Source organism: Sciurus vulgaris (assembly GCF_902686455.1).
Source record: "Sciurus vulgaris genome assembly, chromosome: 17".
Classification (NCBI taxonomy): domain Eukaryota; kingdom Metazoa; phylum Chordata; class Mammalia; order Rodentia; family Sciuridae; genus Sciurus; species Sciurus vulgaris.
In genome coordinates this window covers 291,652-360,721 of record NC_136478.1, presented here as the reverse complement: position 1 = coordinate 360,721, position 69,070 = coordinate 291,652, and the positions used below count along the sequence as shown (strand labels likewise).

General features: G+C 53.0%; 2 protein-coding genes and 1 pseudogene across 3 annotated transcripts; 2 read left to right on the top strand and 1 right to left on the bottom strand.

Annotated features, from left to right (window-relative positions):
• Window positions 1–2,898: 2,898 nt before the first annotated feature.
• SPIRE2 (spire type actin nucleation factor 2) lies at window positions 2,899–31,722 on the top strand. Its single transcript, XM_079119164.1, has 15 exons — window positions 2,899–3,277; window positions 11,823–11,866; window positions 16,437–16,796; window positions 19,016–19,093; window positions 19,198–19,362; window positions 20,140–20,226; window positions 20,558–20,681; window positions 21,185–21,354; window positions 21,954–22,143; window positions 23,082–23,197; window positions 26,721–26,855; window positions 26,980–27,047; window positions 30,257–30,284; window positions 30,833–30,948; window positions 31,313–31,722. The coding sequence occupies exons 1-15, from the start codon at window positions 3,019–3,021 to the stop codon at window positions 31,533–31,535; spliced, it is 2,163 nt and encodes a 720-aa protein (XP_078975290.1). The 5' UTR covers window positions 2,899–3,018; the 3' UTR covers window positions 31,536–31,722.
• Window positions 31,723–40,812: 9,090 nt separating this feature from the next.
• On the top strand, window positions 40,813–68,154 carry TCF25 (TCF25 ribosome quality control complex subunit). Its single transcript, XM_079119165.1, has 18 exons — window positions 40,813–41,094; window positions 48,272–48,433; window positions 49,013–49,087; window positions 49,744–49,862; window positions 50,836–50,901; window positions 55,811–55,893; window positions 57,337–57,467; window positions 58,007–58,106; window positions 58,810–58,903; window positions 59,602–59,694; window positions 59,821–59,926; window positions 61,262–61,421; window positions 62,779–62,866; window positions 63,777–63,935; window positions 64,722–64,812; window positions 65,523–65,602; window positions 67,448–67,520; window positions 67,845–68,154. The coding sequence occupies exons 1-18, from the start codon at window positions 40,903–40,905 to the stop codon at window positions 68,001–68,003; spliced, it is 2,031 nt and encodes a 676-aa protein (XP_078975291.1). The 5' UTR covers window positions 40,813–40,902; the 3' UTR covers window positions 68,004–68,154.
• LOC306648812 (mitochondrial fission regulator 2-like) lies at window positions 50,908–55,804 on the bottom strand (annotated as a pseudogene). The gene has a single exon. The product of its transcript is annotated as a mitochondrial fission regulator 2-like (transcript).
• Window positions 68,155–69,070: the final 916 nt, after the last annotated feature.

Below are 69,070 nucleotides of genomic sequence, written 5' to 3'. Positions count from 1 at the left end.
TTTGTATTTCATTTAGAGACAGGGTCTCACTGAGTTGCTTAGGGCCTCATTAAGTTGCTGAGGCTGGCTTTGAACTTGCCGTCCTGCTTTCTCAGCCTCCTGAGCTGCTGAGATTACAGGCGCGCACCATCATGGCCAGTCCCAGTCCTTTCTTTTTTTTTTTTAATTTTTTTTTTTTAGCTGTAAGTGGAGACAATACCTTTATTTTATTTATTCATATGTGGTGCCGAGGATCAAACCCAGTGCCTCACACATACTAGGCAAGAGCTCTACCACTGAGCCACAACCCCAGCCCCCTCCAAGTCTCTTTTTAATAGCTGGAAATAAATTATTTCTAAAATCCAGATGGTGAGTTCAAGTTATGGAAGAACTAATATTTCTTTGATTCTGAGGTCCTGTGTTTCTTCTTCACGGGCAAAAACTGAACATTTTAGCCTGGTGCCACTCTCGGCGGGAGAAAATGACTCTTAACTTCGACTTTGGATTCTGACTGGTGGAACTCACCACTGTACTGAGAGCTCACCACAGACCAGAGTCCAGTTGCATCAAGTTGCTGGAGCCATAGGCAGTTACTCTGGTTTTGAGTGGATTTACTCTTCAGTTCTGATCATTGGCTTAAAAGTCACTCTCAGAGGTGGGCATGATGGCTACTTGGGAGGCTTAGGCAGGAGGATCACAAGTTCAAGACCAGCTTGGGCACTTTAGAAAGACCCCATCTCAAAACAAAAAATAAAAAGGAATGGGAATGTAGCTCAAAAGTAGAGAGCCCTTGACTAGCATGCACAAGAACCTGGGTTCCATCCCCAGTACCACAAAGGAAAAAAGATCACTTTTGGGTTTCCAGTCTACAAGATTGAAATGTTTCTTGCTGCAAACCCACCATTAAAATGTCCATAAGAAGTCAGAAGACTTCTCTACTTGGGCCAATTTCTGGGTCTCGTCTGTTACTGTGGGGGGATGTATCAGTAGCTGACTTGGGAGGCATAAAGGGATGGTTTTCACAAGAGTCTCCAGAGCTGGCCAATACTTTGCTTCCTCATTTGGTCACAGATAAGGGAATAAACCTTTAGATAAGTAATAAGCCTTCAGGAGATAAGTCAGTAGAATCTAAGTTTCACTTTTTGTTGTTGTTGTTCTAAATTTTACTGGCTGATACCTGGGGAGGTACACCAGGATCCCTGAAGCAGTGGTAGAAGCCAGGTGAGAGAGGGTCACAGTACTCTTATAAGCAGGTGGCCACCAGCGCCACTGAAGCAGCCAAGCGTGAGTCTTGCCAGGCCCACACCAAGCCAGGAAGCTGCTGGAGGCTCCTGCTTATCCAATGAGACCCTGAAACCTGTGGTCAGCAAGGGACATTCAAACCCCCAAGAAAGAGGGCAGATGTCCTTGATCATCTTGACCAGCTTCCCACCAGGGTAATTACCATCTTCTGCCCAAATTCCTCCACCATCTCTGTCCTTTCTCCTCCCTCTGGCTGCACTTCCAGGGATGTTCCTGCCACCCAGGAAGAAGGGGAGGGGCAGCACAGTCTACAGTGGCAGCCACAACCCAGCTTCCTCTGAGTTGGTGGTGAGAGGTGAGGCAGTCACAAGTCTCAATTCCGTGGAGCTGACTGGCATGGTGTGGGCACTCTCGCTCCTACACAAGATGCTTCAGGGAAGGTGTCCCCCCACATTCAGAGGCAGGATTAGGGAAGCTGAGCCTGAGCCCCAGGTGGTGCCGTCCCCTCTGCCTTCCCTCATCTCCACTTTCCTGCGTCTCATGTCTCATAAGCTTGGGGAACTTGGAAAGATGTGAACGTTGCCACACAATTGATTATGACTCATATGTATCAGGCTGGGGAGGTGGCTCAGGGGTAAAGACTTGCCTAGCATGAATGAGGCCCTGGGTTCAATTCCCAGCACCACATAAAAAATAAACAAAACAAAAAAGATTTTAAAAAAACACGACTCTCATGTAACAAACTCCTTTCTGCTTTAAGATAAAAATACAGAAGGGATGATTTGACAGTGGGGCCTCAGGTGAAAACCTACCCTCCATACCAAGTCCCCTTCAAACATAGTGAGATTGCCTTGCTGTGATTTTGACCCCTGGCTGCCTAGAATCACCAGGGAATTTCAGAGGCCCAGGTTTCACCCCAGCCCTGGCCAGAGCTCCAGTCCCAAGCCCAGGAACCTGGGTTTGTGCTCCCTGAGTGATTCTGGCCAGCAGCCGGGCCTGGAACCCACACTGCCTTGTTGCCATTTATTTCCCACTTGCATTATCTTGCCCTAAAGGCTGACCTCTGGCCAACCCTGTGTCTGCACCATCCACTGTCTCAGGAACACTGCAGAGATGTAAGCAGACACACTTCTCCTGCTAGATAGGGTCATCTATTAAGTGTTTTATGCCCAAAGGCCCAGTCACCTTCAACCTAATCACCCCCAGCAGCCTCCTGAGGTCACCTTGTCAAGGTCCTCCAGAGTCCACCACAGCATTACCTGCTTCTCAGGGCCATGGCCATCACAGTCCTCCTAGCTCCCTCCCGCACACCCCAGTATCAAACTTGCGGGCCCCGGAGTCGCTGCAGTGTTTCCAAGCACAGGCGGCCTGTAGTGAGCCGGTGGGCATGGGCTCCTGAAGGACACCTGAATTAGGAATGAGTCCTTTGAGTACAGGTCTGCGCCCCAACCTCAGTCCTGCCTTGGACCCCAGTTCCTCTCCATCTCCGTCCTGCCCACTGAGCTCACGCTCCCATCTTGTCCCCAAGTCTTCCGCGCCCTCCCTCTCCCCATCAGTCCCCCACTGGCCCTCCCTCCCCGGCGCCACCCCAGCTCGCCCACCCTAGCACGCCCGTCCTCTCCACCCCGCCCAGCCTCCCTCCACACGGGCTGCTCCGCCTGCGGCCGCTCGAGCGGGGCGGAGCGGCCCGGGATGACGAGGCACGCGGGCGGCGCGGACCCGCCCCGCGCTCGGCGGTGCCGGGGCCCGGCTGTTATGGAAACCCGGCGCGCGCGCGGGCGGCGATGATGGGCGGCCATGGCCCGGGCTGGCGGCTGCGGCGGCGCGGCGGCCCCGGTGCGCGCGGGGCCGGCGGCGCGGTCGGAGCCCTGGGAGCTGTCCCTGGAGGAGGTGCTGAAGGTGTACGAGCAGCCCATCAACGAGGAGCAGGCGTGGGCCGTGTGCTTCCAGGCCTGCCGCGGGCTGCGGGGCGCGCCCTGCGGCCGACGCAGCATCCGCGACACGGCGGACATCCTGCTGCACAGGGACGGCTCGGTCGGCGCGCGGCAGGAGCCGGGTGAGCGCGGCGGGCGGGGGGTGTGGCCGGGCGGCGCGGGAGGCGCCGGGATGGCCGGCGTCTCACTGGGTGGGGCCCCCGGTGGGAGGCCCCGCGACCCCCTCTGCCCCCGCAACGCCGTCCTCCTGCCGGACCGAGCCCCGCCTTCCGCACCGGCTCCTGGACCTGGAGGCCCCTCTGCCCACTGGATCCGAGCCTCTGTGGGGCCTGGACTGCTCTCCTTGCCTCTCCAGAGCTGGGGGACCCCTCCTTGTCCCCTTCCCATCATCCCATCTCTCCTGGCATCAGGGCCGGCTGCCCTGCGGCGGGGCACGCTTTCCTCAGCCGAGAGGGGCTTTGGCCAGATTGCCAAGTCCCTTGGGTAAAGTCAGGAAGCAGGCGTTCTGCCGTTCCTGTTCCCTGCTCTCTCCACCTAGGCCAGTCCTCCTGGCTTTGGGGTCTGCAGCCCTCGGCCTGTGGTTCATGCAGGGTTTTGTGGGTACAAAGAGACCTTGCGGCTCTCTAGTGACACGTAGGAACTTAAGCAGGAAAGGACACAGAATGTCCCCAGGCTAACTCTGTGAGGGAGGGTGGGGGAGGGGGCTTGTGCCTCCTGGAAATCTGTGCTGGATCCACACCAGGGTCCTGGGTTTAATTGAGAGAGAGCAAGGAGAGTGTAAAATCTGGGGGACATTCTGCTTTTTATGTTCCAAAGGACCCAACAATTTAGGTCCGTTGAGACTGGTCCATCTACATGGCCAAGCACTTCTCCCCCTTAAGTTGTTTTCCTCTCTGCAGAATGGAAGTGTTTTTATGGCGCATAGGATGATATTACCCCAAAAGTTGATACCCTATTGGGAGCACAAAGGCAGGCTGTGTGTACTGGTTGAAGGCTGGCCTCCCTCCAGTCTTCAGCCGTGGCCTTGCAGTGGCTCTTGGGCTGGCTTCTGTGGAAGACTGGGCAGGAGCTGGGCAGAGTCAGGTAGAAGCAAGGACAGTGGCTGCATTTCACAATGGGGAGGTGCCTGCTGTGCACTCCCAGGAGGCCTGACAGCTTTTCTCCCCCAGCTTCCTCTTCTTCCAACCCCTGCCGGTGACATTGCAAGTTGTACTTTGCACAAAAAGCACTGATATATTTGACTGGTGGAAACAGTAAGCATAGACACTCCTGGTATTATTCTCACTTTATTCTCAAGTAAGCTGAGGCCCAGGCCTCAGAAAGGCCAAAGTTTTTCAGAAAGTGGCAGAATTTGGACTCAGCACCCATGTGCTGAACCACCATCCTGCTGTGTCTTTCAAAGGCTGGGCAGAGGGGCAGGTGCACAGTGACCTGCTCTCACCTGCAGTGTGCATACTCACAGAGCTTTTCTCCTCATAAGATGCTCCCTGGGCCCACCCCAGCCCTGGAGGTAAGTGACCTGGGCCTGGTTCCCGGCACTGCAGAGCAGGACAGGACTGCAGGGAGTCTATAGTCTGCTGCTGTCTTAAGGATGGGAAAACTGAAGCAGGAGTGCTAAGTGCTGGGCACAACTGTAGCAGCCATCACTGAGCGTGCCTTGTGACGAGCCACGCTGGGCTTCCCGTCGGTTCTGTCCTGAATGTCGGAGGGCCCTGCTTGGGATGCGGTTCACCTGGTTCTCTTCACCTCCCAGGATTCTATCTGCCTTTTCTTCCCAGTCATTGCAGACCTAGCGGTCATCACAGATCCAGTGGCACTTCCAGGCTGAGGAGTCAAAGCTCAGGATGAGCCTGTGCGTCGAAGATCCTGATCTCTGTTTGGATAGGGTCTCCGGTTTCTGTTCATGAACATGCCTCACAGAGGTGATGGCTTATGACTTCTGACCTTTTTTTTTTTTTTTTTTTTTTCCCCCAGTACTGGGGATTGAACCCAAGGGCACTTACCACTGAGCCATATCTCCAGCCCTTTTTTGTATTTTATCTTGAGACAGAGTTTCACTGAGTTGCTGAGGCTGGTTTTGAACTCACGATCCTCATGTCTCAGTCTCCTGAGCTGCTGAGATTCTAGACACGCACCACTGTGCCTGGCTGCCTCTTTTTTTCTAGTGGGAGAATGGGAAATGTGTTAGTCTGTGGAGCTATTTTTAAGAAGCCATTATTAAAACTTCATGATAGGGAAAGGGTTACTTTTTAAAATGGATTCAAGAAACTCCATCAGGTGAAGCTGTGTGGAACTGTTCCCTGAAGCAAGGCCAGTGGTCAGGTGACCCTGCAGTGTTCTCGGTGGTGTTCGTCCACCTGCAGTTCCAGGGTGGCTTGCCCCAGGAGAACATGCTCCACAACTCAGGGCTTGGCCGCCAGCCCCTGGGACCATCCAGCTTCTGGCTCAGCTATCTTCCAGGGAGATGCCAGGGGCAGGTGGAGGCTGGTGCTGGGTGCTCAGGGGTGTGGACAACAACTGCCTGCCTCCTCTCCCTTCACTGCCTGCCTTGTGCTCACTTACACATAAATATTTTTATTTATTTATTTGTCCACTTTTCTTTTTTGCAATGGGGTTCAAGCCCAGGATCTCTTACATGGTAAGTTCAAACTCTAGCACAGAGCTACATCCCCAGCTCTTCTGCCTTTGAGGCAGGTCCCACTCTTCACACTTGGGGTGGCCCATAGGTCTGAGACTGGCTGTCCCCAGGGCTCTCTGGAGCAGTGTTGGGCTCCATGGACAGTTCCTTGATCTTGAGTGGAAACAGGCCTTCCCTGCTCATGTTGTGAACCCAGGTTCCTAACACAAAGACCATTAAAAAGCACCTGTCCAGAACTGGACCATCGTGTCCACAGGGCTGAACTTGTCTTTCGCTCTTTACCCTCAGCAGTACTGAAGAGCAGACTCTGGCCTCAGGGAGTCTGCTGCTTCTGGGCCCACACACACAGCCATGGGTGCTGCTGCTGTTGTTCCTGCACTGCTATTGCTGCCTGTGTGAGCAGGGCATGTGTGCCCACCACAGGCACCTAGTCGTGTCTCCTAGCCCAGTGCACCCCTGCCAGGTGCTGAAATGGGACCCTTTGCTACTGAGAAGTATTGTTGGACCCTTGGGATCAGGAAGCCCACAGCTGGTTCTCTGCTACTGAAGCCCCCTGAGCTCCACCAGTGGCCAGGACAGTCTGTTGAGCTCATCTTTATTTTCACAGTTGCTCTGCCCAGATGTGTTCAGGTGAGCATTGAGTGGTGTTGTCTGGAGCTGGTCTCCATAGTCATGCTGGGGAGAAGCTGGAGTTGGTTGGAAAGGTAAAATTCTGTTTCCAGGGAGAATTTCCCCTTCCTAAGTCTCCTGGCTACCAGAATATTCCTGGTGGTTCTTTCACCTGAGTCCTTGCCATGTGGCTTCTGCCTGTAGCCTCTTGAGTCTGGCCATGGCTGGAGGTGCCTGTCACAGCTGTGTCACTGATCTGGCTGTTGCAGGCACTCTTGGGGCTCTGCTCTTTGCCCTTGAGGTCCACTTGGTCCAGTCATGGTGAGGGATGGCACAAGCCACCCAGAAGGGCAGGAGCTTTCCTTCCCCGCCAGTGACAGGGGCCAACCTTGAAAGGTGCTTGCAGGACAGGTGCTGAGCAGTGTTGGGGTCACTCTCCTGGAGAGCTACGCCATTCGAGCCCCCTCTACAGATTAGAAACCTGAAGTTACAGGGAAAGCAGCCACCTGAATTGTCAAGGGTGGGTGTAATCATGGCCCCTGCCTTAGAGGTGTGTGACTGACCAACTGCAGCCTTGGAGTCAGTGAAGGGCCGGTGCTGATGCCCTGCACATTTCTTGGTCAGTGCCTGTCCCTGAGCTCTGCCTTTTAGAAAAGAGCCAGCCAGGCAACTGCCCCGTGGGGTGTGAGCCAGGTATGTCTGCAGAGAGATTTCTGGATTCCATCTTCTGAGCAAGGCTCACCTCACAGGAAAGTCATCCTCCATGTGTGTGACCTCTGATGCTGCCTGTGCCAGGCCAGCCTTCCCGGAAGACCAGGACACATGTGGCCCAGGCGCCTGTCCTGGCCAGCCCCACCCAACCAGTTGTTTGTAAGCCCTGTGGTGTGATTTTGGAAAAGGCTCCACATGTCCAGGGACCTGGGGGCCCGTGCCACTCATGTCACCTTCCAGCCCCGTCCTCCACACACACACCAGCCACCTCCCTGGCCTCCACAGGGAGGAATCTCTCTGCTCCACCTAGGACAGAGCCAACTCTTCAGTTCAGCACCAGCGCTCTGGGGTACTGGTGCAACTAGAGTCTCCTTGGCCTTTTGGGCTGGATGATCTGGCCTGGTGTGGGGCCCACTTAAGCCCTGCCAGGACTGAGGGGTGAGAGGACAGGACAGTAAGGGTGCCTGTGGCTTCAGGACAGATTTCCACAAACTTCCTGGCTTAAGACAACACAAGTTCATTCTCTTCTGAGAGGCTGGAGAGCCAGAATAAACTTTTCCTTAGGTTAGATAGCTGGCCTGCCCACATCTGCTGCCTGTGTTCCTCTGGCCACACCACAGGAGGGGTCGGAGGGCCAGGACTGAGTGGGCACAGCACCCCTTCCGTTTTCACCCCCACATGTGGGTGTCACATCTTTATCCATTCTTTCTTCTTTTATTTTTTCCCTATTTTTAAAAATTACTTTTTGAGATAGGGTCTAAGTTGCCCAGGCTTCCCTGGAACTGGTGACCTTCCTGTCCTCCTAGGCAGCTAGGACTACAGGTGTATGTCGGGGTGCCCGGCTCATTTTTGTGCATTCAAGGAACTTGTTGGAGCCACACCATTCTACTTCCCCTGAACACTTCAGCATGTGTGCTGTTAACCCGAACTTGGCATTTGTTTGCAGTTCTTTCTTTTGATGTGAAATTTGGATATGATGGAACATGAACTCTTAGCATACCTTCCCCGATAGGTCTCTGCACCCCACCTTCTGCTGTCAGGACCCCAGCACACCAGCTGCATGGTCAGGACCACCCCGTGCTCAAAGCCACCCTGTGCTGGACCCTCCCCTGGATTCTGACTCAGTAGATCTTTACAGGGACCAGGAATCTGTTCCCAAGTGGCCCGGGGCCAGCGCTCGCATCCACATTTCACCCAAGACTCTCACTCCCCCAACTTGGGTCTCCTCTTATCCTTGCCCAGTGAACTGGAGGGAAGCCCCCAGGGAGTGTGGAGAATCACACTGATCTCAGCCCAAGGATTGGCGGAAGTGGCCCAGGAGGAGGGACACACCTGGATCCCTTTGACCCAAAGAGCGCTCTGTGTTTGCTGAACAAACAGGGCTGCGACTTCTGGACTTCCCTGCGGGCGTTCTCCAGTTCCTGAAGGCCAGTGCTCCACCTAGGGCCCCACCAGGTTTTGCAGTTCGTACCTTGACTGTGGAATGAACTTTTGTGGACATCTCTGAAAATGCCCAACACTGAGTGTGTTTCATTCACCCTGACAGTGACCGTGGTGGGTGGTGTCACCCCTGCAAGAGGGGACCGAGGCAGTGGAGGCCCTAGGTGGCTGGGAGCACACAGGGTGTTTGGTTTCAAAGTCTGCTGGCTCGGCTCCACTCCACCTCTGAGATAGGGCAGCCCTGCGTGTTGATTGGCACCCTTGCATGAATTGATTTCTTGACTCTAGCGTGTCCACAAGACTCAAATTCAGAAGGTACAAAGAGAGTAGCATCCAAGAGCCCTGTGTCACAGTCCCTAGCCACTGACCTCCTAGACAGCCACAGTTTAAGCATTTTACTCAGAAACCTGGAGCTGCCCTCTGCCCTCCCAGCTGAAATTGGTGCTCAACGCTTGGATCACTCCACTCCAGGAAGCCCTGTTTCTGGTGGGCAGGGTGCCCAGTTCCCATGGTGATGCCTTTGCATGTCTCAGGGGGCATATGTGTATGTTTCCAGGGTCATGTGGTAGGAAGGTGCAGCAGTGAGTGTTTGGTAGTGAAGAGGCTTCTGGAAGCAGACCTGCTATATTGGAAGACCAGGAGTGTGGTTTTGAGAGACTGGTGGTGGCCTTCCTGGGGTTGTGGCCAGTTCATGTGTCCAATAGGCACGAGTATCCTGTGGCCTGCTCTGGCCACATGATGCTTCCGGGAGGTTGCCCTGACCCCAGGAGCCACCACAGCACACACTAGGGTGTTCTGCATACCCTTCTGGCTTCAAGCTTGGGAAGCACCCCTGCCTCTATTCCTGAACTTCTCTGAGGTAACACTCTTAGCCTGGGCAGGTGCATCTCTATCTTGCAGGTGAGAAGGTGTGGTCAGAAGGAGGACACCCAGAGCCTGTACCACAGATTGGCCAGGACTGCTTCCCAGTTCTCCTTGGGCAGGTGGAGAAGAGGCTGCAGGTCACCTCTCACTGCTCACCTGCCACGCAAGGCTGTGCACTTCCTCTGGAAGCTGCTCAGAGGAACTTTAAAAGTCCTTTGGGCAGCTCTCCTCCAAATGCAGTCTCTCTTATTTCACTTCCAGGACACAAGAATGTTTTAAAGAGAACTCCCTAGCTTCCTGATTTCTCCTCACTTGTTATGTTATACCAGAGATTCTGGAATGGTTTCCCTTTTCTCTTGGCTGGGGTGTACTTCCTACAGAAGTGTGCACTGAGTGGAGTCTCAGCCCACAGCAGAGCTTGGGTTGGAGGGGGGAACCTGGTGTCCTGCCTCCATCTCCCCTCTGGAGGTCTTACTGATAGACACCAGATCTCCTGTGTCCCTGCTGCCTCTGTCTGTTTCTGTCTACTCCTGTGTGGGCAGCTCCATTGCAGTTATACCTGGGCTGTTTGGGGGTTGGTCAGGAGTGTGCTTTGGAATCAGCAGGCTTGGGGGGGACTCAGGTTAACCTCTGAATCTTCCTGAGCCCCAGTTTCCTCCCCACTGAGGAGGAGTCCCAGCACCACCCCCATGAAGTGGTGTGCAGACAGAGGCCGGAACTAGCTGGAGTTTTGTGGCATCTGCATGGAGGCCCACTCTGGGCCTCACCAAGAGATCTCCCTCATCCCTGATTTTAGCAGGTGAGCTTGCTCATCAAACCCCAGAGAGTTCCTAAGTCCTTGCAACTTAAAACAATTAGATTCCTGGACACTTAATTTTGGCATGATTTTTTGTTCTTTTTGTTAACATATGAACTTTTTAAGCCAGTGACACAAAGCATTCAAAACATGCCCACAAAGAGCAGCCTGCAGAGCTGGACTGGGTGTGCACTTACTCCGTCTGCAGAGAGCTCTGGCCGTCCTCCCTGTCAGCCCCTTCTACCCTGACCAGCAGCATGACCAGGCACTGACCTCCAGGAAGCACATTCATCCTGGGTCTGATGCGTCTACCTCCTCCCCACTACCGGGATCCAGTCATGGCTGCCAGGCAAGCTGGGTGCTGGCCCAGGACAGGAGCCTGCAGCCCACTGCACGCTGCTTGCCTCTCCTGACCTCACTGAGGCTGGCGTGAACTGTCCCCATTACTGCACTGGACCGCAGTCTCCCTTTATCTTTGGCAATCTTCCTGGTTCTTGATGGCATTCTGAAAGTATTTGTGGAGTAGGCAGGTTCACGCAGGAGACCATCTTGTGGTCTGTCTTCTCACGTCTCACCTCTTCTAGAAGGAGCTGAAGCAGCTGAAGCTCCCATCGTATGAGTGGGTGGGTTTCTGCATCTCATTCTGCAGCATCCTGGGAGCAACTGGTGGTACAGATTCTGGGGTTCCCCCAACACCTCACTCTGGTATCACCACCCACTAGCTATGATACCTTGGAGCAAAGGAGGTTACCTCTGACCTTAGTCTCTTCATCTGTGAATGGGTGCCTGTGCTACCTACTTCCTGGGTTGTATTCAGCGTACATGGGTGAGCACCTGAGAAATGCTAACTCACTGCCTGCCATCACTCAGTTTCAGTTTAGTACATAAACACCCTTCAGCTTGTGCATGTGCTTCAAACTAGGGACTCAGTCAGTCTCAGACCCAGGGGTTGCATTCAGAGCTGGACATATCTAGCCAAGCAAAGTCTGTCAGCTCTTTTGAGCCTGAGGTTCTCTTCTGACAATATGACTTGTAGGCATACAACCTCAGTTCCAGACCATTACAACTTCTTGCTTCAGACCACAGTGTCCTGCCTGCAGACACCACCTACCTGAGCTGCTCCCTCCTCTCCCCTCTGTCTCCAACCAAGCCTGGACCCCTCAGGGACTGGATTCACTCACCGGCCCCTGCTGACCACTCTCCTGAGCAGTCACTGGGGAACACTGGGGGGTCTGCCTTCCCCAGGGGCCACCATCCTTGTACAGGCAGGGACTGTCACCCTTGGCACCTATGTGTCCCGCCCAGAGCTGGCTCATGATGGGCCTGGCAAGTGTCTGACCTGGCAACTCAGGTGGCAATGAATTTTCTGGAGTTCCTTTGGAGAATCTGGAGGATTGCTTTGTTTCCCTACAGGGAAATGGAGCTGGGGTGTGTGGGTAGCCCCACCATGCCACGGGCCTCAGGAGGGCCTCTGCAGCTGTGGGAGCCCTGGGGAGCCACCTATCTGTTGGGTCCTAGGGTTAGGGGTGCAGCTGTGGGGAAGTGCGGACAGCTCGTCTTGGGTCCTGAAGTTGCTGACGTAACCTTGACTTTCTATCTTTTCTTTCAGAGCCCACAACCGTGATGATGTCTCTGGCCAGCTCAGAAGCTCAGGTACTTAAAAACAATTTTAAAGAGGATTTGATACATGTTAACATGTACCTGTGTTGTGCAATGTGAACTATAATGCATATAAAGTTATGCAGTTGTTCAGTGAGACAGGATAGGCACAATACCCAGAGGGCCTGATGAGGAAGCCATGCACAGAGGACAGGCAGGTAGGGTCCAGCAGGGTGGCAAGGGCCCTGGGGCTGGTCCTGTCCTATAGCTGGAGAGGCAGGAGTGAGGGAGGAGATGCTACTCACCAAGAGGGAGCAGATGATGCCATCTGCCTGGTTGGCCCCACAGGGCACAAGGCTAGGGACTGGGTGTGGATTTCAGGGGCAAACAGGAAAACCAGCTGATGACCCACACCAAGGAATCCCCACCCACCCCACAACTCAAACCCCACTTCTTCCTCCACCCACCTGCCCCGAGGCTGTGTCCTAGATTTGGTGCATTATTGCACTATTTTTACTATTTTATATTACAGCTCTAATATAACACCTGTTTTATAATAAACATAGAGGCATGCTCAGGGTGGAAGTGGACAAAGACCAGAAGAGGGTATAACATCTGTTGTTGAGAACCCAGAAACTGGCAGTGCCTGCCCAAGGCTGTGTGCATCTCACCTTGGAATACTGCCGTTTAAGCAGCATGTTGCAGTTTTCTTGCTGGCTCTGTTCTTGTCTTATGTAGAGTTTCCTGGAACAACTGTGTGTGAATCTCCATTGCAGATTCTCATCTGCATTGCTCTTTGGTGACCACATTCCTTTTCACTGCTGTATAATTTTCTGGATAGTTTCTTTTTCCCAAGCCCAGTGCTCCTTGGTGACCGCTGGTCCTTGCTGTCCACAGTCCCCAAGTAGTTTATCACTTGAAGACTTTCCAAAGGATGCCTTAAAAATATTCACAAAGAGGGGCTGGGGTTGTACCCCAGTGGTAGAGCACTTGCCTAGCGTGGGAGGCATCAGGTTCGATCCTCAGCACCACATAAAAATAACCAAATAAAATGAAGGTATTGTGTCCATCTACAACTAAAAATATATACATATGTATATATCACAAAGAACTGTGTATGGGGACAGTCCAGTCTGGGCTGTTGTTCTCAGAGGCCCCAAGTTCACCTGAGAGCAGTTAGCCTCAGCAGAGGAGCTGCTTGCATCTAATCTTGACTGGAGCTCCTTGGGCTACACAAGAAGCCTGCAAAGACCTGTAGCCACTGACAAGTTCCCAGACTGGCTGGCTGCCCTGAGGCTGCTAAGCCTGTCCAGTGCTGGAATTGCAGGCAGGGCTAGAGGTCCTGAGACTGGCCAACCGCCCAGACTTTTCCCTTCGGGAAAACAAGCATTCTTTACTTTCAGAGAAAGTTTCCAATGACTTGGGGCACAGAAGACCTTTCACTGAAGCAGCTATCAGATAAGACTGGACTTCAGTGAACACTTTCCCCAACGTGGCACTAGGAGGAGGGAGGCCCAGATGGACTTTGCCCCTCAGTCTGTCCTGTCTGGTGTGGTCCGCTTTAGAAAGACCGTTGGAGCCACACAAGGCCCAGCTGCAGTTGAGGCTCCTCGCTCTTTCTTGGAACCTACCTCTGGGCCAAAAAGAATCAGAGAATTCGTGTGGACTGTAGCTTCTGCCTGCCTTCCCTGTCACTGTGGCACCCAGCAGGGGCACTGAGGTGCCTGCTGGAGCCCTCCAACCCCAGGGGCTCGGCCTGCCCAGGCCAGGGTCAGACTGGCACCCGTCAGGTGTGCCCTCACCGCTAGACTTTGGTTACTGTGGCCTTTTGCTCTAGAGTCTTGGGTGTGGCTTGGAGCTGGGTCTGTGACTCTTGTCCACCGAAAGCGGGACACACAGGATGGCCTCCAAGGGCGGCTGCCCTAGCCTCCCACTGCCACCCTGCACTCCTGCTTGTCCCCTGCCCAGACCCTGGTGTTAGACACCTGTTCTTGCTCTGCATGGCACAGGCCCTCGCTCCCTGGGCTCTTAGGGGTGGGTACCCAGGAAGCCAGAGCCCCTGAAACAGGTGACCCAGGAAGTTCCCACAGGAGGCAGTGGCCTCTGCTCTGGCAGTGAGGGACAAGGCTAGGGCACTGCACAACAGACCCAGGCCTGGTCCAGCCATTCGCAAGCAGGGGTTGGGCAACCTGACCTTTCTGTGCCTCTGTCCCCAACCTGTGAGATGAGAGGTCGAGTCAGTGAGTTGTCCATGCCAAGCAGGTGAGTCATGCCAGGTTCTGAGCAAGCCCTGACATAGGAGAGCTTTGCATCCTCTCTATCTGTGTCATAAAATGAGCATGAAAGCCCCTTAAAACTTAACAGTGCTAAGTAAATCAAAAGGAAGGACCTCAGCATGCTAGGCGAGTGCTAACCACTAAGCTTCACCCCAGCCCTTTCCATCTCATTTTGAGACAGGGGCCTAAGTTGCCTAGGCTGGCCTTGAACTTGTGATCCTCCTGCCTCAACCTCCTGAGATGCTGGAATTACAAGCATGCACACTGAGTCCGGCGAACCATCTGTCTTCTGTGGCTGCTTCAGGCTGGCAAGGGGTGATGGCCCTGCTAGTCAAGGCTCAGAAATCTCCTCCTCGCTCTTCTGAAGGAGGCAGACAGCCTCAGCTGTGGGACTCTTGCCTGCTATCCTCTTACCATGGAACTGGGATGATCATTTGCCAGGCTTCCCTCCCCCACAAAGTCTCAGGTGGGCCAGATGTCCCCAGTGTCAGTGCCTCTGAAGACCATTGTGCAGGCCACCAGGAGATGTCAGGGAGAAGGGCCGTCTTTGGAGAAAGGTCCAAAGAGTTCCCAGAGGGAAGGGGGAGCTGGACTCGGGACCAGCGGGGTTCTTGGCTTACCTGATGGAAAAGAATTTCAGCAGGAGCCAGACAAAGGCACAGGCAGAGGTTCCCTGAGGAAGTAGATGCAGGTTCAAGAGAGAATGCAGGCCTCCTCGAGAGTGAGACCAGGATTGGCACCGCCATCTCGTCGAATTCAGCTGGGCCAAGGGGCCTGACACAGTGCTTGGAGCATTGCCGACCCTCCACGGGAACATGCCGGTCAGGGTGGGCAGACGGTGCCGCGGTGTCAGGACAGACTCATGGTCACGTCTGCCAGCTCCCCCACGGGACCTCTGGTCTCCAGGCCCTAGGAGCAGACTGTGGAAAGAGGATTCCCTGCTGCACCAAACCGAGAGGTGCCGGGGCAAGGGGCCTCTACCATGAGAATTCTCAGGATTTTTTTGATGTGCTTAAAAAAACACAAGAGCTTGTTGAGGGCCAGGGCTGTAGCTCAGAAGTAGAGTGCTTGCCTAGCATGCTGGAGGCCCTGGGTTCCCAGTGCTGCAAACGAAACAAAACAAACAAGTGAAAACATTACCGAGAATTTCAAGCGCTTACAAAGCAGGCAGAGTAGCACCGAGCTCCCCAGCACTGAATCTTGCCCCTCCCTCCTGGTGCTTCCCTGTTCCACCCACACTCGGTGTGGATCTTTAGGGTTAAATTTCTGCACATTGAACAGGTCCATGTGGTTTTGAAGTTGTAAGTGAGGAGATGCCGTTGTTTACAAGGGTAGTTGTCAAACTTAATCATGTCTGGGTTAGGGTCAGCCAGCAGTCCACCACTGAGACAAGTACCGGAAACAATCACAAAGAGGAAAGGTTGCCAGGTGCGGTGGCGCACTTCTGGAATCCCAGCAGCTCTGGAGGCTGAGGCAAGAGGATTGAGAGTTCAAAGCCAGCCTCAGCAAAAGTGAGGCCATAAGCAACTCAGTGCGACCCTGTCTCTAAATAAAATACAAAATAGGGCTGGGGGTGTGGCTCAGTGGTTTCACTGAGCCTCTCAGTTCCCCTGAGTTCAATCCCCAGCACCCAAAAAAGGAGGAAAGGTTTATCTTGGCTCAGTTTTGGAGTTTCAGTCCATGACAGCTGGCCCTGTGGCTTTAGGCCTGGTGTGGATCAGGACTCATGGTGGGAGCACAGAGCAGAGGAGGGAAGGGGCTGGGTCCCGCTCTCCCCTCCTAGCCACCCCCCAAGACCTCCCATGGGCCACCCCTTAAGGGTTCCACCACCTCCCTGTAGCCCCACCCTGGGGATGCCTGCAGGGAGCCCCTGACACCCTGTGCTCTGGATCAGGCTCAGCGCTTGAGATTCCTGCAAAGGGACCGTGGGTCCTGCAGGCTCTCTACCCACTTCTGTCGCTTACTTTAGCACGTGTGACTGCACGTGGGTTCCTCTTTGCAGCGTGGTAGCATTCCTTGTGAGTGCCCTGAGTGCAGCTGTGCTTCTGCACCTTTGTCAGTTCAACACCTGCAGAGGGGGCGGAAACACCAGCTGGACGAATATTTGATTACCAGGATCGCCAAGCTCTTTTGCAAAACGACTGTGCCGTCAGGGAACATCCTTTCACGCGCCTAACCTGGTTGTGCCATGGTGTGTCCCCTTGGTGGACCTTTGGCTCCTCCCTCCTGCCTGTCACTAGATCTGGCTGCTGGCCCTCTCCTGAGCCTCTCCCTGCCTGTGATGGGGCCTGAAGGCTGCCCAGCCCTGGAGCGCCCCGCCCCCGCCCCAACCCCTCCTTGTCCTGCAGATGGTGCAGTCGCTGGGCTTTGCCATCTACCGCGCACTGGACTGGGGACTGGACGAGAGCGAGGAGCGCGAGCTCAGCCCACAGCTGGAGCGGCTCATCGACCTCATGGCCAACAGCGACTGCGAGGACAGCGGCTGCGGGGTGGCGGACGAGGGCTATGGGGGTCCGGAGGAGGAGGAGGAGGCGGCAGACAGCGGCCCCCGCGCCCTGCGCACCTTCTCCCAGGCCATGCGGCTCTGCGCCGCGCGCCTGACCGATCCGCGGGGCGCGCAGGCCCACTACCAAGCCGTGTGCCGCGCGCTGTTTGTGGAGACGCTGGAGCTGCAGGCCTTCCTGGCCCGGGTCCGGGAGGCTAAGGAGGTGAGCGGTGGGCACCAAGGTGCTCACTCCCGCAGGCTGCGGGCGCCAGGAGGGGAGCAGGTGGCTGCCAATGAGCCGTCCTTGCCACTTTGGTAGGAATGCCCACAGCAACTCCTCTGTGCTTTGTGCCGCAGCCTCACATGTCTTGGCCAGCTTTTCAGAGACGGAGCTGAGGCCCAGGGAGGCAGCACCTGGCTCCCAGCTCACTCCTGCTGCCCTAAGCCAGCTGTTCTCCTCAATCCCATGTTCACATTTGCTTGAGGGAGACCTGCTTGCTGCCCCCATCCTATCCCCCAGGTCCCAATTTCTTCTGAAGACATGATGCCAACAGCAGCCCCTTCCCACCACTCAGAACCACACAGATCCTCCAAGTGGGGTGGGGTGTGTGTTTCAGTGAGGCACCCTGTGGGTATGTGTGTGCCCAACCTTGCTCTCCGCCCCTCTCTGAGGTTGCCCCCCTTTTACAGGTAGGCAGTGCAGGCTCTGGGAGGCTGAATCCTTGCCAGGAGTCTCAGCCGTTATAGGGCAGAGCTGGGTCTCGCTTGGCTCCCAAGCCGGAGTTCTTCTCTGGGGCTGTCCTGCTTCCTCCTGGACCTTGAGTTTGGTGTGCAGTCTCCTCTCCCAGCTCTTGGCACCTCCTGGAGGAGCGGGTGCTGCTCAAAGGTAGCCCACATGTTTGTTTGGCAAAGTCTCCCAAGTGCAGAGACCCTGGTCCTGTGGGCATTCCACAGAGGAGAGAAGAGGCACCTGGAGAGGTCCGGGAGGTTGGCTCCACTCCTTTACTTAGGAGTTGAAGGTATTTGGGGAGTTACCTGGAGCCGGCTCCTGGTTCCACTCTCTTCTTTTGGGTGCTCTTTCCTCTTAATATTAAAGGGGTTCTTGGTGAGCTTTCCTGACCCATGGGTCAGGAGAGAAGGCTTGAACTGCCAGCCTCCCCTGCAGCCATCACGTGCTGAGATTGGGAGGTCACCAGCCCCTGCCCAGTACCTGTAGTCATCCTGCCTTCCCTCCACTCTTCCTTGACACCCTGGGGATTCTGTCCCATGCACCCCACAGACAGTAGGTGATCCTGAAGCTTTTAGCTTAGTCTGTGTTCTGTTGCTCACTCAGACAGTAAGGTTCCTGCTTTAGCAGGAGCACACAGCTCTGCCGTCAAGCTATTGGCCTGAAGTTCAGGGAGTTGGTGGTAGGGGCACAGAGCAGGTCCCTTGTGGGACACAGCTGCGCTAGTCGAGGCAGGCGTTTTGGACAGAAGCCGCCTGCTCAGAATGGGGAGCCACCCTCTTGCCCTTTGCCACTGGAGCTGGCCGGGTCCCACATGAGGACTGTTATTAGGATGGCATGCCTCGTGCTGCTCTGAGCTGCAGCTTTTCCCAGAGCGTCTCAGAGCCACTTGGCAAGGAACTTGGGGTGAAACCAGGGTAACCGGTTCTGTCCTGGTGTCGCTGTGGACTGAAGGGCAGATGCTTCTCCAGGGCAGGGGAGTCAGTAAGACCAGGGGCCAGGCTGCCACTGAGATGCAGGGCAACCAAGGCAGCAAATCCAGCACCTTTCCCCAGATTCTCAGCACAGAACAGCCACTTGGCCATCCCAAAGCCTTTCCTGGCCCTCACCATGAGGTTGGCATTTTCACTGGTTTGGAATTTATCCTACCAGGACCTGCTGGCAACCACCCTGTCCCGCACCCACTTACCCCTGTTCAACCAGTTTGAGGACCTAGCGTGTGCTGTGCTGTGTGAGGTCCAGCTGCAGGTTCTGAGTGACTGGGTCCCAGGTGACCTCCTGCTGGGATGGTGGTGGAGAAGCAGCTGTGAATGCCCCAAGAGAGTGAGCGGGCCAATAGCTGGCCAAGGTATCCCTGAGGAGGTGTGTGTGCACTAAGATCTGGGGGAAATGGGGAACTCCCCACTGATAGGGGCTCCCACACCTGCCACACCTCCCTGGGGTCTGTGGGTCAGACGGGAGGAGGTGCCACATGGGTGCTAGACTCTCACCAGCCCCGCCCACCCAGGTGCCTGTGTGGTTCCAAGGGAGATGGCATGGTTCTCCCAGGCATCTTCCCAAGCCCCACAGCCTGGGGGATTCCACAGGTCCCCTTTTTAGCTGGTAAGCATAGCCATGTGGCAAGGAAGTGACCTGCCTGGCAGGGCTGGAAGTACCCATGTCCCATGTCTGCCACTCTCCCACCTTTTCTGGACTAACCAGATGTATGGTCTCAGATGCTGCAGAAGCTGGGGGAGGATGAACCACAGGTGAAGCCACTGGCTGAGCTGGACAACCTGGGACACACAGACTGGGTAAGACTTGGGCCCCTGACCTGGGGCGCAAAAGAGTCACCCCACGGCCTGTGCCTGGGGGCCGAGGGAGGCCAGGGGCTGAGAGCCATTTCTCCTGGGGCCAGGCCCGGCTGTGGGTTCAGCTCATGCGGGAGCTGCGCCACGGGGTGAAGCTCAAGAAGGTGCAGGAGCAAGAGTTCAACCCCCTACCCACTGAGTTCCAGCTCACCCCCTTTGAGATGCTGATGCAGGATATCCGAGCCAGGAACTACAAGCTGCGCAAGGTCATGGTGAGTGTGCTGAGCTCCCACTCAACTCCGCCAGAGGCCCTGGCTCCTTAAGCTGAGCACCCAGCCCCTTAGTGCACACAGATTGTGAATAAGGCGGTGTGGCCCCTCAGCCCCACAGCTCAAGGTTATGACAAGGGAGAGAGGAGGTTGGGAGCACCAGGGGTGGCCCTGGAGGGTCTAGAACTGAGTCTGCAGGGTTCTTTCACTTAAGGAACACCCAGCAGCCCTTGCATGGATGGATGCCACTCTTAGAATTTTATGATGATTATTAATTTTACCACTGAGTCACATCCCCAGCCCTTTTTATTTATTTTTTTGAGACAGGGGCTCCCTAAATTGCTTAGGGCCTCACTAAGTTGTGAGGCTGGCTTTGAACTTGAGATCCTTCTGCCTCAGCCTCCTGAGCTGCTGGGATTACAGGCATGCACCACTGCACCCCAGCTACTCTTGGAATTTTAAATGAATGTTCATTCATTCCTGTAACAACCCTATGAGGTGGGCACTAGCAAGCTCCTTTTCAGAAGAATCCAAGGTGCAAAAAGATCACATCTCTGGGCTCAGAGGTTTGAGCACTGGATGGTATAGCTGGCTACCAGCTGTGTACCTGTCCTAGAGACAGCCTGGTCCCAGGGAGCTGATGCCATCAGAGGAGGACAGATATGAAGGCCAAGCTGTGGTCAGGGGCTGAGTGAACCCTCCCAGTTGCCCCAGGCACCAGCAGACAGCCCCTGCAAACTCAGACTAGCCCAGTTCTGAGCTTGGGCTTCCTCCTGGCAGGTCGATGGGGACATCCCTCCACGGGTGAAGAAGGATGCACATGAGCTCATCCTGGACTTCATCCGCTCCCGGCCTCCACTGAAACAGGTACCAGCGCTGTACCTCCTGTAGGGCATTCCCGAGCCTAGTGCTGTCCTGTGTCCCACCTGGAAGGTGGACCTGAGCACACCTCTGCTGGACGAGGTGGACAGGCTCTGCTCCTTGTCTGTTGGCTGCAAGGCTGGGCCTGGGCCTCCTTCCTTCTAGGAAGAATCGTGCTGGTCATCCCACCCTGTGCCTGCTACAGGCAGTGCCCCCTGGTCAGCACCCACTCCTGGTAGGCTGAGGGTCAGCACCAAGCCTCCTGGAAGCCTTGAGTATCTCCCTCCTCTGTCACTGCCTACCTAACCTCCTACCTGGTGCTCCATTCTCTTTGCAGGTCTCAGAGAGAAGGCTTCGCCCATTGCCACAGAAGCAGAGGACCCTGCATGAGAAGATCCTGGAGGAAATCAAGCAGGAGCGGAGACTGCGCCCAGTGGGAGACCAGCGCTTGGGCACCCATGGTGAGCAAGGGGAGGGATGATGGAAGAAGAGGCCCCAAGTGACCCTGGCTAGAGTCCTCCACTCCCCCTGGTCACGCTACAAATTGGGAGTTGGTGCTGGCCGACGCAGTGCGGCGTTGTGAAGTTCTGGTAGGAGGCTCAGCGTGCCCTGACTTCAGCTCTAGGTTTTGACCTGACTTTGCCACTCTGCACTTTTTACTATGATGAATTGCAACATTTAGGAGGAAGACAAAATAAAGGCAAAGTTTTGGGGTTGGGGAAAACCAGGCATTTATCCCACATCTGGGACCTGATCTTCCTGGTAGCAGTGGAGACACTCTGCAGTCCTTGTGCTGTGCTGCTGAGAGGCCAGCCAGCACTGTCCCTCAGCTGGGTGTCCCACTGGTCATGGCCAACCAGCCCTCAGTCTTCCATTCTGTGAACGGTGCCTGCGAGGCTGCCATGCCTGTCCTGCCTGCCTCCTCCCTGCTCACATCCCATCTGCCTGGCCTCCTGCCTCCCAGGGTTCGGCTCTCTGCCTTGCATCCTCAGTGCCTGTTCTGGGGATGTCAAGTCCACTTCCTGCATCAACCTGTCTGTCCCGGATGCTGGGAGCAGCGTGCAGCGCCCGCGGCCCCGAGTCCTGCTCAAGGCACCCACTCTAGCCGAGATGGAGGAGATGACCACATCTGAGGTCAGAGCCCACAGAGACTCCTGAGAACCAGAGGGGCCACTGGCGGGGCTCACCAGAGGGGCTGCTGGGTGGGGCATCTATTGCCATGGCTGCCAGCCAGGGGTGGCAGGGGAGCCTAGGGCCCGTACCCCATCTCGGTAGCTCAGAAGGGTCCTTGGGACACTGGGACAGTGGCCTAAGACCACCTCTTCCTGCAGCAAAAGAAGGGTGAAAATAGGTGTGGCCCATCATCTGCGGCCAGGAGGCTGATCGGTCCCTGGTTGATGTGAAAAGCTGGCACCTTTGCTGTCCTCTGTGCGCAGCCCTCCCCTCCCAGGAGGTCAGGAGATGGCTCCATGGTGGCCCTCTGGGAGGGCTCATCCTTCTCCTGCACAGGTCTGGCCTCTCTAGGACTTTCCAAAGGCCTCCGTGAATGGTTTGGTTATTAAGGCACTTGCCAGGAACTTTCCGGTAGATGGGAGGGTCAGCAGTGGGCAGAGGACAGCACAATGTGTCAGTGGACCCAGCAGCACCCCTGGGTCCAGCACCTTGGTCAGGGATAGGTGGGAGGCACTGGGAGCATCATGGCCAGCACAGGGCTCTATCTGACGTGTCTGCAGGAAGAAGAGTCTCCCTGTGGGGAGGCGGCGCTGAAACGAGATCGCTCTTTTTCGGAGCACGACCTGGCCCAACTCCGGAATGAAATGGCTTCTGGTCTGCAGCCAGCCACGCAGCCCCCAGGAGGGATGGAGCAACCCCGGCCCCGAGCAGGCAGTGTGCACACCTGGAGGCCCAGCGCCCGAGAGCAGGGCAAGTGCCACTTCACCTCCTGCCTGCCCTTACCCTCAGACCTGCCTGGGGCGCCTCAGTCCCATGCCCTCCCGACAGGCAGCTCCCCAGGTGGGGTACAGAGCTGGTGCCTGCAGGAAGGTGTTCTGTCTCCCACCACGGACGGGCACCCCTTTCTCACTTGAGGACGTTTTATTCATTGTAAAACATTTCCTAAAGAACTTAACCCCCAGCCTTACGGTAACTCAAAACAGCTAACACACTGGGATATAGCAAGGAAGCTGATTGGCCAGATGCTGGCCAGCCCTCCAGTCCTCTGTCGACAGAAGCATGAATCCCTTGTAGGCAGATGGACCATTCCCATGGGCTCCTTTCCCGCTGGGGAGCACAGAGCACTGGACTGTGCTTACTGGGCAGGCAGGGTTAGTTCTTCCGTTGAAAGGCTGGGCTCTACTGACAGCTGTCAGAGTATCGGTTGTCAGCCCTCAGGGATGGCCAGGCCTCCTTGTGGCTTGCATGGTTACCCGAGGACCCCTGCAGCATTGTGGCCACTCTCAGGACAATCCCCTGGTCTTGATGTTTCCCTTTCCAGTGTCAGGAGGTCTTGGCCAGGCCAGTGCTGAACCGCGCTCTGCCCAGGTCTCTCCCTCTGCCAGCTGTCCTCTTTTTCTCCTGCCCCCCAATCCCCAGTGTGCATGTGGGCAGGAGGACCCTTCTTGTGTGTACCCATCGGTGCTCAGACTGCCCGCTGAACCATGCACTCTCAGTGTTGCCTTGTCAGGGGTCCCTGTGGCCTCTGAACAGCATGGACCCTGGTACAGGTCCCCACACTGGTGACATGCTTTCCACTTGACTCAGCTTGATGGACCCCACCTGTGGAGGCACAACAACCCCTTCATCCACGGCCCTCCACAGCAGTACTCCTGCTAGGTGGTCCTCACAGGCCTATGTTCTTACAGGTTCCTGTCCTGTGAGTGTCTACTGCCCGCCTGACCCCAGCTCCCCACAACTCAGCAAACTGAGCTCGGCGGACAGACTTGAGGCTTCTGCAGCAGACAGTAGGCACCTGTGGTTGGTGAGTGGCAAGCCCCTTGGGGGCCTCTTGAGTGAATTTTCATGATGACTGGACACCACCTGGTGCTCTGGAGATCCAGGCTGCATTCCTGGGGTGTGACTGGATTTGGCTTTTTTCCTGAAGCCTCTGGTTGTGTGACTGGTGTTGTCTGGGAGGTTGGTCTTTGCTGCCACCTCCTGGGGCACATTGGCACTGTGACCCCAAGGTCAGAGCACCACCAGGGACCTGCTGGGTGACTCTGGTGTGAGTTAAGGCAGTGATGAGCCCGAACCCGGCACCCCGGGCCTTCAGGGCAACATATGTGCCAAGGAGATGTTGTTGGTAGAGATGAGACCCTGCCCCTGCCCAGGACTGCCACCGGCTCGGTCCATCAGCTGAGAGCGTGTCTGATGTGATTGGTGCAGAGCTGTCCCGAGGCCCCCACCTGGACAGTGTGTAACTCTAGGAAGCGAGTGACGGAAGGCAGGGCTGGGAGCTGGGGCACCGGGAGTGTGGAGGGCCGCCAGGTGTGGGTGGCAGCAGGACGCCCAGGAGAGGACAGGTGTTCTGTGTCAGTGCAGGGCGTTGCTGTCGATTGTACTGGAAGCCGACGCTTGCCCCGCGGCGTTCGTCATCGAACCCTGCACTGAAAGTTCCTTCTTGGGCTGGGGTTGCGGCTCAGTGGTGGAGGACTCGCCTAGCATGCGTGAGGCCCTGGGTTCAATTCTCAGCACCACGTATAAATAAATAAATAAATAAACATCCATCAACAACTAAAACAATCTTTAAAATTCCTTCTCAAGCTGCACACACCTGTAATCCCAGTGATGGGCGGCTGAGGCAGGAGGATTGCAAGTTAAAAGCCAGTCTTACCCTCAAACCAGAAATCTCGAGATGAATCAGGACTTCGTCCTCTCTCCCACCCCACATCCCTCATCTTCCAAGTCCTTTAACTCCTAGAAGCCCCCTGATTCCACCAGCTTCTTTTCGTCTCTGTGGGCGCCCTGATGACGAGAGCACCACCTTCTCTCTCCCAGGTGACCCAGGGACCTCCTAGCAGTGTTCCTCATTGCCACAGCACCAGGCTCCAATGCATTCTCCACAAAGCAGCTGGAATGTTCTTTGGTCAGAAAACACTTGTGCTGAGAACCCCTAAAAGTCTGCTCATGGCTGTTACCATGAAGTTCCAAATCCTAGGAGTGGTTTATGAGCTCTTTGTAATCTTTTGACTTCAGTCCAGGGTGCCCCACCCACGCCCACTTTATGATACTGGGCTACTTCTGGATGTTTGAACGCACCGTGCTCTTCCAATTCAGAGTCTTTGCTTAGGTGGTTCTTCCTTGTGTTCTCATATTTCATTCGTTCTTCTCCACTGCACTTACTAATTTCTCATCATCCTTCACCCCTCCGACTCAATTTCACCCACCCCCTTGAGAATACATTCCCTTCCCTTGAAACCAAGGTGGATGCTTATGTTATACCCTCATATGAATTCATTTATTCACTCAATAAATATTTATTGAGCACCATCTATGTGCCAGAAGCTTACATCCTAATGGGGAGACATATTGAATCCTAATGGGGAGACATATTGAACAAATAATTCTAAAGATGACCACCATTAATGCCTTGTGATGATATTTCTCATAATAAAGCAAATTTGGACAGACACCAAAAAAAAAAAAAAAAAAAAAAAAAAAGCCAGTCTTAGCAACTTAGTGAGACCCTGTCTCAAAATAAAAAGTAAAAAGGGCTGGGGATGTGACTCAGTGGCTAAGTGCCCTGGGTTCAATCCCTGGTGCCAAAAAAAATTTGAATAAATAAGTAAATGAACAAACAAATAAATGATGAGGCATGGCTTAGCATGTGCAAGATCCTGGGTTCAATCCCTACTGCCACATCCCTCCAAAAGTTACCTCCATTTGGCTTTTTAAAAATCAATATTTATTGTCAGGTGTAGGGGCTACACCTATAATCTCAGGTAAGGCCCAGGACCACAGTTCAAGGCCAACCTCAGCAATTTAGTAAGTCCTAAGCAACTTAGCAAAACCTTTCTCAAAAAGAGTTGGGAATGTGGTTTAGTGTTTAGGCATCCCTGGGTTCAATTCCTAATGTGTGTGTGTGTGTGTGTATACACACATAAAATATATATCATATTTATATATATAAATATTTAAAAATGTAGAACAGGTGAGGGTATAGCTCAGTGGTAGAGCATCCCTGGGTTCTGTCCCCAGCACCAAAAAAGAAAGAAAGAAATCAACATTTGTCATTCCATACAGCTCCTGAAGGTCAGACCATGAAGCAGCCCAGTGGGCCCCTGGCAGTGTCTTCCAAGGCTGCCTTTGGGTTGTCGGCAGGGGCTGCATCACCATCTGAAGACTGTCTGGGGGCTGCAGAGTTGCTGCCCAGGCAACTCCTCTCGCTGTGGGTGTGCAGTCTCAGCTCCATATCACTCAGAACTTCGGGGCCACCTGAGCATACTCACAACATGGTGGCTGTGTCCCCCAAACAAGTGGTCCACGAGAGAGCCAGGTGGAAGCTGCAGTGTATTTGATGACCAGGTCTCAGACACACTTTCACTGTTCATTGCGTATGGGTCACCAAATCCAGCCTGTTCCCAAGGGGAGAGGAATTAGGAACCACTTCTTGGTCCGGGAATCAGGGACATATTTTAAAATTCAGCTTTGAAATCCTGGAAGTGCTTCTTGAAAATTTTGCCTATCAACATCACAGCCTGGTGGCTTCCAGTCTTGCCCTGGCACACACTGTGCTTCCCCTGCCCACAGGCCATGGTTGCACCTGACATGAGAACTCCTGGTCACAGGCAATTGGCAACAGAACCTGAACCAGAAGCCAGAGGTCCTGGGTCAAGTGGAAAAGAAAGCAGGGCCCCAGGGGCTCTCCCCATGCCAGAAAGCCCCATATGGGACAGCCTGCTGCAAACCTGATACATAAAGCACCACCAGCTTTCATCTGTGGCACCTCACAGGCTGGGCCCCTGGGAGTAACAGCTGGCATTTTGAGCTCCTTGTGCCCTGCACTGGGTTAAGGGCTTTGTATGTATTACCTCAAGGGAGCTGAACTGCAACCCCATTTTACAGAAAAGCGAAGCTTAGCCAGTTCCACGCAGAGTTCCGTGCTGAGCACCGGGAGGCAGCCCAGGCTCCCTTCTGCCATGCTGGGTGGCTGGGGCACCTGCCGCAGGGTCAGTGGTGAGGAAGGAGAGCTCAGTTTGAAGGCTTCCAAGGGGGGGAGGAGAGATTTGAGATGGACTCTGTGGTCTTGATCAACCCAGGGTGTGTGTTTGCAGACAACTGGGGACCTGGGGAATGTGGCCAGCCAGGGCTGGGGACAGGGAGCTGGGAGCCAGCAGGGTGAGTCTTGACACAACAAAGCCTCCTTGGAGAAGATGGGAGCTGTGTGCTTCAGAAAGCCGCCAGAATGTTTGGAAGGGGGTCCCCAGGGAAGGGATGAAGCTGGCGGGGGCCCCTGCTCGAGAGGCCTTTTCCCTGGGGCTGAATGAGCAGGACCCGTCCCACAGGAGTTCAGCCACCCTGTGGAAAGCCTGGCTCTGACGGTGGAGGAGGTGGTGGATGTGCGCCGTGTGCTGGTGAAGGCTGAGATGGAGAAGTTTGCCCAGGACAAGGAGCTCTTCAGCAGCCTCAAGAGGGGCAAGGTAGTAGCCTGGGGACAGCCAAAGGTGGGATCCCTCCTGATGGAAGCCCCGGGGGCAGCCAGCACTGGGCAAGACCTCAGTGGGTGGTGAACGCAGCTGGACCGCAGTGCACCTTCCCTCACAGATCTGCTGCTGCTGCCGAGCCAAGTTCTCGCTGTTCTCCTGGCCGCCTACCTGTCTCTTCTGCAAGAGGTGAGCCTTCGGAGCACTCAGCTACAGATTAACAAGCAGGGGCAGCCCCCTGTGATGGCGGGCTGCTGTCACACCCCATGGCTGTGGGGTCCTTGAGCTTGGTTAGGGCGGCTGATGATGCCCGCCCCCAGACAGGCGTCTCTTTACTTTGCACCTATTTTGGGTGGATTTGTGGGGCTCAGGCTCCTCCTCCAGTTTTCACCGTGGGCTTCTCTGGGCACAGCAGGCTGAGGCTTTAATGGAACCAGGGACCCGTCCCTGGACATCGTTTTCCTTCACGTGTTTCAGGAAGCTGTCTGGGCTCTTAGCCCAATATGCCCAACACACAGAAGCCCTCTGGGCAGGAGTCTGCCCTCGACCACTTGCTTGTTACAATGGCTCCGGCAGGAGGTGGGGTAGCCCTGGACCCTCCCAGGTTAGCCTGGGAACTCTGGGTGTTTCTTCTCAACAGCACCATTCCCTCAATGTCCACAGTGCCAGCCTTCCTGTAGCTCTGCATGCACATCTGCATGCTTTAGTGCCAAAGCAGCAGCTCCTTGGCTTCTAGAGGCCAGGAGGCCACGTGTGAGGCCTCTCCTCCTCCCTCTGTGTCCCGCCCCCCACCCCTGGGGCTGATAACCTGAAGATGGTAGGTAGTTCTGGGCAAAAAGTAGGCTGAGGAATGGCATTTTTAGTGGTATTTAAATTAACTGAAACTTTAATAGCCAAGGGATTCCCACTCTCAGCCCAGATGGGGAATAGGCACCTTCTGGCTGGAAATCCACAAACAAGTAATCACAGGATGTGAAACAGTGGTTTTCAAGACACTGGCAACACACAGGCAGTGTCTGGGTCTGGAGTCTGAGCCAGGGTCTCCTCAGGGCAGGGGACAAGGCTGAGTGGAGTTCTCAGGCCTGGAGTTCTCAGGGCAGGTCCTTGAGAGGGGGCAGCAGCACAGAAAGCACCCCTAGAAGCCCCCTTGAGCAGCCAGCAGAGGGTGCAAGGAGATGACTGAAACTGGGGAAAGAACCGTCCTACCACTAGCATTGGCAAGCGGCCTGCAGGCCAGATCTGCTCCCTGCCTGTTGTGTAAATAGAGTTTCACTGGAACACAGCCAGAGCAGTTCACTGCCTTGTTGTTCATTTAGCCACAGCTAAGATGTTACTGTCCTGCTCTTTATAGAAGTCTACTTACCCGTGTCCTAAAGATTCAGTGGAATCAGTGACCAGGCAGGGTGGCACATACCTGTGATCCTAGTGACTTGGGAGGCTGAGGCAAGAGGGCTGCAGATTCAAGGACAGGCTGGGCAACTCAGCAAAGCTCTGACTCAACATGAAAAGTGAAAACAAAAGGGCAGGGATGTGTCTCCAGGTGGAGCTCTCCTGGGCTCAGCTCCAGCGGTGTGTCTCCAGGTGGAGCTCTCCTGGGCTCAGCTCCAGCGGTGTGTCTCCAGGTGGAGCTCTCCTGGGCTCAGCTCCAGCGGTGTGTCTCCAGGTGGAGCTCTCCTGGGCTCAGTTCCCACACTATGTGTGCAGGGCACACACAGACTTAAAGGCACAGTGACGTGGTGCACAGGGCCAAGACTCTTGTCTGTGTCCACTGGCTATGACTGAAACGCTGTGACTCTGAAGCACTAGGTGGAAAGGCAGGAGGGCTTGCGTGCCACACAGATGTAGAATAAGTCACTGGATTCAGCATTGCTCCAGGCCTAACAAGTCATATGGCAATACCTGAAAGGACCAAACTGCTTCCAATATCTTAGCAGTTTCCCAGATCACAGCTCAAGAATAGGAATAGCCGAGCGTGGTGGTGCATGCCTGTAATCCCAGCAACTGAAGCTGAGGCAAGAGGATTTCAAGTTCAAGCCTAGCCTCAGCAACTTAAGGCCCTAAGCAATTTAGCAAGACCCTGTCTCAAAATAAAAAATGAAAAGGGCTGGGGTTCAGTGGTTAAATGCCCCTGGTTCAGATCCCCAGTTCCACCTGGCCCCCCAAAAAACAAAAACACAAAAAAAGAATAGGAATAAAACATGCTGCACCCAGCAAGAAAAAACATTTTGGTACCCAATCACAGATTACCAGGTATACAAAAAAAAAAAAAAAAAAATTAATAACAATGTATTGTGAAGTTTTTTGTTTTTTGTTTTTTGTTTTTTGGTACTAAGGATTGAACCCAGGAGCACTTTACCACTGAACCACAGCCCCAGTCCTTTTTATTTTTTATTTTGAGACAGAGTCTTGCTAAGTTGCTTAGAGACTCACTAAGCTGTTGAGGCTGACCTCAAACTTGTGATCCTCCTACCTCGGCCTCCAGAGTTGCTGGAATTATAAGAGTGCACCACTGTGTCTGGCTGTAATTTTTAAAAATATTTTTTGGTTGTAAATGGACCTTTATTTTATTTATTTATATGTGGTGCTGAGAATCGAACCCAGTGCCTCCCATGTGCTAGGCATGTGCTCTACCACTGAGCTAGCTACATCCCCAACCCCTGTTATTATTTTTCAATATGGTGCTGGGGATGGAACCCAAGGCCTTGGTACCTGCTAGGCAAATGCCCTACCACTGAGCCACACCTGCAGCCCCAACCCGGGGGTTTGTGGATGGAAAATTAATTTAGGACATCCATGCCAGAGAACATTGCACATTGTTTTAGAAAACAAGTGTAGACAAATTCTGTTAATATGGAGAAGAGTCATTGGTGTTTCTTTAAAGAATAGTTTACACAGTACCTTGTTTTCATTTGTAAAATATTATGTATGTTTTATTATTTGTCTAGAATAGTCTGGAGGATGGAGGCTGTATTGCTAACAGAGATCACCTCTGTTAGTGGGCTAAATTGTAATGTCAGTGTTTGAATTGTTACAAGAAAGCCTTTACTTTTAAAATTGGGCATGAGACTACAAACACGTTCATTGCTTCTGGAAACTGAGCACCTCCATGGAGGCTGCTATGCTCTGTTGTGCTTCTTGCGAGGTGGGTCTGGCACACCCCAGTGCAGAAGATACATGAAGACTCCAGTCAGACGCACCAGGACAAACTGAGGGGCTGAAGGGCACTAGGTGGGAGCCAAGGAGAAAAAGAGGAAGAGACAGGAGTGAATTGTGAAAGACCCGGAGCCACCTGGTATCAGGCCGATGACTTGGGTAGTTGCAGAGGTCAGGCGGGAAGCAGGGCCCAGGAGGCAGTTGTGCCTTCCTGGCTCTTTACTGCCTCCTCCATTCCCTTCCAGAGCCGTCTGCACTTCCTGTAGCATGAAGGTGAGGATCTCCTGGGGTCTGCAGGGTCCCTGGGAGCGGGGTGGGCCTCTGCCATCTGGCGCGTGTACCCAGCATCCCAGCCCCACAGGCATCTCGCTGTCACCAGCAGAACCCTGCCCTACACTTTCCAAACCTGCCTGCTGTTTCTAAGGACTTGTGGGTAGGCATTTTAGGAAGTGGTGAGAGTTCCCAGGCTGCCCCTCTTGAACACTCCTGCCCCAGGAGTGCCTTGTGCCAGATCTTTGGTTACATGGTGACATACTGGCGTGCACCAGGGGGACAGTGGCGCTCAGAAGCATCCCTGTCAGCCTCAGCTTGGAGACAAGCCCGCTGAGGAGGGACTCTCCCACCGTTTTCAGACTCTCTTCACGACCCACCCTCGACAGGACCAACCAGCTTCCCCCTCACCAGTGTTGAGCGCCATTTGTGTCTAGGGCCGACACTGCACCCTTCCTGGTATAAAAGGGCACAGTTCCCACTCCCTAAGAAGTCTGTCCCATTGAGCAGAAGGCACTCTGTGGGGCCTGCCACGCCTCCCTGTGTTGCAGATGAAGATGCCATCTAAGAAGTGTGCACACATCCCTGTCTACACCCTGGGTTTTGAGAGTCCTCAGAGGGCACCGGCTGCCAAAGCCAGGACAGTGCCCAGAAGAGACGTCTTCCAGTGTGTTCCCTTGCCTGGGTGCTGGTATTGCTGCAGCGGTCAGGCATGGCAGGGACCTGGGAGCGGGGCAGGGCTGGCCTCACCTCGTGTGAGGACGCCCTCTGGAGGTGGAGTTCAGATGGCTTTGGAGGGCTGGGGAGCAGGGTGGAGAGATGGAAATTGAACTGGGGTGGTTCCTGTCAGGAGCCCCTCTGGGGCGCTCTTTGCTAGGCATGCTGATTCCCCCAAGTCCCTGTGGGTTTGTGATGAAGAAGGGGAGGGGCGGGCAGCAGGGCAGCCTGGGCACCTGCAGAGGCCCGCGGGGTGTCTGAGCCCTGCTCGCTCTCTGCCTGACAGTCCTCTCCTGACCCCCACCCCGCCCCAGACCCCTGCAGGGGCCACAGTGGCGAAGTGTGGAGGAGGCGTTCCCCCACATCTATGCCCACGGCTGCACCCTGAAGGACGTCTGCAGTGACTGCACCAGCTTCGTGGCCGATGTCGTGCGTTCCAGCCGCAAGAGCGTGGATGTCCTCAATGCCACGCCTCGCCGCAGCCGACAGACGCAGTCCCTCTACATCCCCAACAACAGGACTCTGGACTTCCAGTGATGGCCCAGGGTGGCCAGGCCTCCAGGGAGGGAGCAGGCTCCAGCCTGCACCAGGCCGAGGCTCTGCTCCCAGTGCTGGGGCACGGCCCCCATCGTGCTCCTGAGCTGTGCATGTACATATATACATACGTAGATGCCTTTATATAATAAATGCACACAGCCTCTATATTTATATACATGGTTTCCTGGCCCCACAGTTCATTTGGGGCCAGGCTCACTCTAAGACCCTGGGTGGTGGGGGTGGTTCCTTCGGTTCCTTTCAGGATTCCTTGGAGGGACAGGGAGGGGACAGGGGATAGGTCTTCTCACTGAGCAGGGAGGACAGAAGACTCTAGGTGCTAGGGCTCCAGGTCTGTCTTCCAGTTCACTACCTCAGGAGTGAGAACTGGCAGTTTCCCCTCCCTGGGTGGATGTCCAGGTTGGGATAAGGCACCTTGGTTCCCAGGAGGAGCAGAGCACCCTGCCTGTCTCTGCTCTCCCTTAGGAGGTGTGTGAGCCAGCTTCCCATCTCTGTGACAGAATACCTGAGACAGACAAAAGCAGGGAGGATTTATTCTGGGAATGGTTGCTTGGCCCCATCGGACCTGTGGTGAGGCAGCAGCATGGTGTGCAGCATGTGGCAGAGCAGAGCCACTCACCTTGAGGTGGCCGGGAGCAGAGAGGAGACACGTTCCAACACATCCCCCAGCGACCTGCTTCTCCAACAAAGCATCACCTTCTAAACTTACTACCATCTATTGGTAATATCACCAGCTGGGGACCAGCCTTCAACACTATGCCCATGGGGGATGTTCGAGATCCAGACCTTAACAATCCATCCTGGTCCCCCAGAGACTTGTGTCTGTCTCATCATGCAAAATGCATTAAGTCTGTCCCCAAGAATCCCATGGTCTCAACCGTTCCAGCATTGCTCAGAAGCCCAAGGTGCTGCCAGGTGTGGTGCACATGCCTGTGATCCCTGCTACTTGGCAGGCCGAGGCTGGAGGATCGCAAGTTCAAGGCCAGCCTGGGCAACTTAGTGAAGCCCTGTCTCAGAATAGCTCAGTGGCAGAGCCCTTGCCTAGCGTTCACAATCCTATGGGTTCCCAGCATGTCCACATCCAAAGTTCCTCTGAGACTCAGGCAAACTGTTTAAAAAAACAACACACCATTACATATGTCCAGTATACCAACAGTACAGGGTGAACATTCCATTCTGAAAAGGAGAGACAGGATAAAATCACTGAAGGATCAGACCAAAGAGAGACCAAAACCCAACAAGGCAAACACTGAATCCTGTAGCTTCCTGTCTGGCACCTAGGGGATGTGGTGGGGGTGGGTGAGGCCCTAAAGGGTTTGGGCAGCCCGGCCCCTATTTCCTTGCCACCTGTCGTCCAGAGGTCCACTCTCTTGGACTGGCTCTGCTTGTTGCCTACCACTTTTACTGGCAGATGGTCCATGCTCCTGGCATCTCTAACTTCCTGAGGTGTCCACTGCTTGGACTTCACTCTCACAGCTTCACACATTGCCCTCTTTGGGCTTCATGCAGGGGTACCAACCCTGCCACACAGTGCCTGGCCTCTCAGGCCCTCCTCTGAAATCTAATGGAAGCCTCCATGATCCTACAACACTTGTATTCTGCATTCCTGCAAAACCAGCATCACAAAGATGATGCCAAGATCTGCCACCAGTTCAAGCAGTAGCAGGGCCCACTTGGACCATAGGTGCAGGGGCCTGGACTGCTGTGCTTGGTTAAATGAATTCTAGGAAAACAACTTCCTTGGTAGCCCTGTGTAAGCAGGGCATCCTTTCAAATGAGTTTATTCTTTTACACCCTGGAGTCTAAGATAGGTGGGGGTCTGGTCAATTCCTCAGGTGCTCTCAAACATCTTTCCTATTGTTCTGGTGCAAATGTAAAGTACTTGTTTGTTTGTTTCGATGTGGGAATTAATTTAGGAACCTCCTGCATGCTACCACTGAAATACATGCCCAACAATTTTCTTATTTTTTATTTTGAGACAGGGTCTCACTGAGTTGCTGAGGCTGGTCTAGAACTTGCCATCCTTCTGCCTCAGCCTCCTGAGTACCTGGGATTACAGGTGTTCCTCTACTTTTTTTCCCTCAGTACTGAGTGTACGCAAAAATAAAGAACACGGTTTTGGTACCATTATGAAAATACAAATTACTGGGATGGAAGGAGATCTCAAATGGATCAGCAAACTTTTTTTAAATTCTGAAGCGGGGTCAATCAATCAGACACTAGAAGAGCTCATTTTCTGGGCCACAAAAATGGCCCATTGGTTTCAGAAGGAATCTGAGTTTTATAGTTTGCAATGAGGGTGAATTAATCACTGGAGACCGAGGCAGGTAGTGTTGGTTTGGACAATCAGGAAAGAAGTTGTAAAGTCTGAAACTCATTGTCACTGGGAAAAGCTCAGAACTCAATTTTCACGACTTATCTCCTTCCTCTGGGACGCACTGTTACCCAGAGCTTCATAGTTTGCTTTTCTCCTTCCAGGATTCATTGGCAACGGGAAAGGGTAAAGGTTCAGGGCCCAGGTTTCAGTATCCTTCCTTCAGGACCCATTGTGGTTGGGAAGGAGTGAATGTTTGCTTTTGGTGGAGATGCTGGGGATGAACCCAGGAAGGGATGGAAGTTTGCTTTTTCCCTTGGGGCCTACAGTTACTGGGAAAGGATGTACTGGGAGAGGTTTAATGTTTAGCTAATTTCCATCCCTCCTCCCAAGCCATATTGTCTTTTTGTTTTTCCCAAGGGCTATCTTGTAGGAATATTATTTTTCATTTTTCCATAACCCTTCACTAGGAGTTGAACCCAGGAGTGCTCTACCACTAAGCTACATCTCCAGTCTTTTTATTTTATCTTTTTGGTTTTTTTTTTTTTTTTTTTTTTTTTTAGGGGGGGGGATACTGGGGATTAAATCCATGGTGCTTTACCACTGAGCCACATCCCAAACCTTTTCATTTATTTATTTGTTTATTTGAGACAGGGTCTCACTAAGTTGCTGAGGCTGGCCTCAAACTTGTAATCCTCCTGCCTCAGGCTCCTGAGTCATAAAAATTACCAGGTGTGTGCCACCATTTTATCTTGAAATAGGGTCATGATAAGTTGCCCAGACCCTCCTCAAAGTTGCAATCCTCCTGTCTCGGCCACCCAAGTCACTGATCACATGTGTATACCACCGTGCCTGGTTTGACTTTGTTTTAATGGTACTTAACTCTTCAGCAATCACAACTTCCTTGGCCCAAACTACACATGCTTCTTTTCTTGCCAAACTGTAAGTTTTTCAAATCTTTCTGCTGTGCTTTTTGTACATAATTCTCATGGTAAACCTGGCTAAAATCAGCCAATAATGCCCATACTACAATCTGAATGCTGTACTGCCTTGAAATTTCCTCCACCAAAAAAACGATTCCATCACCTTTAAATGCAATCTCACACAAAGTTTCAGGGCATGGACAAAATGTAGACAAGTTCTTTGCAGAATGTAATACATATGGTCTCTGGTCCAATTCCCAACAGTCCTTGTTCCCACCTGAAACCTCATCAGTGTAACTGGGAAGGAAGATTGTCCTTGTCATGTTCCACAAAAGCTCAGGAGACAGACTTGTGAGAAAAAACAGCCCCAAAGCTGGCTTTGAGGAAGATAGGGAAGTTTGTCTCAAATCTTCATCTTTGGGGGTCAGGAGAGCATAGTTTTTATGAGAGGGGAATAGGGGCACAGTGGTTCAAAAGGCAGAAAAACCCTCTTCCAAGAGCATGCTCACCATGTGGTCTCCTCCTTGGAGTCTCTGTTGCTTCCTTTTCACATTTACCTCCTGGGGTCATTTCTCTCTCTCTCTCTCTCTCTCTCTCTCTCTCTCTCTCTTTCGTTTTTTTTTTTTTTTTTTTGGGGGGGGGGGCGGGAACCAGGGATTGAACTCAGGGGCACTTGACCACTGAGCCACATCTCCAGTCCTATTTTTTATTTTATTTAGAGACAGGGTCTTACTGAGTTGTTTAGCGCCTCACTTTCGCTGAGGCTGGCTTTGAATTCATGATCAGACTCCTGAGCTGCTGGGATCACAGGTGTGTGCCACTGTGCCCAGTTCATTTTCTTTTTAGATTAATATGTTACATTTTGAACCAAAAACAGGAGAGACTTAGAGGTCTTTCTTTAGAATTTACAATGCCATGAAAAGGAGATGCTAAAGAGAGTAGTTAAGGAAGAGACTGAGAAGGGAAGAGAAAGTAACTTGAAGAAAAACATCTTTCCATGGGAATTGAAGGAAATACTTTTGTCAAAAAAAAAAAAAAAAAAAACTTCTCTGAATTATTGCTTCATCAGCACAGTCTTTACTGTCCGCATTCCTATCATCATTCTGGCTTATGCACTCCAACCAGAATGGCCCATTATGCTCAGTGTATGGCATTCTAAGCTTCTCCTAGCCTGCTTCTCTTAATTTTTAAGTTCTTCCTGGAACAAGAACTTTCAGCTTTGGAACTTTCAGCTCCAAAGGCTCTGAACCACATGAACAGACATAACAACAACCCACTTCTTGGTACCAATTCTTTATGCAAGTCGACTTTCTGTCACTGTGATAAAATATGTGAGATGAACAACTTGCAGACAATATTTATTTTGGCTCACAGTTTCAGTCTATCATTGCTTGGTTCTATCACTTTGGGTCTGTGGTGAGCAGCACATCACAATGGGGAGCACATGGCAGAGCAAAGCTGCTTACCTCATGGTGGCCAGGAAGCAGAGAGAGAAAGAAGGAGCCAAAGTCCCAATACACCCTCAAGGATATGCCCTCAGTGAGCTACTTCTTCTAAACAGGACCTACCTCCTGAAGTTTCCACCACTTCACAATAGTGTCTCCATTAGGGATTGAGCTTTAAAGACATGAGCCTTGGGCTGGGGAGATAGCTCAGCTGGTAGAATGCTTGCCTCGCAAGCAGAAGGCCCTGAGTTCGATCCCCAGTACTGCAAAAAAAAAAAAAAAAAAAAAAAAAAAAAAGACACGAGCCTTTGGGGAACATTCCAAATCCAAAAATAAAAGGAGGCAAGGGCAGCAGAGGCACTTGGGAAGCCCAAGGAGCAGGATTATCCTGGGAGGCACTCAGGCACCCCATGTCTCCAGCTGGAAGGGCAGAGGCCAAACTTGCCATCTCTTGCTTGATACCCACATGCCAGCCAACCTGACCTCAAAACCTACCACGCCTGTGCTGTCCTGGTCATCCACTCCGCAGTGACCCCGAGGACCCAGTGTTGCTAGGTGGTCCTAGTACAGGAGAAGCAGCTCTGTAAACATTTGCATATGGCCACTTTTGGCTTAATAAAGGTGGCCTCACAGCCTGGGGTATGCACCAAGGACTCAGTTATGGCAGTTAGTATGTTTTCTCAAGGTGGGAGCTTGGGCTCTGAAGGGCTACCTGCTTTTCGGAACAAGGAAAGTCCTCCCTGGCTCCACTGGCAGGGTGCCCATCACAGAATGAAGTGCCAAGGCCCGCTTTGGTCCACAAAGCCCTGGTCATCTTAGGATTGCATGCAGAACAGCAGCCGAGGTCACTGGCTACACCTGCTGGTCCCCCTGAGACCCTTTGGTCTCATTTCTCAGGCTGTTAGTACTGTTCTCCAAGGAGATGATGTTCGTGGGGTTCATGGAGGCTGGTGGCTCCAGGCAGGCTCTGTGCTAAGCACCTTCCTCCTCACATGCACCCTGAGGTGGTTTGGTCCTCACTGCACCTAAGTCTCAACAAGGCGAAGTATCTGGATACTCACTCAGGAATATTCTAAGACCTCAGCTGAGTCCTGCTGACTCCAGGCTGTAACGCCTGCCCACGGCTGGAGGAGACCCAGAAGGAATATGACTTGGTACTAGATGGGATTGTGGGAAAGAATACTCTTATCATTTGGAGTTTGTGAAATTCAAATACACAAAATTAGAGCAGCCAATAAAAATCACCAACTCCCATTTGTCTGAACCCCTGGCAGATCCTTGTATTTTTATTTCTGTTTAAAAATAAGAAAACAGTAAAAAAGGAATTTTCTTGCCAGAGCCAGTAGTAAAAAGATTATGTTAAACGATTAATAAGGGCTGGGGAGATGGCTCAGTTGGTGCAGTGCTTGCCTCACAAGCACAAGGCCCTGGGTTTGATCCCCAGCACCGCAAAAAAATAAAATTAAAAAAATAATAAAATAAATCAGGTGCGGTGGCACACACCTATAATCCCAGTGGTTCAGGAGGCTGAGGCAGGAGCATCGTGAGTTCAAAGCCAGCCTCAGCAAAAGCAAGGCACTAAGCAACTCAGTGAGACCCTGTCTCTAAATAAAATACAAAATAGGGCTGGGGATGTGACTCAGTGGTCAAGTGCCCCTGAGTTCAATCCCTGGTACCCACCCACCCCCAAAATTAATAAAGTAAAAACTACAAAGCTCATGTTTATGCAGCCCTCCCATGGGCAGATGCTTCTGGGAGCTAAGTACTGTTGCTGTTACACTCCTGATCCTATAGATGCAGAAACTGCACCAGGCAACACATCTGCTCACATTCCCAACCATGGGTAGACCTGGGTGCTGATCCACACATGGCAATGAAAGCCCATGTGCAAACAGTGGAAGCATATCTTGGGAATAGCTGGACTGGGCTGAGGGGTACTGCTGACTGTCCACAGCACCCACACAGAGCTCTTCCTGAGCCTACTCAGGCAGTGAGTTCCAAGGCAAAGTCAAGGAGAGCAACCAGCACTTCTGTCTTCTTGCTGCCCTTAGAGTTTCTGGGCTCATCTCTCTTCCCAACCCCAGGTTACAGGAAGCTGCAAACTCAGCTCAGGGAACCAACCTCAGTCTCCTATACTTGAGATTTTCTTTTCTTTTTTTTTTTTTTTGCGGTACTGGGAATCTAACTCAGGGCCTTGTGCAGCAAGTACTCTACCAGCTGAGCTATCTCCCCAGCCCTTGAGATCTTGACAGTAGAATTTGTTGAGAAGCAAATACTCCTTGCTGAGGACCAGAACTTCAGCAGTTCAAGGGAAATTTGTATTTGGAATTGCTTGTTCAGGGAAGACCATTATATAAGAGGGGACTAAAGGCTGCTTTTGCTAAAAGCACTTCTCTTCACTGAGGCCTGCATATGCCTGAAAGGCAACTCAAGTGGAATGATAGTTTGGATTCTTTGCCTCCATTTAGTATATGTCTCTATTCCTTTAAACTTTGGGTTGGATTCCTGCTTAACTCTGCAAATAGACATGATAATCATTTAAGAAGTGTTCACCAAAGCTGGTAATCCTATCCTTTTAAGGCTGAAGATGCAAACGTAAGAGTAATTATTTTTAAGATTTGCAGGAAAATTAAATTGCCAGGTTCTATAAGTCCTATTCCAGACCTCTTCAGAGTGATGCCTAGAAGTCTTCAGTCATTGCCCGACACCTTCTATGAACAGCAGAGCCTTGGAGGCAGATCACCCCCTGATGAGACAGCCCTGTAAGGAGCAATCATCCCATGGGAACCAACTGCTCCCCACTTCCAGGATCACAGGTCTGACAAACACCCTGTGAAGTAAATGGAGACCGTCCCCTCCAGTGACAAGGACTTCTTCAGAGTTATGTCACAGGACTGAAATTGAGATCATCATCCACCAGAACAAGTGGTGCTTCATATGTGCACATCTTGCCCCCATCCCAATTCTTCCTCTGTTCAAATCTGAAGTTCACATCAGAACCCCTAAAGACAAGGCTGAGACACTTGATCTCATTTGTTTTTCCAACATGACCATGTTGGCTAAAGTTCCTTTCCTTCTTTTCACTATTTCACTTTTTTCCTTTTGGTTTTTGTGGTGAGTGGCCAGACTTGATTTGTTGGTTCTCAGGCCTAGGACTCTGGTAACAATTTCAAGTGGGGCCTGATGTGTCCCTCCTAGTGTAAACAGCCTGTCTCTTGGGAGAGGAAGCTGTTCCAGACTGAGACCTCCCATTTCCTGTTGATTGGCCTGTGGAATTGGTCAAACACCTAGCCACATCACATCCTGAACAATCAGAATAGACTGGTGTCCTGAGCATGACTGGGAGGGGTCAGGAGTGACTGTGAGCAGGTGGGGACTTGAGGCAGCAACCATATACCCCTGTGGAGTACCTCAAGATTCTAGCATGGTATAGTCAGGTCACCTGACAGGTCAGGCATGTGCTCTACAGAGTAGCACTGACTCAGCTCCCGACATGGAGGAGGCAGCGGGGAGGGTAGCACTCAGGTGCACCGCAAGAGCAGGTGCACATCAGGGATGAAGCCAAGGGACCCATCCTGTCCCTGCCTCCATTCTCTGCTCTTACCAGCAGACCACCTAATTTGGACTCTGAATTCATAGAACTGAATGCAAATCCAGGTTCTCTCTGGGTCACTTAATTCTGAGTACGAGTGTCTTCAACTGTCAGAGTGGGGATTCCTACCTCTCAAGATGAAATAGGAATTTGGTACAGTGCCCTGCCTAACTCCCTAGTGGGGGCCATCCCCACACTTAGGCTGCCCTCTCCTCTGCTGTCTAGGTGGGGCAGGTCCATACCCCAACACCAGTTCATCTTGTTCATGCATTTGGACCTCTGTAATTCTCTACTTTGGCTGCCCCCAAAAAGGAGTTCTAAAATATCGAAGTCGGACCCCAATTCATTCTACGGGGTGGGACTTATGTCTCCATTATAAAAACCTCCTGGGAGGTTGTGATGCACGGTGAGGGCAGAGGTCGACCTCCGCGACCTCCGCCACTGATTCCCATACGTAGACGTACAGGAGACTCGCCTGTTGCTCCACGCAGAGTAACTCTCAAGACCTACTCCTAAGATTCCTTCCGAGCTTCGTGGGGGAGGAGGGGTGTCCAGGAATCTAACCCTGGGAAGCTCCTCACGTCTATTCAGGAGGGAACTGTCTCTTTGCAGCCAAGAAGGGGCACAGAGCCCATGTCACACAGGCAGGCCACGTGTGCCAAGCTGTCTCCCGCAGACCGTCTCCTCGACCGGCCACGCGCGCATTCCTTCCTCCCCGCCTCACCTAACAGGGCCTCCCGCTCTCTGGGTCGGGTCGCTCTGAGCCTGTGAGCGCCGGACCCCGCGTCACAGCCTGTCATCTGTACCCAGCACACTCTGAAAGTCGGGAGACCACTGTAGTGCAGTCAGCCGGACTCGGCCGCGCGGGGGCGCTCAACTCTCGCGAAAACTCGCCCGGAAGCGCCTGCACCTTCTTTGGTGCCAGTGGTGACGGGGAAGAAGTTCCGGAGAGCCGCAGCGCGCAGGCGCGACACGCCAGCCTCGCGCCAGCGCGCCCTCAGTGCGCAGGCGCGCCGGCCGCTCTCTCTTCAGCTCTTCCTTCTCCTTCTCTCCAGACGTCTGGCCGTCGGGTCCTATGTCGCGCCGGGCCCTCCGGAGGCTGAGGGGGGAACAGCGCGGCCAGGAGCCCCTCGGGCCCGGCGCCTTGCAGTTTGTCCTCTGTGATGATGATGACGCAGAAGAAGAAGGACCAAAACGGGGGCCGGGAGGTCGGCGCCCTGGGGGGTCAGGAAAGGAGGGTGTCCAAGTCAACAACCGGTTCGAGCTGGTGAGAAGCGGGGCGACCTGTGGGAACAGGGGTTGGGGGGCGGGGCGTGACGTCCTGGGAGGGCGGGGTGGGCGTAAAGTTGAGTCGGGACTGCGGCTGAGTGGGCGGGGTCGTGATGTCATGGGTGGGGCCGGGCTTTGGGGCAGCACTGCAGCAGGGAGGGCGGGGTCATGACGTCAGGGGCGTGGCTAGGGCGGGACCCAGGCGGGCGGGGGCGCGGAAGAGAAGGTGGGGCTGTGCCGTCCAGGGGCGGGGCGAGCTGTCAAGGGGCAGTATGATGAGACTGGGCTGCATTGGGCACGGTGGGGGGCTTTACCTGAGTAGGTGAGGCTCTGGCGTCCAGGGGCGGGGCTAAGGAGAGCTACAGCAGAGAGGGTGGGGCTTCAGTGGGGTGGGCGGGGCCGTGACGGGCCGCACCGACTAAGCGGGGACTCAGTGAATGGACTGGGTGATGGGACTGCACTGCTGCAGGGAGGGCTGCTGCGGGGAGGGCGGTGTGTGATGTTAGGGGTGAGGCTGGATTGAGCAGGGTGGTGTCAAAGGGAGGTGTCTCCCCACTGCTGAGGGGAAGGTGGGGCCATGACGTCCAGGGGCAGAGTGCGGCTGTTTGAGCTGCAGTGGAGGGGTGGGATGGGGCTTGTGTCTCAGAAACATGAGTGATCTTTCTAGATTTTAAGGTCCAGTATCTCCTGAGCCTAGCACTTGCTTGTCCTTTACAAACATTCAGTTTACTCCTCATAACACCTCTGCCTAACCCGGGATGTTGCATCTTGCTCCTTCCTGCATCCCTCGCTGCAGGTGTCTGCTACAGCGAGGTAACACGGAAGGTGAAAAGCCCAGCTGGCCCCGCGATGTTTTCCCCTTAGCACGGGACTCCATCTGTAGTTTCCGGTGTGTATGGATTATCTGATACTGGTTTCTCCGACCTCCCAGTGCTGGCAGGTAGCATGACTGTTTTGCTTACCTTTTATCAGTCACAGTTGCCCCCAACTTTTTATTGAGTTGACAGGTTAAAAGGCCATAATGTTAAAAGACATTGTGGGGTGTGGAAATTATCCTTAGATAGTTTAGGAATTTGCTTTAGAAGTTACTGACCTTGGGGTTGGGGATATAGCTCAGTCGGTAGAGCGCTTTGCCTCACATGCATAGGCCCTGGGTTCAATCCCCAGCACCACACACAAAAAAAAAATTATTGACCTTGCCACTTAAGGGCTGGTCGACCCCATAGTCTGGTGGAGGTGGGACTAATTCCCTTCTTTGAATTCTCTGTACTCTACCTCTTCTGTTTCTCACTCAGCCTGAAAGTAACTCTCCCCAGCTTCCCATTTCTTATAATTTCTGCCTAACATTTTTTGTTATGGAAAATTTCAAACATACACACAGATAGTACGGATACTTCATGTGTCCATCCCCAGGTTCCCTAATTATGGACACTTGGCAACTGGTGTCTGCCTTGGACTTTCACTCCTTCCTCTGCAGGCAAGATTTCAAAACATCCCAGACATCACATCATTTACCCTTGAACCTGCCAATTGTGTTTCTGACTACTCTCAGGATGTACCACTTTTCATCTTGGCCCATCATTAGCTGGGAACCAGTTTGTACTGAAATATGACACTTCACAGATCTTTTGTCCTTATTCGTATGCCGTCCAGATTGTCTTTAAGAATATCTCTTAGGGGGGCTGGGGAGATAGCTTACTCGGTAGAGTGCTTGCCTTGTAAGCACAAGGCCCTGGGTTTGATCCCCAGCACCCACAAAAAAAAAAAAAAAAAAAAGAATATCTCTTAGGCAGAAGGCATTTACATGTTCTGGGTACTGCTCACTTCATCCTCACTGTCTGGGAAGGGGGTGATGGTGACGTATTCAGTTTATATCCAGGTTTTCAGGCTGGGATGTCATTCCTAGCATGCATGAGGCCCTGGGTTCAATCCCTAGCACTACAAAAAAAAAAAAAAAAAAAGAACTAAGAAAAAAAAAATCCCATATATGTAATTAAATTTAGGCTTTCTGATTTAAACCTTGTGCTCTTAAGACCACACAATAGTGAAAAAAATGTGGGTGAATGGAGAAATAGAGGTGTTCAGAGTCCTGAAAAAAAGAACAGGTGATTTTGTGTCTGAATGGGAAAAAATGATGCTTATGTGGACCTCTCCAATCACAGGTTCAAGAGACTGGCTCAGGGCTTGGTGTTTGTGTGAGCCTTCTGCTTGCTTGCTTGTTGTGGTGGGGTTTTGTTTGTTAGTTTGTTTGTTTTTGGTTTTTGTCCTGGGGATTGAACCCCGGGGCACTTTACTACTGAGGCAGGGTCTTGCTAAATTGCTGAAGATCTCACTGAATTGCTGAGGCTGGCCTCACACTGGCGATCCTCCTGGCCTCAGCCTCCCCAGTTGCGGGGAACTTGCTTTTTGGTGCTGGGGATTGAGCCCAGAGCCTCATGCATGCTGTACCACCAAGCTGCACCCCTTACCTCTGCTTTCCTAGAGGATATTAGTATCACTGGTTCAGAATGCCTGCCAAGTCTCTGGATTTGTGCGTGAGCTCGGTATCTGTACCTTTGTGTCCAAATGCACCCAACCTTATGGACTTGGCCTTACCTGCTCATCAGGCTTCCCTGTCTCTGTTGAAGGCCCCATCCTAAGACCAGTCATCTGGTCTCTTGACATTTGTGCAGGCCATTGGAAAGTCCTGCAGTGGCTCTGGGTGTACAGGGTCATGTCCCTTCCTTCTCAGTCTTCACCTCTGCTTGTCCAGTCTGCCCAGACAGCTCTTCCCCCTTGACTTTCTAACCTGCTCTGCTCAGCCACACTGACCTCCCTTTGCTGCCCTCTATGCCTGCAGTTCCCTGGGTTCAAGTACCAGTACATGGCTGGATCCCTTCCTCCCATAGAAGTAAAGTCTCCTCCCCACCATAATGCCTGATTGCAGCCACAGTTGCCCCACAGTACCATGCCCTCTATTCTGGTCCTTTTCCATCCCCCTCCAGTTAACCTGCAAACGAACTGTATAAATTACTTGCTCGTTCTTCTGTTTTGCATGGGTTGTTTCCTGGGGCTGAAGTGCATGCTTCCTGAAAACGGACTTTGTTACTCACTCACTGGCGTATCCCCACCACCCAGCAGCATCTGGCACCCAGCAGCATGCCCAGAGCTCCTCCAGTGAGGCGAACAATGTGTCTGCAGGCACCTGGGCTACAGAGTCAGTGACCTCAATTTGAATACGGGCTCCACCCTTCTGGATGTGGGAGCAGGATGAGATAGCTAATGAAACTTTGGGGATGCTCTTCTTCACCTTGTGGGATTGTGGTGAAGGCATGCTGGGCACACAGTCGGCACTCAGCAAGTGCAGAGATGATGTGCTATTGAAATGGAGCAAGAGAGCTTCTCTAGCAGAAGGTGCCTCCCAGGAGAGGGGATGCAGACAGCCTGCATGGTCCCCCGCTGCCGCCTCTGGTGTGGACCTTGGTATCATGGATGACTCATGGGTGTTTCTTTGGCTTTGGTTAGAAATCATCCTTACTGCCTCCGTCAGGGGGTCCTAAAGGCCAGCTTACTGAAGTCGTGATGTGTAGTCGGATGCACCCTGAGGGTGTGTAGTGAATCTAGACAGAGGCGTGCACAGCATGAGTGCCATGCCACATTCTTAGAGCCCTACACCCTGTAGCTTGTGCCCCCTCTTTCCCTGCCTGTGTGTGAGTCCTGCCTGTGCCCACACTTCCCACTGGGGGAATCTTTCAGAATGTGCTCGTTCGTTCCTTTTTGCCTCGGTTGCTCAGCATGTACTTTTTTTTTTTTTTTGGTACCAGGGATTGAACCCAGGGACGTTTAACCACTCAGCTACATCCCCAGACTTCTTTTAGATATTATTAGAGGCAGGGTCTCACTGAGTTGCTCAGGGCCTTGCCAAGTTGCTGAGGCTGAGTTTGAACTCTCAATCCTCCTGCCTTAGTCTCCAGAGTCACTGGGATTACCGGCATGTGCCACTACGCCCAGCTAGGCATGTGCTTTTTTTTTTTTTTTTTTTTTAATACTTTTTTAGTTGTAGATGGACACGTAACTTTATTTTATTCATTTTTATGTGGTGCTGAGGATCAAACCCAGTGCCTCACACTTGCCAGGTAAGTGCTCCATCACCGAGCCACTACCCCAACCCAGCATGTGCTCTGGAGCTTCATGCAGTCTGTGGACTTTCATGGCCTGTTCCTTCTGGTTGAGTAGCAGTGTGTCCCAGTGCATTCATCCATCTGTGTTCCAGGGTTCTGGCTCGGTTCTGGTTTGGGGCTGCTGTGACTGGAACTGATAAGCTCTGAGGACAGGCATTTTGTGGGTGCAGTTTCCCTTTTGGTTGATGGGGCATCTCCAGGAGAACTACTGCATCCAGAATGCAGAGAATGGATGTGTGTACCTGGATTAGCAGGCCACGAGCCCTCCTCCTGGGTCCTGTCCACCTGCCTGTGTGCTGTGCTGAGGTTGCAGATGCGTGGGCATCCTGGGGGTTGGTGTGGCCAGCCTGGGCCCCCAGCCTTCAAAAGTGCAGTGATCCTCACTGGTTTTTGATTTACATTTCCCTGAAGATGTTGGGCATCTTTCCATGTGCTTATCGGCCATTTGTTTATCTTTTGTGAACCTCTCTTCACGTTTTGCTCTAGTGGACACCCAGGCTGCTCTGAGTGTGGAGCATTGACACCTGGGCAGACGTGTGACTGCTTATCTCGTTGCTGCCTATAGGTTTCCAAAGAAGTTTTCTTCAATCTTAATTCAAGCATTTTCATCAGTCTTAATTCAAGCATTCTATGGGTTTTTGCCCTTGTAACTCACATGTGGAAATACAAGTGTTTGTTAGTTTGCACAAGGCCCAGTTCGATCCCCAGCACCGTGCGCACATGTGCACAGCTTCTGTCAGTGTTCTGTGAAGAAGCAGCAGAGGTGTGCCTGACATGTAGCTGCTTCTTGGCTGCACAACCAGAATGTGGATGCACTGATGAGAGTGTCAGTTGGCAAACCACTCAGAGGGCAGTTTGGTAGAACCTTCAGTGACCTGGTAGTTTCCCTTCAGGAATGTACTGGAAGGAAATTGCCCTGACTCTGATCAAAATTGTGATGTGGAGATTTGTTGTAGTACAGATTATAACTGACCTGACCTTATAACTAACTGACCTGTGCTTAGGAAGAGACCTAAGTGCCATGGCGGGCTGGCCGACTTACTGCGGACATGCAGCCTGAGGCAAGTGGGTCCTGCACACCTGCAGATCCCACCAACTGCAGGTTGCAATGTACCTAAAAGTCAGGGCTGTACTGAGTGTGCAGATGTGTTTCTTCTCACCACTCCCTGAGCAGCACAGCGGATGCTGTGTAGACAGTGTTTGCATGCAGTTAGGTTTGTAGTGAACAGAGGAGAGTCAGCACACAGCTGCCCTGGCTCCATGCAGACACCATATGTTTCATAGAGGGGACTGGAAACTCCCGTCGATGTTTAGGTGACAGTGTTGTGCAGCCATTAAAAAATGACATTATAGAAATGGACACTTTAATATTTGGGGGAGCCAATGGCTACTTTGATACTCTGGTGGAAACCAAACACCTAAAAATCATCAGAGTTGATTTTTATTGCACTGAAAATTTTTCCTTCAGTCCTTTTTCAAAGAAATATGTGTGTCTGTCTTGTTTTCATGTACAATATAATCGCTGCTCCCTGATGGTGATGAAATAGATTTAAATTGTGCAATTGAACAACAAAAAGATCTCCAGAATGAATCTCAGTGATCAGGTTGCTCCTGTTAGGCTGGAGTAAAGACTTGAAATGGTGTGGTGGTCTTAAACTTGCCAACTCTGTGTCATCTTTCTTTTTGATGGTCATTAGTTTTTTTGAGGGGTGGGCACTGGGAACTGAACCCAAGGGTGCTTAACCACTAGCCATGTCCCCAGCCCTTTTAAAATTTTTTTATTTTGAGACAAGGTTTTGCTAGGGTGCTTATAGCTGTGATAAATTGCTGAGGCTGGCTTTGAACCTGAGATCAGCCTCAGCCACGGGATTATAGGCATGTACTACCACACTCAGTGATATTCGTTTATTTTTTAGAAATTTATTATTTTTTATTTTTTTAATTTGTTCCAATTAGTTATACATGACAATAGAATGCATTTTGACACATCATACATAAATGAAGTATAATTTCTCATTCTTCTAGTTGTACATGATATAGAGTTACCTCAGTTGTGTAAAATCATATATGCCTATAGAGTAATAATGTCTAATAGGTATTACTATTCTTCCTATCCCTTACCCCCTCCCCTCCTTTCATTCCCCTCTGTCTAATCCAAAGTACCCCTGTTCTTCCCTAGCTCCCCCCTTCTTGTGAATTAGCATCTACTTATTAGATTAGAGAAAACATTTGACCTTTTATTCTTTAGGATTGGCTTCTTTTGCTTAGCATAGTATTTTCTAGTTCTATCCATTTGCCGGCAAATGCCATAATTTCATTCTTCTTTAAGGCTGAGTAATATTCCATTGTGTGTATACACCATATTTTCTCTTCTGTTTATCTGTTGAAGGGCACCTAGGTAGGTTCCATAGTTCAGCTATTGTGAGTTGGACTGTATTGACGTGGCTGCATCACTGTCGTATGCTGATTTTAAGTCCTTCAGGTATAAACAGAGGAATTGGGATTACTGTGTCAAATGATGGTTCCATTTCAAGTTTTCTGGGGAATCTCCATACTGCTTTCCATAGTGGTTGCACCAATTAGTCATTTGATTTTGATTGCAGCAAAAGCAAACCCCCTGCTGGACAGTGATGCATACCTATAATCCCGGCGACTCCAGAGACTGGGACAGGAGAATTGCCTTACCTGACTGGAGGACAGAATTATTTCAACATGAATAATACTAGAAAATTAGAATCCTTAGAATCCTTTTTTTTTTTTTTTTTTTTTTTTAAAGTATTGCAGTTGAATCCAGGGGTGATCTACCACTGAACTATGCCCCCAGCCCTCTTTATTTTTCATTTGGGACTGAGTTTGCTGAGGCTGGCCTCAAACTTGCCATCCTCTTTCCTCACCCTCCCAAATTGAGTCTTTGGGGTGACAGGCATAGCAAGTCCTTTCTGTGTCTGTCTCATCTCTACTTCATCATGTACACTGTGACCCATGTGCAGAAAAGTCCTCGGCATATTTTTCCAGATAAACGTGGAGGATCTTGAGGATGACCCTGTGGTGAACGGAGGGAGGTCTGACTGTGTGCTGACAGACACTGCAGTAACAGGGAACAGAGGAAGGTTTCAGCGTGGAAACCCAGAGACCAAGCGGGAAGGAAATGTGGCCAAGGCTGCACCTCCAGAGCAGGTATGGGAGCTGCGTGGGGACAAGGAGGTCTTGGCATGTCAGGGGAGGGCCCCAGTATCCCCCACATGCAGCCCATGTTGTCTTTTTCTTGGAGGTATAATTTTCTGAATTTGGTTTGGCTGATTCCTTGGGAACCCTGATAAAATTTGTGCTAAAATCCTTGAGACCAGTGGTGGCCTCAGGGGTACTGCACTCAGGTCACTGCCCTGCCTGCCCTGCGCACTGCTCCAGGCAGGTCTATACTCACTTGGAACAGCCACCTCTGGTGAGGCCTTGAGACACCGGTGTGCCCAAGGAGCTTCTCACTGTCCAGAGGAGCTGGCCCAGTGCAGGGGCAGGCAGGGGTGAGGGGCAGCCTGAACCTGGCTCTGTGCAGGGATGGGCTGGGAGAGAAAGACCACACCAGCAGCCAGGGAGGATTGGGCAGGGTCCTGTGGGAGAGCAGGACCTGAGTCGAGACATGCAGGATGTGAGGGTGGGCAGGGACTGCTCAAGGAGGGCGCTGGGCTTGCTGCTCTGGCTCTCAGTTTTTAAGATTTTACTATTCTCTCCATTGATCAAAATGTCTTACTTTATTAGCCTAATGCAAGTGGAAAACTTCGAAAGAAGAAAAAGAAGCAGAAAAATAAGAAAAACAGTGCAGGAGAAGCCTCGGTATGTGACTAGACTTGTCTGGCCCCTGCCCAATCCCTCTGTGCCCTCACGATGGTGCTGGGAGAAGACTGTTTGTTTGATGTCTTCATTTCTTCCCATCAGGAGTATAGCTAAGAGGTCAAGGGAAAAGAAAAGTCACCTACAGTTCTGCTTGTGATTTGCCCCTTGTTCCTTGATGGTCATAGCCTGCTGCTGGTCTCTGTGTCCTAGCTGTGCCCTGCAGGGAGAGCCCCGGTCAAGCCCTGCTCCCTGTTGCTGTTCCCCGGGCCTTTGTCCAGCTAGTGCAGCTTGGGTGGTGGGTGTAGAAGCCCACAGACCATGTCCCTCACGTTTCCATTTTTGCCGTGATCCTCCTGGTTGCATTCTGTCTGTCCTTGAGAGGTTGTAGCTTTGTTGCTGTTCAGAGGAGTCACAGGTCCCAATTCCATTTATCTGAGGAGGTGAGCTCACCTATGAGACATGAAGTGTGGCTGTCTGGCCTGATGGTCCCAAGGCCTTCTCTTAGTGGTTGTTCTGAGCTTCCTCTTGTAAGATATCTCCTCCTCCTGAGTTATATCATCTTTTAGGAAGTAAATACAATGTAATTGTTCTTAAAATAAATTGTTGTTATTGTTGTCACAGCCCAAGGTGATGAACAGTGTGTTCTGGGCTTTCAGGAAAGCGGGCTGGAGGATATCGACCGCATCTTGGAGAGGATCGAGGACGGCAGTGGGCTCAGCCGCCCAGGGCCCCCTCCACTGAGCTCCAGGAAGCATGTCCTGTATGTGGAGCACAGGTATGGCCTCTGCCTGCCCCTTCTCCCCAGAGGGGGAAGAATGATTTAGAAAGAAGACAGTTTGTTGTCTTTATTTATTTAGAAGTGTTGAGAGTTCATTATTAAACAGTTAGAAGTAGAAACAAGGAGAAAAAAGTAAGGAAAAGACATCTGTATTTCAAAGGAAGATTTTTTGGTACTGGGGATTGAACCCAGGGGTGTTTTACTACTATACCACATCCCCAGCTTTTTTACTTTTTTGAGACAGGGTCTCACCAAGTTTCTTAGGTCCTCACTAAGTTGCTGAAGCTGTCCTCAGATTTCTGAGACACTGAGATTACAGGCGAGCACCACTACGCCTGGTTCCTTTTTATTTTTTATTTTGAGACAGGGTTTTGCTAGCTTGCTTAGGGCCTTGCTAAGTTTCTGAGATTGGCCTTGAACAAGCAGTCCTCCTGCCTCCGCCTCCAAATAGCCACAGGTATGGTACCATCATGCCCAACTCAGGACTTTAAATAGCTTACCTTTGTGTGTCTTATGAAGCATCTTGAACTGTGTACCAGTGTGGTGGCACCCTTGGATAATCACCCATCTCTTAGTCTTGTGGGTGCTTAATGAAACCTGATCCCTATGGCAGAGATCTTTGCCAGCTTTAACAAGTAAGCAACCTGAACTATTGAGACCCTCTTCTCTGTGTCAGGGTGCAGGCTCCCCATACACAGCCTGGCAGACAACCATTGGACCAACATGGAACACCGACCCCAGGTTCTCTCCTGGCAGTGACCAGCTGCATCCAGTGGGTGCCTCATGGGGCCAGTAGTGATCAGGTCCTATTGCAGGTGGGGTGGCAGATTTAAAGAAAGTAGACTTGGAACTAATCTTTCAAGCCAAAATCACTATTCTCCTGCTGGACTCTTTCACAGCTTTCTGAAATTTCAAGTCTTTATAGGAGAACGTGACTTAATTTTTCTTCCCCAAATTTCCCACACTCTAGACACTTGAATCCAGACACAGAACTGAAAAGGTATTTTGGTGCTCGAGCGGTCCTGGGGGAACAAAGGTAAGGCTTACACTAGCTGGAGTCTCAAATTCGTTTCACCCATTTTCATCTCTGATGGGCGGGGGAGTGTTCTGGAGCCACTAAAAACCCTGGGGAGAGTACTGAAAGCCACGATGGATGAATGAGCCCTTCCAGGGCCTGGTGGGGTTGCTGAGATGCCAGGGTGGCCAGGCTGCATCTATCACACCTTCTCCACTGTGCACTTCATATTTTTAGAAAGGTCCTACAAGCTATTAAATTTTGAGTCCTGACGTCTTAGCCGGTTTCCTTTTGTTTCTCCATTAGCAGGAGAACTGATACAGTTTGGGTTCTGAGATAAGTTTTATCTGTTACTAGTTCCTGGTGCTGGTTGGCGTCCGCAGGGCCCCCTGATGGTGAGGAGGCATTGGAGTGTCCCTTGGCTCCTTCTGGGGGAGGTCAGGGCTCCTCACAGGACTCTTCATAGGAGGTGGGAGTTCTGCTCTCCAGCTCTTTTAACAAAACCTCCAGAAGCCTGTGTCTTTCTAAGTATATATATATTTTTTTATTATAGAGCTAAATGCTTTTTATTAAAACTTTGAAGCAGTTTAGAAATGTCCCCTCTTACTCCATTCTCCTGCTGCAGAGAGAAGTTGGCTGCATCTTCCCAAGCATTTCTGTACAGGCACACATCTAGCCACTTTTGCATGTCTGAGCCCCAGTGTCGTTTCTGTGCCTGACACGCCAGGGTTCTTTGCTAGGCCAGGCCTTAGGCTCTCTACATGTTGGCAGCAGGCCCCTGCAGCTACGCGGCCCTCCGTGAAATGGCCTGCGCCAGGTTTCCCCGTGCACTTGTGCCTGTGGAGTGCCTTCCCAGGAGCCGCGAGGCTGAGACCCCTCTCTGCCTGGTGGTCCTCATGCTCCAGACGCAGCCAGTTGGTGTGTTGGAACCTTGCAGTGTGTGCACAAGAGACGCCCATGTCTAACTGGGGTCTCTGAGGACGAGAGTGGGCCGAGGATTGTTCGCAGACTCCATTCGCTCCCACTTCCCTGTGTTTAACAGTGTTTGCCTTGTATTTTTGTTTTTAAGTGTTTGAGGACTTGTGGGTTTCTGACTTCTGGGTGTTTTGGGATGTTTGTGAAAAGCACTTTTATAAAACACCACCCGCACTGCCCAGGCTAAGCCCCCAGCCCAGCTCCATCGACCCACCCTTTATTTCCGTAAGTTGTGGTAATTATTAGTCTTTAGTTAATGACCATATTTACTTTTTGGTTTTTGTGGGGCCACACATGCCTGCGAGTGCTGGACCACCAAACTGCACCTGCTCCTGGCGTGTTGTATTTTACCTGTCCATCTCTCTTCTGAGGTGTGGCCCTGCGGTGCCTCGCAGGCTGGTTGCACACTGGCCAGCACTCATGGCCTCCCTCTCAGCTTCCCAGCTAATCCGCTCCACAGCTTGGCTCCCTTACTATCTTTTACACACTTTTTTTTTCATGTTCAAAAGATACATTTATTGTACAAGCTATTTGCAAAAGAACAATGTATAAATGTAATAAGGAATAGAGGAAACAGATGTCAGGCATACATATTTACATAGCAAGTGCAGGCAAAATATGTCAAAGAAGATTCTTTAAATACTTCTACTTGTATCACTTAAAATCTGTGTCCAAGACTAATTTATTATCTCAGGAAGAAGTTTTAAAAAGCTCAACCCTCTGATTAAAACTATGAGTTTCCTAATGAAATAAACTATAATTTCATCTTCCTTGAAATCTCCAAGTTACTCAGGTTCACATAAACCAGATCACTATCAATTTTTAAAAGATTCAAAGGCTCTTAAACTGGGAAGTCAGAATTGCTTAGGACAATTGTTGAAGCATATATTCTGCTTTCAATAATGTTAACATACAGGGGAAAACTCTATACAACTCTCTTCAAGAGCCAGTTTATGGGCCTGGGGAGATAGCTCAGTTGGTAGAGTGCTTGCCTTGCAAGGACAAGGCCCTGGGTTTGATCCCCAGCACCAGAAAAAAAAAAAAAAAAAAAAAAGAGCCAGTTTACTGCAGAATCTTCCAAAACCAGACAGGTGTTCTTAGGAGTCTTCCTCAGATCTGGGCCCTGACACATCCCAGAATACAGGCTTCATTCAACGTTACTTTTCAGAGGATATGATCCTTTGAAAGGCAGTGAAAGACATGCTGCCATATGTCTGCATCTTTCCTTCCACGTGTAGAGTTAGTTTTTGTTGCCGATACTTCGGCCAACAGCTTTTGTGCGTCATCAGCTTTTCCCTCAGATCACTGTCCTTCTGACTGTGAAATGGATTTCTAAACCTTGAAGCTTCTGGACTAGAAAATGGAGAAGACTCCCAGGATCTATTTTCTTAGTCGAAGGAGTCATCTTCTTGGAATGCAGATTTCTGTTAGTGCATGTGATATTAAGGACACTGGATCCCAATGTGAACTTCGTCTTTTCCTCTCATGAATGGGTCTACCACCAGGTGACCGTTCAACAGCACGGAGCTTGACCTTATTCATATCCTTTAGAACATCCAGCGTGTTTGGAACATCTGAATTTCTCTGGCTTTTTGAATGATGACTATAACTGGTCTTATTAGCATCAGGGCGCTGCTTTTTTATTTCAGCTGTTGGATTATCTGAGTCACAAATATCAGGACATCCTGGTTGTGTAGGAGGAGAACTTGAAGGCTGAAGGGAAGACACTGAGGAGGAAGCGGCGGTGGAGGAGGAGGAGGGAGCACTGTCCTTGGAAACCGATCTGGATCCACACTCAGTGCAGCTGTCCCCAGCGATGGCATTTGTCCCACACCACTGGGCTCGTTGTTCAAGTCAAAGGAGCAGAATGTGTTCTGTTTCTTAGTTCCTGCATTCCCACAGTTGCTGCGATCTGAGAGCGAAGAAAAGTAAGCTCATCTTCAAGGGCAGCTATTTTTTTAATGGCACTTCACTTACAGGCAGATCATTTTTCACTGGTTTGTCGTGTCTTTCAGTGATAACAATGGATCCGAAACTAGTTGTAAAGGATGGAAAATTCAATTTTTTTCTTTTCTTCATTTTTCCATGTACTAGTTCAAAATCTGAGATGACTGGCTTCTTCCTCATTTGCCACACACAAAATATCAGCAAAAGGTGGAATCATAGATCCACAGTTATCAGACTCCACAGAGTTCAAGTGCGGGATCAACTCAAAAGCAGGTCTTCGGCAAGGTTCTGAAGGAAGCATTTCCCATGACGTGAGCGATGCTCCGAGCTGATCCGAGTCTTTATTTTCCCACATCAGTAAGGCCTGGTCTCTGGGAACACCAGAATATGCCAGCATCTCGCTTAGGATTCTCAGAATGAGAGACATTGAAGAAGAAAATTCAAGGAAACATTATCAGTTTCTTGGTACCTTCCTCAGAAGTCGAGCCTCCGACCACAAAGAAAACAGTGGAGGGCGTTCAGGACGGCTTCCGAATCCCCGAGCAGGGAATGCCAGCCTGCGCCCTGGCCCTGGTCCCGGAGCGCTCAGACCCAATCCCCTGTTGCCTGCACACCTCCAATTCAGGCGACCAGCGGAGACGATGCTAGGAGCAAAGGACACAAGCCGACTCGGGGGTCGGTCCTGGAGCTCGTTGAGACCGGGACGACTCCGCGGGAGGTGCGCCCCGTCAGTGGCGCCCAGGCCGCCAGTCATGCCTCCTTAGATCTGACTCCCACACTTTTTTGTTGTTTATTTCTTCAAAAATTCAAGTCCTACTGATTGACAGCCAGTGAGAAACTGTGGTTCCTCCTTCTTGGTCCCCACCACTGTACTGTTGCTCAGACAAACCTTGCCTCCTTCCTGTTCCCCTCCTGGTGACCATTCAGGATTTCCGCTGATTCTCTGGGGAACCTGGCTTCCTCCCAAGACAGATGGGGTTGCCACCTCCCCACATCTATGCCATCTCTGCGCCCCATGTGTCTGGAGCCGTGGTGCTTCTCCCGGCCCCCGCCCTGGTGCAGGCAGGCCTGGTGTTGCAGGACACTGTCGCCTGGCAGGCACCTGGAGATTTTCTTCTCACTGTTTGCCAGGTACCCAGGATTGTGCCACGTTATCCCTCTCACACTGGTCATGCTTTTTTTTTCTCATGTATTTGTTCTTCTCATGCAGTTTTCATGTCTTTTTGAGAAAAGAAACATGCTGTTTTGTCCTCTTCCAGGTAGTCCAGCTCCTTACTGCTTATTTTTTGTTTTGTTTTAATGAAATAGTGCATTGTCTGGAAAGTGTAGAGAATAGTGTACACACACCCATGGCCTGGCCAAGACACCACCTAGCAGGGGAACCAGCCCCCTTAGCAGCAGCTAAGAGCCCTTGCCCAAGGGGCCCCAGCACCCTAACCTGCCACACCCACAAGAGCGTGGGCAGCTGGGTGCCCTCCTTGGAGGACCCTCAACACACTTCTCTCAGTCTTGCTCCTTGTAGGAATGTGCCAATTTCCTCCTCAGTCTTCTTCTTTGTTTCCATGTTTTCCTTTTAAAAAGCTGGTGTCCCATTGATGGGCCTGGGTCAGAGGTCCACCTTCATCCTTTGCCTTTGGCCACGGCCAAGCGTCGCTCCTGTGGAAGCTGGCCCACGGGAAACAGCTTATTTGTTCATGGAACACCAGCAGGCCTGGGCTTCTGCTCTTCACCATGTTCTAGGGTTTCACTGATTTTCTTTCTGCCCCTCTTGCCTTTTGTTGGAATGTTGACCTCCCTGTCCCGCTGGACCTGGTGGTGGCTGCTTCCGTAGCAGCACAGGCTACCCGCTGGGGTCCCCATCTTCACACAGAAGTGGACATACTCTCTCTCCCTCCTTGCGTGCCCTCGGCCTGCAGCTCTGCCTCCAGGGTTCCTGCAGGGATTAGGCAGCCAGCCTGGTCCCCTGGTCCATGGAGGTAAAGCTGTGCCTGTGTCCCTTTCTCCCCAGGCCACGACAGAGGCAGCGTGTGTACCCCAAGTGCACGTGGCTGACGACCCCCAAGAGCACCTGGCCACGGTACAGCAAGCCAGGTGAGGTCCGTGGCTCCTGGCAGCAGAGGGCCAGGCACCGCTGGCCTTGGTGCCTCCTGGGTGGGCCTCACGGCCCCGTGTGGAGCAGCGTATGAAGTGTGGCATTCCCGAGGGCACGGACAGCCCTGTGTCCCCAGCTGTCCTCTCATAGACGTGCTCGACTTCCTGCCTCTGCCTTGTCTTCTGGGCGCTATGGCACAGGAAGCAGCCAAGCCGTTGCTTGCATTTTAAGTGCTTTTTTTTTTCCTCTCGTGGTGCTGGGACTAGCCTGAGCCCTCTGGGCCACATGTGCTACCACTGAGCTGCATTCCTGGCCCCTGAGTTCATTTTTAAAGTATGATAATTTTATGTTTATTGCAAACTGTCAAGTACACATAATTTAAAAAAAGATAACAGCTGTGCAGAAAGTGCAGGGTGTGAGGTGAACACGGTCTCTGGTGTTGGGTTGCATGGTGTGAGAAGCACCGGAGAGCCTCTGTGGGGTTGATCGGGCAAATGGCCCCAGCGGGCAGGGACTCCCACTGTAGGAAGGGGTCATGGGTGTGTAGAGGACACGTGCAGAGGAGGGCGCCAGTGCTGTGCCTGTGGGGGTTCTACAAGATTCCTCTTGGAATCAGTGAGGATTGACTAGGAGCTCAGGGCCTGAGCTTGTAGGAAAGGATCAACCCTGATGCCTCTGAGGCACCTTTCGTCCCCTCCAGGATTCTTGCCCTTCTAGCAAAGGCACGTGAACACAGTGGAGATTGGGGCTCATTTGCTCAATCTGCAGGACTTGGACCTCAGGCAGGGCTCTCAGGAGGGAGTAACTAAGGGGAGGCCAAGAACCATTGACCATTTCATGGTTGTCCTAGCAGACTGAGTTTTTCAGATTTATCAGATGAAATGGTCCCTCCACACAGAGTCACACACAAGGAGCAGAATGATGTCTGGTCACGGGTTACACATGGCCAAGGCCCCTGAGGCCTGTTAGGTCCCAACTGCATGTCTTCTGCCCCAGGACTTCATGACCACCCTGGCTGCTCATCACAACCAGATGCCATCTGGGTGACCAAGTGGGCCTATTTGCTCCCACCCCCGAAGCTTGTTGTCCTGGGACATTTCAGCTCTGTCTATAACCTAAGCTGGATCTGAGTTCTGCAGAGAAGGGAGTCTTTGTAGAAAGCCCAAGCAGACAGATGCCAGCTTCTGGTACAGCCCAAGCAACACCAGTGGGTAGCAAGCCCCAGGTGTTCTGGGAGAGCACTCGGACATCAGTCTCTGACCCAGAGGCAGCCCAGCCCCAGGCATGGGTTACCTGCATGAGACCCACTCAGATTGAGTTGTGTCAGTATCACAGAGTCCTTGCTGAGAGCAGCACACGGGTTGACTGCTGGGCCACTGAACTCTGCGGAGGTGCCACATCCCTGCCCCTACACACCCTCTCTGTGCACTCTCACCTGCCAGGTCTGTCGATGCGCCTCTTGGAATCGAAAAAAGGTCTTTCCTTCTTTGCGTTTGAGCACAGCGAGGAGTACCAGCAGGCGCAGCACAAGTTCCTGCTGGCTGTGGAGTCCATGGAGCCAAACAACATTGTGGTGCGTGGACCCGGCAGTTGCCAGCAGGCAGAGGGCGAGTGTCCAGGCAGCTGCTCCCCCAGCAATGGGGCTGCCTGTGTGCAGGGCGGTGGGGTCCCAGACCCATGGGGCACATTTATAGACTCAGCACTCAGGAGAGCCCTGCTGCTCATGTCCCCTGTGGGAGCGCATGCAGTGGCAGCGTGGATCCTTCTCAAGTTCTCCCTCTGCCTCTGGCCTTGCTGGTGTTGCAGGGGGAGTACATAGATCCTGCTGGCCCCATGGTGGCATGTGGGAAAGGAAGTCTCTTTCCAGTCCTCTGTCCTGAGACTGGGAGCCAAGACAGCCCCACCTGGGCAGGCAGAATTCTCAGTTCCCACTTTGAGCCAGGTCCGAGGCTCAGCTGGGTGACAGTGCATTCCTTGGCTCCAAAGGGAATTTCATTTGGCATTCTGGTGATCATTTCTCCTGGTGTGCATCGGTCCTGGTGGCCTGCAGGGGTGTGTCCCGTGGGTCCCTGCCTGTGACCTTCCTCCAGGGCCATCCTTCTTTTCTGATAGGTTCTGCTCCAGACAAGCCCCTATCATGTGGACTCACTCCTGCAGCTCAGTGATGCCTGCCGCTTTCAGGAGGACCAGGAGATGGCACGAGACCTCATAGGTGAGACCTGATGGACACGGCAGCCTGCCTGTTCCTGCCACTCAAGCAGATGCAGCCCACAGATGTGCTGCCAGGATGTTGTCCAGTGGCACTTTGTGGAAAGTGTGAGATTCCTGGGTTTAGTGTGCCCTGGAGCTGGGCAGCCATTACTGCATTCCATTCTGGGCATGTTTATATCTCAGGAAAGGAGGCCCACCATCTGCTGTCCTCCCCCAGACCCCAGAACCCTGACCTCTGGTCAGACTCTGTCGCTTTGGCCCTGCCTGTGTGGAGAGTCCATGTCAGCAGAAGCACTGTGCATGGTCTCTGTGCCTGCTGTTGCTCGCCCTGTGCTTTTGTGACCCACGTTTTCGTGTGTTTGTGGCTGGATAGTGCTCCACCTGTGGACAGGCGCGGTTGGCAAGTCTGTCATCGGTTGGTGGATTCCCGGCTGCTTCTCTTGTGTGTAGTGCTGCTGTGTGTGGGCCTGTGTGTGCGTCACACCTGGGAACTAGGAGTGAACAGGACACGTGGCAGTTGCACCTCATGGTGTTGAGGGCATTTCTCTCGCAGGTTCACAAGTTCCATGGCTGCATTTAATGCCATGGCACCAGGAATTCCCCATTCTGTGACCCCTTTCTTCCAGCACTTGCCTTGCTGGGGGTCTTGGGAGTTGCAGGTGCCCACAGTGACTGATTCCTGCTTCTGATGTTTCTGCCCACAGAGCGAGCACTCTACAGCATGGAGTGTGCCTTCCATCCCTTGTTCAGTCTCACCAGTGGGACGTGCCGACTGGACTACCGCAGACCTGAAAACAGGTGAGCCGCGTCTCCTAGGGCAGCCCTCCTATGGGCCTGGGGTGCTGTAGCAGGCCTGGATTCTTAGATCAGAGATGCTTCAGTCAGGTCCAACCTGACAGCAGGCCTGGGGCTGCTCCACTTTCTGATACTTCTGCCCTGACCACCTCTGGCATTAGCCCCAAAGCAGGTCTGCACAGCTGCCACAGTCTCCTTGCTCTCCTGTGTGTGTCCTCGCTTCTCTGGCCAGTCCTGGTCAACCGTGGCATAGCCCCCACCCTACGGCCACCACATCCTGTCTCACTGCAGCAACTTGGCCACGCCAGTAGATTTTCTCCACTGGTTTCTTCTTCCAGTTAAATTCTCAGTTCTAAAAATAAGTCTCCAGGATGACTAAAGTCACACAGCTTTATGTACCCAGCAGTAGCACCATTGAAATTTGAGGGTAAATTGAGATCATAATTATAATAGCTTTAAGCTCATTTCCCTTGAATAACAAGTAGCAAACTGAAAGCAAGATAATGGTTTCAGAAAGCTTGATTTCCAATACTTAAGTGCATTTTTAGCTTTAGGCGCACACACACACCTTCTCTACAGACTCAAAGGACATTCACAGACTCTCTACAAGGACCTTGAAACTGGCATGGAGCCAGGCAGCCCTCAGAGGCCGCTCTGCTATTTACTGCCACTTGAACTCACATGGACCTTTTTGGACCTAGGAGCTTCTACCTGGCCCTCTACAAGCAGATGAGCTTCTTGGAGAAACGTGGCTGCCCGCGCACGGCGTTGGAGTTCTGCAAGCTCATCCTGAGGTGAGCATCTACCAGGGCCATGCTGCTGCCAGTCCTTGCTGCAGGGGCTGCTGGGCTGCAGGGTCTCTGGGCCCTGACATCTCCCTTGCTCTCCTTTGCTCTTCCCTTACTGTGCTGCCTGCAAAGCCTTGAGCCAGACGAGGACCCCCTGTGCATGCTGCTGCTTGTCGACCACCTGGCCTTACGGGCCCGGAACTACGAGTACTTGATCCGCCTCTTCCAGGAGTGGGAGGTAGGTATGAGTCAGCAGTGTCACTCAGAGCCTTGGAGAGGGTGTGAAGCAGAGCCATGGTGGCTCCCAGGGTCCTCCTGCCCTCTTGTCTCCCTCCTCTCTGCTACTGAGCAGAATCTGGTCTTCCAAGAGGGAAGCAGCCTTGCATCGGAACCCTGAGTCACACACACACCTGCACAAGCATGTGTGCAGAGATAGTGCTTAGTAATGAACAACTGGGCAGACCACAGGCTCAACATGCTGAGCACAATAACGGGCAGCCACGTGGTGAGGGAGGTTGTGTGGAGTCGACAGGGAACCTAGGTCCTGAGAATGGACCAGCGGTCCAGGTAGTCACCATCGGTTACATGGTCAGAGTCCCACACAATACCACCTGCCATCCTGGGGCCCCAGACACCTGGCCCAAGCACCATGCGTGTGGGGTGCACCTTGGGCTCCACTGAGCACCAGAACATGCACTGTCTTGCTGGTAGGTGGGGTGTGCACAGGAGTTGGAGTGGCAGTGTGGGTGCATCGGGTCAGGTTCCACATGTGAAGATCAATCTCACCTCTCACTTTAGTGCAGTTGCTGCAAACTGTGAGTGGATGTATGGGCCCTCACTGGATGTATGGGCCCTCATCGCGGCTCTGGACCGAGCTTGTCCATGGGAGGCACAGGCCTGGGAGGGGGAGGTAGGGAGGAGCCTGTGCTTGCTCTACTTTTCTTCTTGAACCTTTTCACAGTGTGTATTTATCATGAATAATTAAAAAGTTTTTCATAAAAAATGAGTAATGAAAGAAAGGTAAATCCTTTAAAGTCACATAACCCTTGATGTAGTTGGCCAAGAAGTCTCACTTTCAGGGATCTAGTTTATAGAGATACCTGTAGCTCATGAAAAAAGTTGCAGGAAACCCACGGGGTTCCCAGAACGGGGCTGCAGGAGAATGTTCATGGTGGTGTATAGGATGATAGAATGCTGCAGAGATGAGGGTTCTGTCGTAACAGAAGCGTGAGCGAACACCTGTCTGTTACATACATGCATTGAGAAAGGCAGGGAAACGTTCGAACATGGTAGTGACCTCTCCCAGGTGTGGGCAGTCACAGCTCAGCTGCCTCCATGCTGGATCCTGCTATGTGGGGAGAGGGAGGTGCTGCTGTCCCCTGAGAGCCAAGTCCAAGGCGCCCAGCGGAGCTGTTTTCCCACTGATGTTGCCTTTCTGCACGTAGAAGACCCCCAGGTGGAGTCCTCTGTCCAGGCATGGGGGCAGCCCCTGCGTCCTTGCACCTTGGCTCACCTGGCAGCTCATGAGTCTGATCCTTGAAGGCCCCTCACGAGGCCTCTTGGTCCCTTGTAGGCTCATCGGAACCTGTCGCAGCTCCCGAACTTTGCCTTCTCAGTTCCGTTGGCGTATTTCCTGCTGAGTCAGCAGACAGACCTCCCCCAGCATGAGCTCAGCTCTGCCAGAGAGAAGGCCTCCCTCTTGATCCAGCAGGCGCTCACCATGTTCCCTGGAGGTGGGTGCCGCCTCACCTGGGCAGCGGCTCTTCTTCCTGAGGGCGGAGTCCTGGTACCAGGGCTCCACTAGCTTAAAGAAAGACGTGTTCTCTAACCAGCCTAAAAACCTGCTGACCAGTCCACGTCAGCAGGCCTACCAGTGCCAGCCAGGTGGGAAGGGGGGTTTCAGGGGAGAGGGACAACTCTGTCTGCAGCAGAGAGACAGGTGACTACCTGCGAGATAGAGGGTATGTGCAGTGGTGTTTGGTGCTAGGGAGAGAAACAGCAGCAAAGGATCGAGTGCAGCCTGGGACCAGGCAGTCCAGAGGCAATGGGTAGTGTGGCTCTTCACTTCCAGGGTGCCCACACTCACACTGGGCCTCCATCTGCACTCAGGGCAGGCCTGGGAGGCTGCTGCCTGCTGCTCAGATTGTGGGGGGACGACCCTTCTCTACAAGCATGTAGGAAGTGACCCTCTAGAGGAGGCCATCCTTACCCCTGTGGGTGGGAGTGTTTGTGTACAGGGGTGTGCACACGCCTAGCAACCGCTCCTCCGAGGGGAAGTCCCAGAGTCAGCACTGCTTTGTTGGTTCTGGGGTTCTCAGGGCCCTGACCAGGCCTTGGAGAGGCCCCAGCAGTGGTGGAATTCTGACATGGGCAGAACTGCCAGTGGTGTCTTGGGCTCACTGACTTGGCTCAGCCTGTCATCCCGGCAGATGCCTCTCTCGCCCTCAGGTTAGACACACTGGGAACCTCCCAGTAGCCATGGTGGGGACACAGGCTGGGGGTCCCTATGGTCGCACAGCAGAGCTACTGCTGCTGGCTCCCAGGAGAGGCCCTGAGCCCAGGAGGTAGCTTGGGAGACTGACTCTCCCAGCAGCTGCCTCTGGCAGGGTCGCATGCGGGCTGTGTAGGGAAGCCCTGCCTGCTCAGCTGGAGAGTACTACATGCAGGTGGACCTGGACATGGACAGGCTCTGACTGTCCAGAGGGATTCGACACTGTCCTGACCCTGGGACCCTGTGGGGTCAGCTCCTCCAGGTACAGGCCATCCCCACTCCCACCAGTTGGTCAGGGGGGCTGTTGCTCATGCTTGTGGGGCAGTGGGCAAGTCTCCCTGAGACATGCAGGGGCACTTGGAGGACAAGTGTCTGCCTCCAGGATGCAGAGGCACTGCCCTTCACACTGCCCTGTGTGAAGCCCCAGCCTCAGCCATGCCCCCCATGGCAGCAGCTGGGAATGCTGGTCTGACTCAAGGACCCAGTGACTGTTTAGCCCCTGCCGTGTTATAACTCCCAGTCGTGTCTGACTGGACCCCACGGTGCCCTCGTCCTCTGGCCTGGGCCACGTGCACATGAGCCTCTGTTTCTCCCTGCAGTCCTCATGCCCTTGCTCGAGTGCTGCAGCGTGCGTCCTGACGCCACGGTCTCCAGTCACCGCTTCTTCGGACCAGACGCTGAGATCAGGTAGGGTGCCTGCTGGGAGGACCTGGCCTGTGTCCTTAGGGCCTCCTGTGTCCCTCGCCCTCCACGTGGTGGAGGGGCTGCCAGGCACAATCAGCACTGCGGGGCCAGGATGCCAGTGTAGCTGTCTCCTGGCACCTGCTCTGGCCTGGTGGTGACCTTGGAGGCAACCTGTGGGGAAGCTGGGCTACTGTCCCCTGAGGAAGGCCCTGGAGCCCATGTCCACATGGGGGACACCCTTGTCCCTGAGGAGAAACACTAGTGAGTCAAGCCGATGGCCTCTGGCCTGAGACATGAAGTCCACAAAATGCCTCCTGACAGGAGTGGGCAGCAGGGCTTGAGGTCGGTCAGCAGGACCCACAGGGCACTGGCTACAGGCAGAGGGTCAGGCATCACTGGTGTGTCCCATGCTCTGCTTTGGCACATACCACCTTTTTAGATTTCTCATAAAAAATACAGAGGAAACAGCCAGGTATGGTGATACAGCCTGGAATCCCAGCAAGTCAGGAGTCTGTGGCAGAAGATCCAGCCTCAGTAACTTAGCGAGACCCTGTCTCAAAAGATAAAAAGTCTGCAGATGTGACTCAGTGGTAGAGTACCCCTGGGTTTAATCCCCAGTGCCAAAAATAAAGAGAAAATATACATGGAAGAAAAAAGGGGGGGGGTCACCCCAGGGTCCCCATCCCCAAGCCAACCTGCTGTCCCCTGTGCACTATCTCTGCAGTCACACATGCACACTGAGTGACTCAGCCAGCTGAGGAGCACAGACAGCACAGATTCACAGAAGCAGACTTCTGTGCCCACCCCTCAGGAGATGTACTGTCCCTCAGTAGTGGAGGGACAGCCTCCTTTCGCCCCAGGGCACGCCCAGTGGGCCCTGTTGGGGGTCTGCTCACAGCCTTGCTTTCCACAGCCAGCCCCCTGCCCTGACCCAGCTGGTAAGTCTGTATCTAGGGAGGTCACACTTCCTCTGGAAAGAACCTGCCACCATGAGCTGGCTGGAGGAAAACGTCCATGAGGTTCTTCAGGCAGTGGACGCTGGGGACCCCGCTGTGGAGGCCTGTGAGAGCAGGTGAGACACTGGGCATCAGTGTAGGTCAGACCCTCCCGCCCTCTCTGGGCATCCTCTGATGACAGAGGCTGTGGGCCAGAGTGGCACTAACCCTGCTGTCCTGTGGGTGAGCGCGTGGAGCCCAAGGCCTCTTTGAGGGTCGCTGCTGCTGCTGTGGACTGTTCCTATGTGGCGTGGGCTTGCTGTCTCCTCCTGCCATGCTGCGGCAGTTGCCAGTCTCACACCCTGCTGACAAAGAGCAGCAAGCAGCATCCTTGCCGGCTCCCACCCAGTCTGGCCCATGGCCCTGTCAGCACTGTGGCCTGGGGACAGCTATAGCCAGGCTGGATGGCTCAGTGGGGACTCTAGTCTTGTACTGGCCACGTGTCTTCCCACAGAGGAGATCCCTCTGCTGTGGGCGTGAGGTGAACCCTGGGCTGGCTGAAGAGATGAGAGGCAGGAGAGGAGGCACTGGTCCCTAGCCCTCACAGTTGGTGGACACTGGGCACTCATCTGTTCTCCAAGCTGGGGGGACACTTCTCCTGGGCAGGAGCACATTCTGCTCCCTGTGTGCCCTTCCCACCCCACCCACATCCAGCAGGGGCAGGCCCCATGCTGCAGCTGTACTGACACTCAGGTCCTTGCAGAGACTCACTGAGCACAACAGGGACTGCCTGGCCACCCGGGAATGAAACTGGAGGCCCTCGGGAGATGGAGCCCCACCGGGCTCTGCTGGGACAGGGAGGAGGGGCTTGGCGGTTTGCATGGCGGGCACCGTTAATCTGCTGCTGTTTGCCCTGGCCTCAGGCGGAAGGTGCTCTACCAGCGTGCACCCAGAAATGTCCACCGCCATGTGATCCTCTCTGAGATCAGGGAGGCTGTTGCTGCACTTCCCCCGGTGAGGAAAAGGGCCTGATGGTGGGCTGTGAGGGTGGTCACTGTTCCCCTCCTGCTCTTGGCAGCCCACGGGCAGAAGGGCAGGTGGGCTAAGGGTAGCACAAGTACCCTTCCCTTGGCCTGCTGGGATGCTGGTCAAGCCAGGACCACAGGGCTGGCCCTCGGCCTGAGCCACTGTGCTGTGTCCTTGGGAGCAGCTGCACCCATGGTCTCAGCCCAGTGTCCTCCCTACCGGCCTGGCAAGACTGTTGAAAGCAGGCTGCTGCAGTCAAGAAACCTCAAGGGTACCCCAGGTAGGTGGGAAGAGGCAGGTCAGGGTGACCAGACCAGGCCCGTGAGGCCCTTGACAAGCTGACTTACCTGAGCTGCTTTGCTCAGGATGGCACTGCTAGTGTCCTCTGGCCAGGAGGCCTTATTCTGAGGAGCAGTGACAGCGTGGTGCTGGTGAGAGAGAGTGGGGAGGCAGGATGGGCGTGCCAGCTTTGTATGGCCGTGGTTCAGCCATGCGCTGCATTGCTGGGGCACCGCGGTCTCTGACACATGGTGTGGATTGTAACACGCGTGGGCACTTCCTGTGTGCCTGCCCCTTCCCACCACACCCCTTCCCAGGGACAGAAAGCCAAACCCATTCCCTTCCACTAAGTGACCTTCTGGGGGGCAGGCAGGGTCCCCAGAAGACTCTAGCATCTCTGTTTCTGCCCCTTTCTGAAGGATGTGACCACACAGTCTGTGATGGGGTTTGACCCTCTGCCTCCCCTGGACACCATCTACTCCTACGTCAGACCGGAGAGGTAATGCCCCCACCCCCGCTGTGCTTGTGCAGACCCAGGTCAGTGCTTCGGGGCTCCCGGGGCCTCGCTGCCTTCTCGACCCAGAAGGCCAGCAATCAGGCACAGGGAGGAGGGAGCAGACAGTGACACTCGGGACACAGCTGTCTTCGCACGTATCCGCCCAACGCTGAGCATTCTCTTCCAGATTTTTTAGCAGGTACTAGAAACACAGTGGGAAGCAGAATAAGAAGCCATCTCTGCCATTGGGCAGCACGCTGTGAAGCGGGAACAGACACGAATGTAGAACTAGAAATGAGTGTAGAATCAGACCCGCACCAAAGCCTGCTGGGAAAGAGCGACTGTGCGAGGGCATGGTGACGCCTCGCCTGGGCGAGGAAGGTGCCCTGGTCGGGCAGAGGGTGGGACTGGTGTTCTAGCAGCAGAGTCAGTGCATGCCAAGACCCTGCGGGGACAGCATAAGGTATACCCTGTGCAGCAAGGAGAGCCAGAGGTGGGACAGAAAGTGACAGAGGAAGCCGGGCACACAACTGTCATCCCAGCGGCTCGGGAGGCTGAGGCAGGAGGATTGTGAGTTCAAAGCCAGCCTTAGCAAAAACAAGGAGCTAAGCAACTCAGTCAGACTCTGTCTCTAAATAAAATACAAAAAAATTAGGACTGGGGATGTGGCTCAGTGGTCGAGTGCCCTTGAGATCAATCCCCAGTACCCACCCCCCAAAGAAAAAAAAAAAAGACAGTGACAAAGGAACAGGTCAGAGGCTGACTCCAGGCCCCACCTGAGTGTAGGCAGCTCTAGGAGCACACAGAGCCTTTGCGTCTTTACTTCTGGTCTTTAAGGCTGAGGAGCTGCTGGGGTCATGACCACGTCTGTAATCCCAGCTACTCAGGGCTGAGGCAGGAGGACCACAAGTTCAAGGCCAGCAGTTCAGCAAGACCCTGTCTCAGAATAAAAAGGGCTGGGGATGTAGTTCAGTGCCCAACACAGAAGGGAAAAAAGTGCTGAGCAGCTGCCTGCCTTGGGTCAGCCCAAGCAGCCACTGCAGACCCTCCCTTAAGGCAGGCCTGCCTTCCAGCCTGTCTTTTCCCACCAACTTCTCTTGTAAAATGTGGACTGCATGGGGCAGTCACTCTGTTGTCAAGTTGGTCAGCCTGGACCTCCCTTGGCTCTCTGACCACCTGGGCTCTTGCCTCTTCAGAGCATAGGTGTGGCCCTGGTGTCCAGCAGACAGTGGCCCTGGCATCTCCTGCCTGTGACTCTGATGTTCTTTGCAGTCCCAGAACTGAAGGAGGCGTTGAACCTGCAGCCCTCTTTTGTGTGTGGTCTTGGAGATTGAACCTGGGTGCTCTACCCCTGAGCTGCAGCCCCAGCCCTTTTCTAAATTTTGAGACAGCATCTTGCTGAGTTACCCAGGCTGGCTTTGAACTCACAGTTCTCCTGCCTCAGTCTCCCAAGTTGCTGAGATCACAGGCGTGGCCACTGTGCCCAGTGAAACTGCAGCTCTTCTTAGAAGCAAGGCCTGCAGAGAGCAGCTGGCTGCGGTCACTCTTCTCTTTTCCCTGACTCCACAGGCTAGGCTTCTCAAAGGACCACACTCCCAGTTCCCTTCCTTTCCTTCCCCAGTTGCCCTTGGGTGTCCATGGCCCCACCCCAAGCTGTTCTGCTGCCCTCCCAGGCCCTGCCCTGCCCTGGGGGGAGTCCAGGACATGCTCCACTATCTGGGGCTGTTCCCCACCCATGGCAGGTGAGAGAAGGATGCGATGAGCTGACAAGGGCCGTCGGGGACTGGGCAGGGACCCCACAGCATCTGTCAGCTGTGTTTTCTGACTTTTCTCAACTTCCTGTTTCAGGTTGAGTCCTGTCAGCCATGGGAACACGGTCGCCCTCTTCTTCCGGTCACTGTTGCCAAATTACACTGTGGAGGTACGTTGGGCACACCTCGGGCTTGTGCTGAGTGGTGCAGGCGAGTCATCTGAGTGCAGATGTCCAGGCCAGCACCATGCCGGGCAGTGCAGGAGCAGTGGCCTACGGGCAGGGCTGCTCGGCCCACTGCCTTGCACTGGCTTGGGTAGACGTGTGCCTTTGGTTTTTCAGAGCTTCCTCTCCTCAGCAGGAACCTGAGGAGGGTCCAGGCCCTGTGCTGGGGTGCAGGCTACCCTGGGCTTGATGATGCACCTCCTTGCTTGGGCCCCAGGTCCCCAGTCCCAGCATGGAGAAGCCCTGCTCAGACATGTCTTGCTGCTGCAGGGCGAGAGGCCAGAGGAAGGAGTGCCCGGGGGTCCGAACCACAACCAAGGCTTGAACAGGCTGATGCTTGCAGTGCGGGACATGATGGCCAACTTCCACTTCAACGACCTGGAGGCACCGCGGGAGGACAACCCTGACGGGGAGGGGGACTGGGACTGAGCTGCCCGGGCTGCTGCGCCCAGCGCTCTGCAATTATGTTCCTGATTTCTGTTCTGGTCGGAATTGACCAATGCCCTGAAGTAGAAGTGCTGAATGTACCATCCTCCGTGTCTTCTGTTCCCCTATAAATGTGGATGGGTTTCTGCCCTGCCGCGCGTGAACTCTTCTTCCAACACTCAGCTCCACCGTAGCACTCAGAGGAGTCCAGAGCCAACCCCGTGGCCGATGTGGGGTCAAATTTGGAACACAGGGCTCCAGTGTGGGTCCCTGCTGAACGCCAAGTCTCCACACACTCCCTGGTGGTGTGGGGTCTTCAGGCTTGTGTTAAGAAGAGACACTGCATGGCTGGCCCTCAGGGTCACACTCTAGTTCTTTCTGAGCAGTTGGGGATGATGTGTTGGGGTCACTCAGCCGAGCACTGCAGTCTGTCCAAACTCAGGAGTTTTGAGCTTTCTGAGCACACAGTCTACTGTTGAACTCCAGCCCAGCCCAGTACTTGTATTAGAAAACTTGAGGGCTGGGATGCAGCTCAGGGATGGAGCACTTGACTGGCATGTCCAAGGCTCTGGGTTCCACGCCCAGCACAGGAGGGAAGAAAGGAAGCTAGGAAGCTTCAGGGGCAATGTCCAGAGTTGAAGGAGAAGCCCAAGAAACAAGTTTTAGGAAGAAAAATGCCCTAGGCAGGTCGGGGGGTACATGACAGAGGTAAAGGGGATGAACCAGGAGCTCTGATAAGACCCCCAGCCTTAGGAGGACTCAGCAAGTGCACACCAGTGCCTCAACACCATGGTGCCTGTGAATCGAGCCAGGCACATCGGTGCACACTGAAATCCTGTGATCTCAGTGATGGGAGGCTGAGGTTAGGGCTGTTGGTAGCTCAGCGGTAGAGTGTGCTTCAATCCCTAACCTGTCTGGTTCTGGAAGGGTCAGGAAGCTGAGGGGTTGCCCCTTCACAGCCCTGACTTCCACCCAAGGAGGGGCCAGGAGGAGGTGCAACCCCAAGCTTTATGTTGGCCTGAGTTTGGCAGGGGATTCCACCCACCTCCAGGTTGGGTAACACCCCAACA

Coding starts and splice junctions, on each gene's coding strand:
- SPIRE2 (XM_079119164.1), top strand. CDS start 3,019: ATGGCCCGGGCTGGCGGCTGCGGCGGCGCGGCGGCCCCGGTGCGCGCG. Junction 19,094..19,197: donor ACCTGGGACACACAGACTGG/GTAAGACTTGGG, acceptor TCCTGGGGCCAG/GCCCGGCTGTGGGTTCAGCT. Junction 21,355..21,953: donor AGGAGATGACCACATCTGAG/GTCAGAGCCCAC, acceptor ACGTGTCTGCAG/GAAGAAGAGTCTCCCTGTGG.
- TCF25 (XM_079119165.1), top strand. CDS start 40,903: ATGTCGCGCCGGGCCCTCCGGAGGCTGAGGGGGGAACAGCGCGGCCAG. Junction 58,107..58,809: donor GATGGCACGAGACCTCATAG/GTGAGACCTGAT, acceptor TTCTGCCCACAG/AGCGAGCACTCTACAGCATG. Junction 67,521..67,844: donor TGCCAAATTACACTGTGGAG/GTACGTTGGGCA, acceptor TTGCTGCTGCAG/GGCGAGAGGCCAGAGGAAGG.